Raw genomic sequence first — 55,853 nt, 5'->3', positions numbered from 1 at the left:
TAAGGTTCAAATACACAGCAGGAAATAGCTTTCTCTGTCGGACTTTCCCATCCGGAGTCTGCAGCTGATAGTCCAAACGTAGTGTTCAACAGAGTTTTTGTCAATCTTGGACAAAACTTTAATGTTAACACAGGAATATTTACTGCCACAGTACCTGGAATCTACGCTTTTCATTACTATGCAACTGCTCAGAAAGGAAAGAGCATTTGGATAGAGCTATACCATAACTATATTTACGTCAACTCACTCTATGGTTCCATTATCGGAGATGTTGGGCCTGGAGGTAACTCCGCAGTTCTTGAGCTTGTTGCCGGAGATACGGTGTATCTGGATATTCAACATCATGGCTCTTTCCTCTATGGAGAGGGAGATCGTATTTATGGAACTTTTTCTGGTTATCTTTTGTCAACTATTGCTCTCAGTCATCCAGTTATTGGATAGAGAAACGTGAATAGAATCATTTCTGCAGTTTTGAAAATGGATTTGAGGTCAGAAATGATATTATTGTTTCTTTATTAAGAAGTATATCAATAAAAGCGAACTTAAGACTATGGTTCGTTTTGTATCAATCTTACGTAATTACACACAAAGTCACCCATGCTGTGCAAAGGTTAATTATATTTTTCATGAAGGTAATTGTTCAATGCTTAAAATCGAATTTATTCGAGTATGTGAAGATAGGTGTAAGAGTGTTTCAAGCAATAAACCGTCTTCTGTAATTTTCATCCCATCGAACACGATAGGTACAGAGTACATCAACTATTATTTCCTGAAAATCGAAAGTTGGGAAAAAATTAAAACTTGATTTTGTGTGATGTTCTTACTTTCATTCCTTTATGGAATATTCTTTCAGTCTTATGTCCACTTTTGCTATTTTTCACCAAGTCCTTGGATAGATTATTCTGCATTATTTGTTAAAATACAATATTCTACGTTATTAAGGTCTTCCGTTTCCAACGGAAGACCTTCTACTGATTCTGTTGGTAAAGATTATTCTTTTTTTTTCTTCTACTTCCTAGACGCAAACTTTGAAGCCTCATATCTCACTCCAGGTACTAGAAGTTACTAAGCTCTATCAGAATGCTGTCTAAAATTTCAAAAAGTCACTTTAGGTTTTGAGTTATTTCCCTTTAAACGAAAAATTATAGGCTTTTGTTTCCAAACAAAGGCTCAGAGACGGCTAAAGCTGGAGCAGAAATTCTACTGATTTTAGATAATAGAAGAATTGAAGTTGTGCACATCGGTTTTTGTTTTTCGGTTTCTTTATTCAAAATGGCGCTGTATAGGGGTCAAAAATTAGAACGCTTAAAAGAGCCAAAAATTACTCATATTTGCTTTTTATCTTCTAAACTAAAAATATTTTCTTAAAATATATAGAACATAATTTGTAAATTAGAAGATCTTTTAGATCCATAAAGTTTTCAACAATTTTTTCCAATAATAGATTTGTTATACATCAAAGAAGCAAAGTTGAAAATGATGTCAACATGTGACGTCACTTCCGGCCATAGAAATTTTTTTGCCGTTTTTGACATGTTTTGGGGAAATATTTGTCACTGGAAGCATAAAACTTAATTTTCCGTCCGTCAACGTCACTTCCGGTCAAACAGGAAGTAGCAAAATGGCTTTTTTTGCAATTTTTAACATAGATTTGGAAGATTTAAATCATTAGAGACGTCATTTCTCTTTTTTTTCTTTAAATAAAAGTTACTTCCAGTCAAACAGGACGGAAGACCTACTCGTTGCTTTGCAACGAGATTTGCTCTAGTTTCTAGTGTGTTTGCTAGGTTTACAAGGTCTGTAGGAATTTCAAATATTAACGTACAGTTTGTGAAAGATGATTATTCAACGTGTTATATGCCAGTGAGAAAATATAATGAATGGAATGATAATTTGATTTCTTTATTTTAGTAATCAAATTAAAACATAAAAACTAAAATATCAAATGATAGAGAAGGGTGCATATCTTAAGTTTAACATTTTCAATGTTTCTTTTTGTCATGCTGGTCGGATGTTCTCAATTTTTAGTCATATACCATATAAATCAGATCCATAGTTTTCAACAATTAATAATGAAAGACTTTTTTTTAAAAAGTAGATTGAAAATGATTCAACAATCGTATGAACTTTTTAAACGTATTAATATTATAGTGGATAGGAAGAAATATGAAAAAACGAATAATATACTCGTACAAGTTGTAAGTTCGTCCAAAGAACATAAATCAGAGACAGGGCCTGTCAGGTGCCAAGAAGGAGTGAAAGTCCCCTACCTGTCTTGTGCTACTTGTATTGATTGCCAAAAAAAATGGGATAATCCGTTGACAGTTCATTGTGTAAATATTGGTCTTACAATTAGTGTGAAAAGAGTCTATCAGCATTTTAATTAATGATAGTTTGTATTTGCTGACGATGGCATTGCATTAACCATAGAACTTGCGAAATGATCACTTTTAAACGACAATGTTTATATCATTGTTTAATCAACGTGTTTATCAATTACTAACTTCGTTTTTAGAAATCGCTCTCGTACGAAAGGCATCGTCTTACATATCGAATCAACTAAAATATACAAATCCCATATGCAGTGATAAGCGTATTTTGCTGCATAAGTAAAGGGGGATTGATAATTGAAAAGTTAGACTCGTCAGGTTTATTAAAAAGCTCATGAATTAAGTTACCTTTTTGTCTAGTAAAATATCTAGACATGAAACAGATGTGCCTGACTTTATGATGAATATAGAAATAACGAACAGTATTCAATATCAAAGTCCATAAAACAATACAAAAGAGGAGCAGATCAATCTTTTAAGGATCCCTTTGCTTGTCTAGTTATCTTTTAAAAATAACTTAACATAAAGTCGAGAATGAGAGAGAGTAATATCGTAAATGAATTCCTATATTTCTTAAATGAAAAAAAAATTGAATCTCAATATTTTACTTTACTATTTTATCTTATATAATGCTATGATAAAGACGTAATGAGCAACGTTCTTTATAGCTTCTATAATTTTATTTTCTAATACAGAAGGATATGGAGATAACGAATAGTATTCAAGATCAAAAGTCTATAAAACAATACAAAACAGGAGCAGAGCAAACACGGACCTCCAAAACATCAGAGGTGGGATCAGGTGCCAAGGAGGAGTGAGCATCCCCTGCTGACCGGTCACACCTGCCGTGTGCTCCTTGTCATGATCGGGAAATAACGGAAAAGTCCGTCGTCAATTCAGTGTATAAATAATGGACATGATATCTTTTATTTATGCTGGTCCACTCAGACACATAATAGCTACACTTTCCTTGCATCAGACTTAAAAAAATATTTGAATCTCTGAAGTAAATGGGTGACGAATGTAAACAACAAGTCTTGAAGAAGGTCTAATTAATAGAGTCAAAATCAATTACTCTACTGCTAAAACAATATCCCGGCCGGTCCTCCATGAGCATATCTGGTTTCATTCAAGAATATAAATAAATAACTTAATATTTACAGTTTTAATACTAAAATCAATGCATGTAGATTCTAATTTGAATAGCCTGCTTGCCTTTGAAAAAACGGAAACCCTGGATGATTTACAAATCTCAATATGAAAACAAATATTCAAGAATATGCTGGTTAAAAAGGAGCGTTTAGGAAATATTAAAACTACTAAAATTAAAGTGAGAAGAAGACAATTTATAAAAAAAATTGTTCAAGATATCCATTAAAAATAGGAGAAATAGGAGCAATGGAAAGGATGAATTAATGGAAACCAACTAGTTAAGCAAAATAATTGAACTTTCCTTTTTAAGTCACAAAGTAAACCAAACTAGTGCTAATTGTAACGGGGACCGTTACAGATGTTCCCCAAACGCTCCCCAACTCCCTTTTGGTGCCATATTCCCTGTAAACTTCATTAATTAAGATAAACTCTATGCACTTGTTTACCCAGAAGTGTATTAAGTTAATTCATTCAAAATTTAGCATTGCACGCGTGCGCATGTGAATGCATGTGCGTAATGACCATATCATCTTGTCGACACAATCTATATATTTAATATTCTAAATATCAAATTATTTATTCCAAAAGTATTAAAAAATACGCTCATTCAAGTGTCTTTTTGATTTTACTCCTTTCACGTGCACGCACGTGCATACATGAGCATGGTGACTATATTATCTTGTAGAAGTCCATTATATCTATCTATGTTCTATCCCACCCCATTTGGTTGAAAACCAAGGCAGTTATAGCTGTTTAAAGTTTAAGCCAATCAAATTGCAGCGCATGTACACGCACGTGTATGCATGGGCATGGTGACCATACCTTCTTGTAGAAGTCCATTATATCTATCTATGTTCCAAATCCCATCCTGTTCGGTTGAAAACCAAGGGAGTTTTGGCTATTTAAAGTTTAAGCCAATCAGATTGCAGTGCACGTGCATGCACGTGTTTTCATGACAATTGCTATATATCATGTTGTAGGATATCCTAATGCATGGCTATGTTCAAAATTTGAAAGGATTTTGTCAAAAAACAAGAAAGATATTGAGACTTTAGTTTCAGCCAATCAGAGCGATGCGCACGTGCATGCGCGTGAGATCTTGCTATTTTGACCGTATCATCATGTCTATGCTACTAATATATCCTCACATTATGAGTTTCAAAGCATTTCATCAAAAAATAGAAAAGCTGCGGCTATATCTATTATATTGGGCATTTCACGTGTTGCACGTGCGCGCTCTTGCAAGCACGTGCGCGCAAAATGACCTTGATTCCGCAAATCTACATAACATGTCTACTGACCCTAAAAAGGTTTTACCTACATCGGACAAACAGTTTACAAGATCATTCCCGGACAAATAAGTACCCAGGAAGAAGAAAAATAATAATAATAACTAGTGCTAATTGTAACGGGAACCGTTACAGATGTTCCCCAAACGCTCCCCAACTCCTCTTTGGTGCCATATTCCCTGTAAGCTTCATTAAATAAGACAAACTCTGTGCATTTTTGACTTTAACAACGTTTTCTCAGAAGAATACCGATTATATTCAAATTTTAGCATTGCACCCGTGCGCATGTGAATGCATGTGCGTTATGATCATATCATCTTGTCTACACTATCTACATATCTTAATATACAATATATTAAAGCATTCAGTCCAAAAGTATGAAAAATCACTCTTTCCAACGTATTTTTCATTTCACTCGTTCCATATGCACGTACGTGCGTACACGTGCATGATGACCATACCTTCTTGTAGGAGTCCCTTATATCTATCTATATTCTAAATCCCATCGTGTTTGGTTGAAAAACAAGGGAGTTATAGCCATTTCAAGTTTAGGCCAATCAGATTGCAGCACACGTGCATGCGCGTGATTTCATGATTTTTTTCTACATCATATTGTAGTATATCCTAATGCATGACTATGTTTTAAATTTCAAAGCATTTCGTCAAAAAACAAAGGAGATATAGCCATTTAAAGTTTCAGCCAATCAGATTGCAGCACGCGGGCATGCGCATGCTTTCATGAAAATTTTTATATATCACGCTGTAGATCTTCATAATGTAGGTCTATGTTCAAAATTTCAAAGGATTATGACAGGAAACAAAAAAGATATTGAGACTTTAGTTTCAGCCAATCAGAGCGAAGCGCACGTGCATGCGCGTGAGATCTTACTTTTTTGACCATGTCATTTTGTCTTTCCTTCTAATATATACTTGTAATATGAATTTCAAAGCATTTCATCAATAATTTAAATAGTTATGTCTGTATCAATTATATTGGACATTTATCGTGTTGCACGTGCGAGCTCTTGCAAGCACATGTGCATGCACATGCTTTCATGATAAATCTTATATTACAGGCTGTAGATCTCCCTAATGTATGACTATGTTCGAAATTTCAAATGATTTTATCAAAAAACAAAAAAGATATTGAGACTTTAGTTTCAGCCAATCAAAGCGAAGTGCACGTGCATGCGCATGCGATCTTGCTATTTTGACCATGTCATCTTGTGCATACTACTAATATATCCTTACATTATAAGTTTCAAAATATTTCGTCACAAAATAGAAAAGTTGCGGTTATATCCATTATATATTGGTCATTTTAAGTTTTGCACGTGCGCGCTCTTGCAAGCACGTGCGCGCAAAATGACCTTGATTCCGCAAATCTACATAACATGCCTACTTACCCTAAAAAGGTTTCACCTAAGTCGGATGTGTAGTTTACAAGATCACTCGTGGACAAAATTTTCCCAGGAAGAAGAAAAATAATAATAATAATAACTAGAAACTCTTGTTGCTTCAGCAACAAAGAAGGTCTTCCGTTCTCCTCTATTTATCTGTAAGAAGGTATGTCCCAAAATCATTTCAAATACTCTTTTTATAAAAGATATTTATGGGAGAGTAAGAAACTCAATTTATGCAGTTTTTCTCTCATAACCAGAAGTCGTCGTTTTTGTTTCCAATGGGACTGACATATTTCGAAACTACTAGTAAAAAGCTATTAAGGTAATTCTAAGAAAGATTCCATAAAGAAAAGTTTAAAATTTTGATTTCTTTGATCACTTCCTGTGACGACCGGAAGTGACGGTGGATGATCTTAAACTCAAAGGATTTGTCTACTCATCAAGGTCTACCACCTCTAGTAGTTAAGTGTCTTAATCTCTTACCGTTAACGAGATCTAGTAATGATAACTTCTGATTTTGAGGACAGGAAGTCTCGTGACAGGAAGTGAATTTTACTGAGATATTAGACATTACTGTAGACATTTGCAGTCTGAATAACATATCCAAAAATTATTACAAATACTTTAACTATAACAAGTATTTATGGGAAAGAGAAATATTCAAATTATGTAGTTTTTCTCTTTTAACCGGAAGTTGTCGATTTTGTTTCCGGTGATACTATCATATTTCAAAACTACAAATAAGATGCTATAATGTGATGCAAAAAGTTTCTATAAAGAAAAGTTGAATTTTTCGATTTCTTTGATGACTTCCCGTGACAACCGGAAGTGACGGCGGACAATGTTATCCCAACTGGTTTTGCCTAATCATCAAGATCTACCACTTGAAACAGTTTGGTGTCTTAATCTCTTATCGTTTACGAGATCTAGCTATGATAACTTCACAATTTTAGGACAGAAAGTCACGCAACCGGAAGTGAATTTTCCTGAGATTTTAGACATTACTGTAGACATTTGCAATCTGAATAACATATCCAAAAATCATTACAAATATGTCATGTATAAGAAATATTTAGGAGAAAGAAAAATATAAAAAAATGCAATTTTTCTCTTAAAACCGGAAGTTGACGTTTTTGTTTCCAGTTGGACTGATATATTTTAAAAATACAAAAAAGATAGTATAACGTCATGCCAAAAAAGTTTTATAAAAGAAAATTTGAAAATTTTGATTTTTTGGAATTGAAAAAGTGACGGCGGACAACCTTTTCCAAACTGAATTTGCCTACTCATCAAGATCTACCAATTGTATAAGTTTGTTATATGTTTACCTAGCTATGATAAGTTGTCATTTTGAGGACAGGAAATCACGCGACCGGAAGTGAATATTACAAAGATATCTGACGTTACTGTAGACATTTGCAGTCTGAATTACATATCCAAAAATCATTACAAATACTTTATCTATAAAAAATATTTATGGGAAAGAAAAATACTGAAAATATGCAGTTTTTCTCTTATAACCGGAAGTTGTCGTTTTTGTTTCCGGTGAGACTGATATATTTCGAAAGTACAAATAAGATACTATAATGTGATGCAAAAAAGTTTCATAAAACAAAAAGTTGCAATTTTCGATTTCTTAGATCACTTCCTGTGACGACCGGAAGTTGAAGGATTTAAACGGATTGCACAAATCTACTTATCATGATCTATTATTCATGAAAGTTTTATGTCTTAATCTGTTATCGTTTCTGAGATATAAATCACTTTTTGAAAAACGGAAATCGGACATATTTGACGACCGGAAGTGAATTTTGAAAAACTGTAAACTACATTTGAAAGATATTTTTACTCTCTATCATCCCTGAAAATTTCATAAAAATCTGTCCAGTCATCTCTGAGATATCGTCAAAAAAAGAAATTACAAAAGGGGTAATAATAAAAAGAAACAGTAGAATCACTATAAGGTCTTCCGTCTGAAACGGAAGACCTTAATAAGAATAATAATAATAAGAAACAGAGCAAAAACATATGTTCCCCATTGTCAATTAGAAAATCAAGTTCCCCAACTTTTTAACATGTCAGAATTCAGGTGTAAGAAGGATAAATGAAATATATGGATGTAAGGTCGTAGAGTATTTCAAACTCCATAAAATAATGCAAAAAAGGAGCAAACAGGGACCTTCATAGGTGGCAGGGAATGACGCCGACTGGTCACACCCGTCGTGTGAATCTTGTTTTAAATTAAAGAAAAATCGGTCGTCAATTCAGTGTGTAAAAAATGGCCTAACAATAAGTATGGAAAACCTCAGTCATCATTTGATTGACTGATAAATTGTATTTGCTGAAATGGTCATTGGCTCGACCATAGAATTTAAGAACTACAGTAATAACTTTAAAAAACTGCTGGAATTCTGTTCATTGTTCGTCGATAATTTACTTCGTTTTAAAAATGTGCATGCAGTAGAGCATGCTTATGCGTTTCGAATGAACTGACATATATGAACCACGTATGCAGGTGATTAAGGTATATTGCTACATCAGTAAGGAAACTTGTCAATTGAAAAATTTAAGTCACTATAGACTTGGTTGTTATATGACCATTAACGTCTCTTTCAAGTAAAATATCCAGATATGAAACAGATGTGTCAGATTTTGTGGTATCTTTTATCTAAAACTCACAGGGATATATCGTCTCGGCATAAGAATGAAGATAACTATTGTTTTAAATTGAAAATATGTCGTCGAAATATCTATACGTCCAGTTGAAGGCCACAGCGAGTGTTTTCTTTTTTTCACGTATAAAATTTTGAATAATTCTGTTTCATATGAATACAAAAATAGTTCTGCTTATAACGGGGCGCAATTGGTACCCATGGGAATTCCAATAGATTGTTGGAAGACCTGGTCTTCAAAAGGCACATGGATATTGTCAATTAGAAAATCAAGCATCTTTTTAATGTCAAATTCAGAGAACTTGTGTACAGTCAGAATGTTTTTTTTTTTAATTTTTGCAAATGACGAATGACAAGTTTTAAAAGTAAATCTATGTATTATTTTTGTATAAGCAACTTTACGAGTTCTGTTTTGCGTAAATGAAGAAGCAGCTGCCAGCGATATCAAAAGGCCTGGACCTGTTCATTATATGCTAGCAGAAAAAGAAACTGTGCGTTACGTAAAGCATTATTAAAAGTACAAAATAAAAAAAAAATGTTTTGAATACACAAATGCGGAATTTTAATTTGCTGATTCGCTGGCCTATGGGAATATTAGAAGTAGGATCAGGTACCTAGGAGAAGTAAACATTCCCCGTCGATAAGATCTCTTTACTATTTGAATGAACAAAGAATATGAAAGTCAGTTTAGTATATCAAATGATAGACTAACAAAAGTATGAAAAAATTAAGTCAGCATTTGACTTAATTATAGGTTGTATTTGCTAGAAAGGTCATTTTTTTCGACCACACAATTTGCAAAATGTTGACTATAAACGAGACCGTGTATATCTAAGAGTATAAAAGTACCCAAATGGATACACATGAAGAAAAAAGTAAAAAAAAAAGTAATTTTTTGACTAAATAAACATTTGATATATATGCTGTCTTCTTTTGTCTAGCCTGAATTTAAGTGTATTACTTAAGATAAGGAAACTTTATATCAATCATACACAATTTGGGGGACTACTAGTATATAAAACACCTGTTTAAGGGACATAAATAACCTTAGATCTTATCAAATATCAAAAGTCAGTCCTCTGAAGACAAGGTGAACAGTGAGTATTCGTACATAAAAGTATTTTATTCAATCATTTAATTGTAAACAATTTTAATCCATAAAAAAATTATTGATTGTGAAATCCTATTTTTAAAGGCATAATTTATCGCTTTTTTTGTTTGCGGTACTGTACTATTTTGTTATTCTTAATAACATTTTGTGTTCGATGCAAGTACAATGACCTCAAAATATAAACTACTAGTATTTTTAAATCGAGTATGATCACTAACGTTTTCATACAAGCGGTGATCACGGAACTCTCTACAGATTTTTCCCGTTTTTCCCGAACGTTTCATGACAACGTGCACACGGCAGATGAGAACTGTCGACAGGGGATACTTGCTCCGCCATGATACCTAATTGCCCCTCTGATATTTAAAAAATTCATGCCTGCTATGCTTCTCAATTGTATTTTTTCAGAAGAATTAAGCTTGACAATGTTTTCTTTTCGTTTTTTTTTTTTTATTCATTTATTAAAATTTGTTTTCATAACATGTGATCAATGTTGACTAAATCAAGAACAAAGACATGTTCAATCTTTTTTTTTAATTTTTTTTTCTTTTTGAAATCCGAATGCTGCTGTTTTACATAGTAATTGAGTCAAGACAAAAGATTCAAATGTACCTGTAAATAAAATGTCTCTTACACACTCAAATTTCTTGATACCAGTTTTAAAACTCTTAATGAACATGTTCAAAGCTTTAAAATCTTTAATACAAATCTTTGAGGTTTTACTAGAATTTTTCAGCGTTCATACAATTTTTATTTTCAACATTAATTTAGTTCTACTCTTCTTTGCAGGTAGAAGATGTCTGCAACGTGGATTGACATATTACTTGTTGTAGCAATAGGTTTAAAAATTGAATCACTTGGTGGATCTGAAATCTAAAAAAAACAAACTTTTTAAAAAGAGTCATACTTAATTGAATTGTTAACTTGCTTTTTCGTTCATTACATCTTCGCTAACTTTCAGTTGCTCAAACGCAAAGTTCTGTCGGAAGCACCCAGGCTCCAACTGCATTTACAAAAGGACAAACAACAGACGTACATGTGTCGAACGGTGAAAAAATTCCATATAATAAAAGGATTACTGAGATCGGAGCTAGCTTTGATTCAGAGGGATCCTTTGTCTGTCAGACTCCCGGTCTATATGCTTTTACATTTTATGGACTCACTGCAGAGGATTCAAGTCTATGGCTCGAAATGATGAAAAATGATGAATTAATAGCTTCAAGTAAGTTACAAATCTGCATAGAACAAGAGATCCATGGGCCACATCGCTCACTTGGTCAACTTGGCTGGAAAAAAGAAAACATTTTAATATTGAAAAGACTAAATATAGAAGTGATCAAATACAAACCCATTCCCGTCAAGAAATAGGGGGTTGGATTGTTCACACCTTAATCAACACCGAATTCAGTATGTTTTTAAAAATCAGAGTCAAATGCTGACTGACTTTTCTCATACTGATTGTTAGGCATTATTCATACACTGAAATAGTTGACAAAAGATTTCTGTTATTATTCCCTGATCATGGCAAGGAGCACACAGGGGGTGTGAGGTGTAGGCAGGGGATGCTCACTCCTCCATGGCACCTGACCCCACCTCTGATGTTTTGGAGGTCCGTGTTTGCCCTGCTCTTATTTTGTAATGCTTGTAATGGGATTTTGAGCTCAAATATGGGTCGTTATCTCCGCATATTTCACTTCATATGTCTAATCTTTAGCCTTAGAATTTTGTTATATGTTTATCCCCTACTGTGGCTCCGTTCTACTCTATTGCGAACAATATTTGAACATATTTGAATATGCCTTGCATGAGCGGCTTTTGCCTTTCGTTTGATGAAGATTTTTAAGATTTATACTAAGTCTTTTTTCTTTATTTTTTGTTTTTACTTTTTCATCATGCAACTATGAACCATTTTTAACCCTGGGGTCAGGATTTGAACAATCTAGGTACTATCTAAAGCTGCTTCTTTATTACTATGTCTAATCATTTCTTTACTTTTCTTGACAAAATTTCAGTAGTTCTTGCGAAAGTGGTTTAAATACCCCCACAAAAGTTTCACTTTGTCGTACCATATATAGTTATCTCCATTGTATGAAGGGCATGTCCTCTCATTGAAATATTTGAATGTCCTTTACCCAAGGAGAGTCTATACCAGGTTTGGTTAAAAATGGTCCAGTTATTCTTGAAAATAAGGCGAAAATATTAAAAGTTAAGTATTAACTATTAAAACGATAGACAACGGACAAATTTTGATCAGAAAAGTTCACTTGAACCTTCGGCTTGAACTTTCGATGAAGGTTAGCTCGTAATTTTTTTAAACAAAGAATTGAATTTGATTAACTTATAAAAATTACTTTTTTCCAGTCTTTGGTCATACCAAAAATGATTATGCAGACGCTGGAAATGCAGCAATAGTACATTTAAATACCGGCGACAAGGTGTACGTGAAAGCCCACAATAATTATAACCATGCACTGTTTGGACGGACAGATCAGATTTACACCACTATAACTGGGGAACTTTTATTTGCTGACAATATTGGTTAGTTCCAAGATGTTGATCAATTAAAGAATATTTTGAATATAAGACATACGATGCCCATTGTGAAGTAAACTTTGAAAGTTTGTTCGGGTGTCATAAATTCATAAACATGGTTAATATTTCCATGTTCACATATCAATGTGTGTTGATGAGAATTGTTTTTCAATCAACTATAAATTTTAAATGCAATAATTTTATTATCATTTTTTTTTGTGCATACTTAATATTGATATTTCAAATTGCACACATTACTCTGCATTGATATCAACTACATGTACCAATTTGTCAACTATATGTTTTAAGTGCAGTTTTACAATTAAAAAATCGAGATTCTTTTGTCCGCCCTACATGATTAATATGTTTTATCCACAATTCTCTAGAACTAGATGTAGAAAACTTCTATGGTCCTGTAGGATTCTCAGCAATCCTGACCAAGCACGCTTCTGTAAGTGGTGGATCAGCTGTACTTTACGACAAAACCATCACAAATATTGGGAGTGGCTACAACACAACCACTGGAACGTTTACTGCCCCAGTTGAGGGAACATACTTGTTTCACTTCCATGCACTGGCCCATGAAAATACTGTGAGCAGTTAAGAGTTTTTTTTAGATCGTACAGTACTGAAAAATGACCACCTCAAAATTATTTTTAATGTCTGAAAAAGATCTTTTTTTCATTTGAGGATTGTTCATTTATTTCTAAGACATTGACAAAAAGACGATGAAAAAGATTTTAAATTCCGAAAACAAAATTTTTTTCAAACAGGATTTTTGGCTTGAGCTGTTCCACAATGAACATTATGTTATCTCGTCTTATGGATATACTGAGGGATCTTACGCTGACGCAGGCAACACTGCTGTTCTCCATCTTAAAAAAGGATACATTAGACATAGTAAAAACCAATTGTCCAGGCCTGGATATATTAGAAGCAGAACTGCCAGGCTGTATGGAGCCTCTAATGAATTGTACACCACATTCTGTGGAGCGCTTCTGTCACCAACTGTTAAAAAAATCAGTGGTAATTTCCCATTGCGGTATTCCATTATTTAGAAATGTCATTGTCTATTCAATCTATTTGTTTCTTTTTTATCTTTTATGAAGAAAATGTATGGTTTGTCGCACTACCATTCTTCCTTATTAATTTTGATCTGACTCAATTTTGTTTTTAATCCTTGAAATAGGTCATGGAACACAAGAGGAAATAGCTTTCTCCGCCGGTCTTACCCATCACGAGACTTCCTCTGAATCCTCCAAAGTAGTTTTTGACAGGGTTTTTCTTAATCATGGATTAAGCTTCAACGCAAACACTGGGGTTTTCACGGCCCCAGTAGCCGGCATCTATGTCTTCCATTACCACGCCCTAGCCCAACAAGACAAAGCAGAATGGGTGGAGCTCTACCATAACTACATCTACATCAATTCTCTCTATGCCCATACTTCAGGAGAGTTTGGCTCAGGAAGTAACTCCGCCGCTCTCGAGTTGGATGTCGGTGATACCGTGTATCTCGATATTCAACACCGTGGCTCTTATCTTTATGGTAGCACCGATCAAATTTACTGTACCTTTTCTGGATACCTTTTGTCACCAATTTCTAGACATAATCCAGTTGTGGGATAAATGCTTTACTTTTGTTCCAAATAAACACGGATAAAGATTGTGTCAATCAATTGTTATTTTTTCAATGTTGATACTAGGCCTTAATACAGACAAGAGTGTTACAATGAATGTTTGATTCGCCTGTTTTATATTATCATTAAATAATTAAATCTCATAGTGGCTAGCCATTTATTTTACCCTCACTTAAAACGTGGTAGGGTATATAATAATCGGGATGTACGTCTGTCCATTTGTCTGTGCGTCTGTCCGTTATGCTTTAGGGTACCCATCTCCTATCCGCAATTTCTCTTTTACCACTGAATTAAATTTAATGAGACTTTTACACAATCTTTGTTACATAGTGTCATTGTGCATCTCAGATAAAGTTTTGATCGGACACCTTTTTTTAGTTTTCCAAAGCAAAACATGGACAGGACCACTTTTTCATTAATATTAAAAGTTACTCATCTCTTATCCGCAACTCCTACTATACCACTGAATAAAATGTAATGATACTTTCACGGATTCTTTATTACATAAGCCATTGTGCACCTCCTATATTACCTTTTGATCTGACTTATTTTGGCTATCCCAGAGCAAAACATGGACTTTACCATTGTAAAATATGGGAGGCAGGGATATCAGTTAGTGAGTAAATTGCTCAAAGTACCTCTACTTTGTAACTAGCATGATAAGCCATGTGTTAGCCTAGAAAGTGTTTATCATTTTATAATATGCTTAATCCGGCAATAACAGTCCCCAAATAGTAGTGTCTTTTCTGCAATTGTTACACTACAAACATCCATTTTGTTTAGCTTCTGATCTACTTTTATATTTCTCTGGAAAAAAAGGATGGGTGGCCAGAAGTTACAGTGACACCAATGTAACACACCCATAAAAAAACTGAATATTTGTTCCGCATAAAAATTTGCACTCATTTTTGGATTTCTTACTTCTGTTACAACTGTTTCAAAATATTGCTTTATCCCCTACCAAATTTACTCTAATATAACATGTGTGCAGGAAACGACTTTGACGAGTTTATCATGTCGTCCAAAATGGCAGTGGAACATAGGCAAGTTTTCATGGTTTCCATTTCAGGCCCAGGATGGCTATTACAACAGTTATAAGGAATGTTTTGTTGTGGAAATAGTACAATAGATTATATGGTAGGAACCCTATATTTTGAGATGGCGGTTTCAAAAACACAGAGAAATAAATCTCGAAACAGCGGACTTTTTGGGTGAAATAAATACAATTGGTGGCATTGTAGCTCTCTGGTCTGTCAATGTGTATTTTTTTCGGAGTTACAATTCTACAGCTACCATTTTATTATCCCGATTTATTATACCCCCTATTGAAAAGCGGGAGTGTATAAAGTAAACGGGATGTCCGTCCGTCTGTTCGTCCGTCCGTTTTTTACGCTTTGGGATATCCGTCTCTTATCCACAACTCCTCTCATACCACTGAATGAAATTTGATGAAACTTTCACAGAATCGTTATTACATATTTCCATTGTGCATCTTCTATTTTACTTTTTGATCCAACACATATTTTGGGTTTCCCATAGCAAAGCATGGACACTGCCATCATATTCATATGGGAGGTGTGGTTTCATTTTGTGAGCTCATTGCTCACAGTACCTTTATTTTTCAGTATATTTAGATTTCAATGTTTATAGAAGCTGTTTGAAAGTGATTTGTAATGGTTTTATTTGTCTTATTATTCAAGGGAAATTGTGCACATGCTTAATGACATACATGTAAAATTGTCACTTAGGCCACACCAATAAAATTTCTTGTTCGTCGGACCCGAGCGCTCGTATTTAAACAGAACTATACAAATAATATCAAATTTAAATTTTCCGCACCATTAGAATTTTGTGCCATTTTCTGTTCAATTTCCGCTCTATCTATCGTATTTTTAATCTTCAAATCAGAAAAAAATAATTGTCCGTTCAAATTTTTTCACGCTCCGCCTAAAAAATTGTCTTCAAAAAAGTAATAATATTATTATTTAACCGCTAGCCCGCTCGTACTTATTTTCCTCAAATGTCCGACGAACAAGAAATTAAACTGGTGCGGCTTTACTTGTTTTTCTTTTTGTGACTGTCATTCTGAAAATTAAAAAGCAACCTGGCAGTTCAAAATAAAAAGGAAATTATCAAAATAAGAAGTAAAATTTATATAAGACATTATTCATCTCTAATCAGTGTTTATTGTTATCTATGTACTCATCTAATGTTACAGAAGCAATTTATCCTTTTCACCTGTATTTAGAGTTGCTTTGATTCGATATGCAAGAATATGTTCTACGAACAGTTTCTAAAACGAGGCAAAAAGCGAGGCAAAAACTGAGTAACAAATATCAAGTCTTGATACGTCAACTTTTTGCAAATTATAAGGCTGACTGACGTTTTATTACATATTTTAGGCCATTATTTCCATACTTAATTATCTTCTTATCTTATATTCAGTTTGACACTTTGAACAATCATGACAAGAAGCACACTACAGATGTGGTCGGTCGATAGCGGATGCTTATTCCTCATAGTAACTAATACGAATGAACTATTTATGATATCAATAAAAAGTTTCTTTCTTTGTTATCTGAGGAATAACGGTAACATCCATTGCAGTAAAATATCATGTAACTTGCTATCGCAGGTTAATCAATTTTCTGCAATCTTGAAACCATATTCTTCGCATCAAGTATTGATTACTAGACAAAGTTAGGATATCCTCTTCTTCAAATTAATGTTGGATTAAAGTTAAAAAAAAAATTCTTTTTTAACTTTTGAATTTAAGCAAACTTATGAAAATGAAGTAATTTAATTTAAGATAATTCAGTTTAGCCAACTCTTTCTCTCGTTCAAATTTCTTTAGCAAAACAATTTTAAACAATTAAACTGGGAAATGTAAAATGGATTTGAAAATTTGATTCGTATTCCCTGGTTATGTAATCAAGCATGGTTGTGTCTCACCTTAACACTACGAATATATGGACAAAAAATATGATGAATATGTTCTTGTTCGCCTTTCGAGAGCATTTTATGCAAATTCATCCATTTACAAAGAATTTTTGCATGTAACAAACAAGCAAGGTCAAGATCGACTTCCGGCTGTCTGATACTGTTTATGTGCATTTAAATCAAATTCCGAGGAATAATTAATTAGCTCTACTAGTTAGCAGATCATCATTTTGTCACATATTTTTTCTTCTATAAAATTTATTTTAAAAAAACAAAGAAGACAATTTCGTCTATGCTTCACCATTTCTAGGTTATATAGTACGTTTGAAAGGCTTTATTGCTTTGTAATAGTTTCATATTTAAAATATAAATTAATCTTTTATTATTTTGTTCTACATGTGTTAACCTTTAATCAATGTAAAATAAAACAATTGGCGTTTTTGGATAAAACTGACATTTATAAATAATTTATAAAATGATTTCGGTATTCTTTTAAGTCATTGTATTATGAAACATTAAAAAATACATTAAAAGAGTTCTTATGCAACAACATTAGATAATTTTAAATGTATGTGTAACCATAGTCCCTGAAAAGTATTTCATGAGTTTTGGTCCAGGCGGAGCATTGTCACAGTGTAAGGTAAAGATTTTGCATTTAAAATATGGGATATTTTCGAGATTTTGTTAATCTGTGTACTAAGTTAAGATCAATTTGTGACAAAAAGCTGACATATCTTCTTTGGCGTTTATTCTTTTAACTAAACGGTATTGCATGGTCGATTTTTAATAATGTGAACTCTCTCTCTCTCTCTCTCTCTCTCTCTCTCTCTCTCTCTCTCTCTCTCTCTCTCTCTCTCTCTGCTGATTGAAAAAGTTAAGGCTTGTATTAAAATCCTTTTATAAAAATTCAAATGTTTTTTAATAATATCAAAAAAGCTTTTTTGTTTAAAATTAGATTAAAAGAGAATATTGGTGACAGATTCTAGATTTTAAGGCTATAATTATATTACCATGAAAATTCTCAAATAAAAAGCTAAAAAAAAAAATAGCAGTGTTTAGAGAAAAATAAGAAAATGAATAATTATTCTTGACATAATGAAGAAATGTTGATGAAAAGCTGGACTCTTTATGAGAAAAAGAAATTTGTAAGAAATGCATGTATTTTTAAAAATGTTTTTATTGACATTTTAACATTCTCTGTTTTTTCTAATTTATTCGTCTACCTATGACATTAATTATCTAGGCATATTATAGTTTTAAAGTAATTTTTCCGTACAATAGATGGACAGAATTTCAAGTTACTTTCACACTTATTTTTTAGAGATATTTTCATGCACTTTGCATTCCATACAGGTTTGATTTATAATCTTGAAGTCAAAGTTTTTACCTATGTCCCTGATGTAAGAAATTAGCAGTGTATTATTTATTCTCAAAAGGCTAAAGCTAGATGCCACATTTTATCTTGCATTTTAGGGTCAATACTTGACTAAAAATCAACTCTGTATACTATCCTCGGATTCAAAAAACAATAAATCAACTGAAGGCTCTTAAAATACTTCACCAACCAGTCAGTATTAACTGTGAAGTAAAAACTGTACATAATCGAGAGAACCTACATAATACGCAGCAGGTCAACTTTTTTTTTTCAAAATGACTTTAATTAAGTTCTGTCCTGATTTATTCAGTAATAGAAGCATCTATATAATTTGTAATTGTCCTACGTAACGTTTTAATTGGTCATTGTTATAATAAATTTAAGTTTAAAACATCAATTACATAAAAACTAGCCCATTCTGATTTTGCACTGATAAAGGATAATTTTAATAACTTTTTACATTATTTCAGAACACAGTCAGTTATATAATTTGTCAAATCCATTCAATGACAGCATTTCATTTTTTGGAAACTTTTCTAGGAATTTGCAAAACATTAAAAGAAAATTACTTCGTTTTAGAATAATCCATTGTATCAACGTTGTATGCTTGTGTGATCATTCCCTTCTCCAATTTTAGATAGAATATTCTCCGAAGATGGATTTCGAAATGTGGTTTTGGATGTCAGTGTTCATCTTTATTTATTTCTTGAATGCAGTGACAGCTTACACGGGAACAAGTAAATATCCTTTAGAATTTAGAATAATCTGTGTGTTATTGTGAGTGGAACTCATAATCAGGCAACGCACTTTGAAAAGATCTTTTTTTTTCAAAGTGCGTTTTAACTTGGACCCAAATTCAAAGCGTGTAATTTTGTAACGTGCGTTGTAACAAAGACACCTTTTCTTGTATCGTCTTAGTTAGTTTGAATGAAGTCACGTGCCACAACGTACAGAACATATATTCAGTCTCAGGAGAAGTAGCCTTCAATGTAGAATGGAGTGGAGAGAAAATTACAAGGGACTGCAGAATCATCTTCCAACCATCACCAGCAAACCAGAAAACTTGTATTGAGGTGGTTACTTACCAAGTCAGGGACTGCGATGTTCAGCTGACGTATTCTACGTACAGTGAGGGAGAGAACCCGGATACGGTACGTTATTACCTTCACCAGCAAATGTTTGACGTGGCTAAAATAATATTTGTAAAAAGACTCCATTATATTTACCAACATTGTTTTATTTTCAAGGTAGTTGAAAACCTTTTATTCTGAAATTTATTTATCTGAAATCTGCAAAAAGTTTTTATAGTAATGACGATAATTATACTCAGTGACATTCAAAGTGCCTTTAAAAGAACTTTTCTTCAATTTTTTAAGGTTTCCTATTCATGTAAAACTCCACCAACGCAGTTCTGTGGTGACAGGAAAAATGTGGCGGTACAACTTACCCTCAAAAATCCCTCTAATTTAATCAATAACAGTTTCCGTTTAAAGACAACAACCACAACATCTAGCACACTTTCTAAATGTAAGTAGTCATCAAATTCTAAGAAAAACTTCGAAAGACAGAGCTAAAAAATGTTTTAGTATATCATAGATGATGAACAAGTATACCACTTGCAAAGCCAGCTTTTGACAAATAAGCTGATGAAACAAGAATTTGAGCAGTTTCGCTTAAAGTCATCATTTCCCAAGTTCTATGATCGATACAATGACCTTATCAGCAAATACAGCTGTATATGCAATCTTTCATTACTTAAAATGTTGAACAACGTTTTTCATGTTAATTACCAAGCCACTTTTGCACACTTAATTGAAATACGGATTTTTTCGTTGGTTCCTCGACAAAAGGAGCATTGGTGTGCCCGGTCGGCTGGGGTGCTTACTCTTCCATTATGAAAGCACTTTATCCTACCATGGTTAAGAGGTCCATGTTTGCTCTGTTTCTGTACTATAATGATTAAATGGACTTTAGAATTGGAACATTATTTGGAGACCAGGTATTCCAACAATCTATTAGGCTCCAATTGCGCTCCGTTATTAGCAGACCTATTTTTCTATTCATATGAAGTAGAATTTGTGCAAAATCTTATGCGTGAAAAGAGTAAAACACTTGCTGTGGCCTTCAACTCGACATTTAGATATATCGACGACGTATTGTCAATTAACAATGGTAATTTCAATTCCTACGTCGATACGATATATCCTGGTGAGCTTGAGATAATAGATACCACAGAATCCGACACATCTGTTACATACTTGGATATTTTTCTTGAAAAAGACGTTAATGGTAATCTAACAACCAAGCTATATGATAAACGTGATGACTTTAACTTTACTATCGTCAACTTCCCTTACTTAAGCATCAATATACCTTCATCACCTGCATACGGAGTCTTTATATCTCAGTTGATTAGATACGCAAGAACATGCTCTACGTATGAACAATTCCTAAAAAGAGGTAAATTATTGACAAGCAAGTTGATGAAACAAGAATATCAACAGTCTCGTTTAAAGTCATCATTTCGTAAGGTCTATGGTCGATACAATGACCTTGTCAGCAAATACAATTTATCATTGATTCAAATGCTGACTGACGTTTTTCATACTAATTGTTAGTCCATTATTTATACACTGAATTGACGACGGATTTTTCCATTATTTCCCGATCATGACAAGGAGCACACGGCGGGTGTGACCGGTCAGCAGGGGATGCTCACTCCTCCATGGCACCTGATCCCACCTCTGATGTTTCTGGGGTCCGTGTTTGCTCTGCTCTTATTTTGTATTGTTTTATGGACTTTGAGATTGAATACTGTTCATTATCTCCATATCTTTCGTTATCTACATATTTAACTTCATTCCATGTATTTAACCTTAGATTTAATGGTTGTTTGTTGTTGTACATGTTGTAGTCTTAAAAACATTTCTGTTCTTCAGCTTCAACAATGACAGCGGTTGGAGTTGGAATTGGCGTTGCAGTCGTCATGTTGATTATGTTGTTTCTTATATATCGCAGACGACACGCCATTGCACTTGCCGTAAGAAGCAGAACTGCAGGAACACGACATTTGATGACGTCAGATACAGACGGTAAAAAGGATTGGTTTATTTTACATTTACTTGCTCCTCCCTCTGGAAAAAAGTATCTCATCTATATAAATCATTATGTTCATTGCTTTCTATACTGTAAAAGTTAATATCAGTAATACAGATTTACATATTTATATATAATTATATTTTCTTCATTAAGTCACTAATAATCATTCCTAGTAACACCTTACTTTTTTCTCAGTGGTTCATAATGTCATTCTTTTAGAGTTTTGTCGTTAATTATAGATTCCCCCGTGTGACATTTTATTCAGGAATCTACGCTCCTACCACGACAGCGGAGTAAGACGTCATCATGTAGGGCAGAGAAAGGTCAAATCTTGGAATGCCGCAGCAATTTTTCCAATGTCCAATTCTATACTTTGTTAATTTCCTTCGAGAAGTTTCTTTAGCAATCTTTCTATTGTACATATAACATTTTTGTTTGTATCATGAAGTATGTTTTGTCTTGTAAAGGTCGCAATACATATACTACATGATATATTTTGCGTTAGAAATAGGAAATGGTAAATGTGTTAAAATGCGTGACTGCGGTAAAGGGGGTTAAACTGACGTACCAACATTTTCTTTATAACATTTATAAATTTATGAAATATATTCATTATGTATAACTCAAACACTATATATATACACTGTATTTATTCAATCTTCGTGTATATAAATGTAAATATACATATGTTTGTTATACCTTTAAAAATTTCTTCTTATACAAATCTATACGGGAAAAAATCTAAAATTTGTAATGTTTTGCTGAGCGGGCATAAAAAAGTGGATGTTGGACCGCTGAACGAAATGTTGGACCAGTCGAAGAGATGATGGAACAGTTACGTCACAGAATGGGCGGAGCTTAATCTCATTTTCATTTGTTTGTGTTCAAAAGTGACGGAACTGATGTTACATCACGAAAGACAGTATAAAATACATGTATGTTAAAAAGAATTAAATTAAAGGTACATGTATAACAAAACATTTATTGACTGTGTTCTCGGGCAAAATGCGTTTTGTCGACCCTCTAACCAAACTGTCTGCTTTCGGCCTATCGGCCTCAGGCAGACAGTTTGGTTCTTGGGTCCGACAAAACGCATGTTGCCCTCGAACTCAGTCAATAAATGTATAATGTTCCCTTTTTGATTTGAAGAGAAAATTCTTAATTCAAAATCATATGTCAGTTTTGAATATGTTTAATATCCCAAACAAACAAAATGAAATTAAATTACCATTTCTATATTGGATTCTGAACTACTTAAAAACCATTACAAATATACATAGTGGGTTCCAGTAAATGTTCAATCAAGCCTCTTACTTTACTCCTCCCTAAGATATTAACAGTAGTGAAGGAGAAGTCTCAAGAGTACTGCACGACATTATAATATAAGAAGTGGTGTGAATCAGATAAGGATACTTAAAAATTCCAAGAAACTTTTGCAAAATTTGAAATCGCAAGATTTTACAAAATCAACAGCCTAAAAACTTACGACTTTTCAACTATAAACACAACCATTGTACACGATATATTTAAGTCCAGGCTTTATGATATCACGGACAGCTACCTTTTCAACAAAAATGGAACTCGTAAAATTACTTCCCTTGTCATTGGTCATTTGCAAAATTATTTTGTTTAAGAATATTCTGATTGTACATACAAGTACTCTGAAGATGACATCAAAAAGACGCTTGGGTTTCTGATTGACAATAACTGCGCCCCGTTCTTAGCAGACCTACTAGTATTTTTGTATTCATATGAAGTAGAATTTGTCCAAAATCTTATACGTGTAAAGAAGGTAAAAACTTGCTGTGGTCTTCAACACATTTAGATGAATCGCCGACGTATTGTAAATAAACAATGTTTTTTTTTTTTTCATCCTTATTGTCAATACGATATATCCCGGTGAGACAAAAGAGATAAAAGATACCACAAAGTCTGACACATCTATCTCATATCTGGAGATTTACTTTAAAAAGACGATAATGGCAATCTAATATGTTGAACCAAACTCTATGATAAACGTGATGAGTTTATCTTTTCAATCGTTAGCTTCCCTTACTTATGCAGCAATTAATAATTACCTTCATTTTCTGCACAGGGAGTTTATCTTTCTTAGTTGATTCGGTACGCAAGAGCATGCTCTACGTATGAACAATTTCTAAAACGAGGTAAATTATTGACAAACAAGTTGATAAAACAAAAATATCAGCAGTCTCGTTTACAGTCATCATTTCGTAAGTTCTTTGGTCGATACAATGACCTTGCCAGCAAATACAATTTATCATAATGTCAAAATGCTGACTGACGTTTTTAATGCTAGTTTTAGCCCATTATTTACACACTGAATTGACGACGGATTTTTCCGCTATTTACCGGCCATGACAAGGAGCACACGGTGAGTGTCACCGGTCGGCAGGGGATGCTCACTCCTCCATGGGCACCTTATCCCACTTGCGATGTTTTAAAGGTCCGTATTTGCTCTGCTTCTATTTTGTATTGTTTTATGGACATGAATACAGTTTGTTATTTCCCTATGTTCCATGTATCTCTGTATAAAATATAATATGCAGTTTTTTTACATTAAAAACAATTACTTTAAAAATCGGATTGCAATATTTTTTTTCATTTTAGATCAGATTAGCAGGCATAAATATAGGGCATCGATTTAAAAAAAAATGTTATAGTAAGTTAATTCAAAACATACATTCAAAGAGTTCTTAAAGTTTATTGTTGCATTACATGAATAGATAATTGAATTTTAATGAGTATTTTATATTTTCCAAATATATTCTTTTCTCAATCTTCAGATCAGTACCATTCGCCGTATTTTTTCAATCATTTGATCATTAAAGTAAAACAAGACTCAGTGTTTTCAAACCATTCAACATATGTTAAACATTTTGTTCATCTTCTTGTTTTTGATAAAGTATACTTTGTACACAAAAATTTCTTGCGTATTAAAGACTACCTCTTAATTTCAATACATTTTCTTCAAGTGACTTAAAATATTTGAACTAGAAATGGACGGTTGAGATTATTGATGTCATTTGTTTACAATTTAATTTTGTATTAATATTAATTATAATAGATTCATTGTGCATAATGTTCAGTGTATTACAATGGATCTGGGCGGATATCAGTACTGCCTCGGCGTATTTCACTGCTTACTCGTTTGTTATCATAGATAATGTCTTCCTCCAGGGGCACGACTTTCGGGGTGTCTCTCATTTTCGGCAGTGTTTGCATGACCATCATTTCTGGAGGGGGAGGGGGGTACATAGCTGGTCCCATAGCCATTTTTGCCATAGCCTTCTTTCTTCTTTTGGCTGTGATTTAAATAACATATTAGTCTTTTTTAAATTCTTTTCTACTGGGTACACACACTCGTACCAATACAGAAAGGCATATCATTGTACATGTTGTAAAAACATACCTGCTTTTCTTAAATGCTTTAATTTTCTTTTCTTTTCCGAGTTCAGCACAATCATTATGACTATTCCCGACATTATCCACAGCAGGGCACAAATTGCCGCCACAATCATTGGCCATAGTAAAACTGAGTACGCCATGTCTAATCACAAAGAAAACAGCATAATGATTTATGTATCTCTATATAATTCTTCAATATGTAAGATTTCCTACTGGAGTCTTTTGCTACATCGTATGTATATACGATTGAAATGTGGATAGAATTCGAAGTTGATGCTTTAAGGAGGAGTGGTATTTCAAACTAACCCACTTCTTTCTTTCAACATGGTCAATGGATTGGTGCACAAAAATACTTATTGTTAAATAAATATGATATAATATGATGTAATTTGGCTTATATAGATTAAACATATCTACATGTACTTTTTGAAGGGAAAATCGATATTTTTGTAATGTTAATCTACAAGCTGTGAAAATATTACCACAGAAGATACGGAAATAAATGTATGCAAATGCACACACAAATATTATTAAGAGCCTGGTGAAGTACTATAGTAACTTTAAAACCCACAGCTGTTTACATAAAAAGAGCTTCCTGTCCAACTAGTTTGAAATATGTATAAGTAATTTCGTTTCTGAAAATTAGTTATGCATTGTCTTGTGCAACCTCCATTACCTACAAAAACAAAAAATCCAGAAAACTTACCTTAACCCGTGTTAACCTCGAGAAACGCCCTACTGAAACATTTTGATGCAAACATTACTTTGTATCATGTTTATTATCAAAATATCGCGTTTCACTCGAAAAATTCAGCGACCGTACAATTCTTTTGTTAGTAACTGGGTCATCACGGAGAGAAATGGGGGGTGAGGATGGCAGTCTACACAGTTCACCTACTACATGTAACAGATAAATTACATTTCACAATGCTTGAAATTTACAATTATAGAGCTTTAATCTTTTTGGAAAGGAAATTTGTATACAATCTCTATACTACATAAACAAATATATGTGAGCTTATGAGTATATGAGTATTTTTATTAAACTGACAAGCAAAACAAAACATGTACTTAATCATATTAATCGGTTCTATAGTGGAAGGGGCCAAGAGACTTTCCTAAGACAATACCCAACAATTTTAACGATTTAGGGTAGGTGTTTCGAGCTGGAGGGGCAGGGTTATTTTCTCGTCATTTAATAATAATGTCAAAAGAGTATGACATGCGTCTGTTTTCATATTTTCCTGTTAGCAAATAAATAAAATAAAATAAAATTTCTATCATTTTATAAGAACTTAAAAAGTTGTATTATAAACAGTGGACTCAGTAGAATATTCTTATTACTAGACAGTTTTTTTTTCTTTAAGGAAAATTAAAGGGTAAAGAATTTAAGAATGATAACTCACTCTCAGATGGACACAGTATTAACCAGCATAGGAAATTAGTGATATTCTGACAGTTGGCCTCGCTTCATTGTATATTTTCTTATATGAATTTAATACATTTTTTTCAAAATCTTTTTATTCTATGTTTCTTTCTATTTTTATTTATACTGCCTCCAATTTTCTTCATTACATGATGAGTTTAATGCATTTAATTTTTGGAAAAAAAGAGCATCAGTTTCCTTCATTTGAATCTAACATATTTTTGATTAATAAAAATCAATGCTAAATTTTTTTTTTGATAAACTTTAGAAGAGAGGGAGATTAATAAGGCCTTCTGGTAATTATAAGCTTTATCATAAAGATTCATTTAAACATTAATCATATGCAAGAAGAAAAGAAAACATAAGTTATGTGTATATTTTTTACTTTCTTGACACCAGGGTGTATAGGCTAGTACACAACTATATATGACTGCACACCAGGAGAAAGAACGGGGTTATAGCCAATATCTTGTCTGCCAGTCACACTAAATTTATCTTATATTCTTATATCAAAATTCTGCACATTTCTTTAACACATCTCCTTGAAGATACAACTGTTTTAAATTCTCGTCGATACTGTCAAACTTTTTGTAGAATTCAATCGTCTTCGCGTTCCACGATGGATCGTTCATAACACACCATTCCATACGCCGAGCCCCGCTCTCAAGGGTAACCTGTAAGATATTACAATCAAATGGATAAATGTTAAAATTGACTGAAAACTGTTCTACCTGCTTTATATACAATGCCTTTTAATTTCTTGATATGATTAACTCTCGAGAAATAACTAATGAAGTAAGTGAACTTTTGCTCCAGTAAGTACGAAATTACCCGTATTTGTCCTGACAGCGAAATTCTCTATCTTAAAAGAGTGGGATTAGCCACCCTTTCCTCACCGCGTTCTATGAGCACGCTGTCAATACACGTACTAGTACATGTACACCAATCTAATTTACCTTTGCTATATATTTAAACACCGTCGTTCCGTATCCTTTGGATCTGTGTGCTGGTTTTATATAAATGTCTTCTAAGTATAAGATTTTCCCACAATCTCCATTAAATCCAAAAAAATAGGTGGCGAATCCAATCACTTCTTTACCTGCGGATCAATTTAAAAAATATAATCATTTCTCTAGTTGCACATGCCTCAGGTATATAATATCAATACACTCATTTCGAATTTCATCTATGACTTTCAGTAGAATAACTGTATTTTTTAATAGGAAATTTGTGACAAAGTTGAATCTTAAGGAAACTAGACCATACTCGGATAAACTGCTATTTAATTTTCAGCATTTTAATATTCGTTGTTTTAATTTATTTATTCATAAATTATTAATGTTTTGAATTGTAAACTATTCTCTGAAATGTATGGATAACTGATTAAATAAAAATACTGTATTGATTTTGAACGGTTAAACATCAATATCAGCAACACAAAAATAGGAATTTTCTTTGCTATAGAAATCATATTTATGATTCATGAAAGTTATTGATGTTGTACTTGTTTGTAAATCAGAAGGATTAGGAAAAAATTCCGTATACATCATTTTTTGATTTTGAACAAACTTACTGTCTTTCAATTCCACGACATGTGCCTCGAAAAGCTTATTTTCTCCATCACGTTTAAACTCTGAAATAATTGAAATATAATAATATCAAAGTTTGATTCTTGAACAGTGGATATCAAAGCACTGTGAAATAGAATAAGAGATAGACATGTGCTAAATAACTTAAATTGAAAGATGAATTATGTATTTTTTCTTAATTTTGAGAGTTTAGACACCTATTGATATCACATTAAATTACAATTAGTAATTTCATACCTGATTAGATCTTTCATTTAGGGAAAAAATATTTATCTTTCTGCATCAAAATTTTAAGGAAATTATTACAATGTTACACATGTAGACAATGTATAGACATCTAGTTTATGTTATATAATGAGTCCGCACGGGGTTTAACGTATTTTAGATTTAAGTTTGTAATGACTTGGACCACAGTAGTTCGCGTACCTATCAATTTTACCGGAATTTTCAGTAAATAAAAAAGATACGTAATACCTATAACGTACCTTCACACGTTAGTATTAATGCCGCCTGACGGCCCTCTTCTTCTCGCATATCCTGTCCAATAAATTTATTGATATAAACAAAACAAAGAAATACACACATAAATTTAAACTATACATGCAAATTAGATAGCTACAGCGAACAAAAAAAACGCAAGTTCTGAGGTAGCCCGTCAACGAAGCAGAAACATCCTGTCTTCAGTGCGCGTTTCATAATTTCGTTTTTCGGATGCTCTCTTAAAGTTAATTTAAAATTTTTGTTATTAATTAACTACAGACAGAAAGATCAATTCTTCATGACCAGTGTATTTTTTAACAATATGACATAAAATACACACGAGTGACCCGGAACCGAAGACGACCCGGAAATGAAGACTCTGGCACTGTATTGTTTTGTGGATTTTTCTAAATCGATCACTGCTCGTTATACCTTTTATATAAATTAATCGATTTCTTAATCCAGTCTGTAATAAATTTGAGGGGGTCGACTGTCGTTTTCATTGCGCAATATTTCGCGCATCAGAGTAAAATGAAGCGTATTTATTGTTTTAAAGCAACTTTGTTCACTTGGTTAATAAAATTAAACAAAATTAAGAAAATGCAGGTTTAAAAATGTAATTACAAATTTATATATCTGAATTTTTAAGCGATTTTGCAACTGATAGGTACATGTAGATAGATTGACGTCGTTATAGTGTGTTTTTACGTTATGATAAGCTGAAGGGGTAATAAAAGTTAATGTTATTAAACAAAAAGTAATAAACATACGCTCTTGAAATTTAAAACATAGAAATTTGAGAACCTCTCCATTATTCTTATCAGTTTTTCATATAACACCTTAGTGCCCTTCATATTTTGTAGTACTCTAAAAAAAATAGGAAAATTCTTTAATTTTCGGCCTTTTTGAGATGCCCTCTCTGGTAACAAGACGGTAGAATTTTGTGTTTCTTTCACATAATGTACAATATAGTATTACTCATTATATATTATGGTTTGAACAAAAAGTCTATTGTAGTATTAGTATAATTTGCCTTAAATGCTAAAATTTGTCACTTTCCTATAGAATCCTATAGTAAATGTACCTCACGCATTCTCAATTTATAGTCTCAATTCGCTTTAAATAATGTACCGCGCTTTAAGTAATATAATATTTCAAATAAATTCTATTTTCTGCCAGTCATGTGAACCATTGTTGGTTGTTGATTAAAATACAACAATTGTTTCTTGTAACTTGAATGATTATCTTAGGGGAAAATCACATTTTATAGCAGAAATCGATATACCCTTATCTAACTGTGTCTGAAAAGGGACATTTTAGAAGTAGATGAGTTTCGCTGAATGTCAGTTGAGTGAGTTTTAAAAAATACATGTACACTTGATGTAGTCAAAACTAAATAATTTGAAAGGTGTGTTAAATACACGGCACCCCGACCCTCTGGCTGTGACCCAATATTTTTTAAAAGGTGTGAATTCTGAACTGACTATCAGAATGTTTCAAATCAAAGAGAAATTCTTTTTGCGTAAACAGACTTTCAAGGTCACCTATCGTCATGCGATTTTGATTGACAGGTGATGCACAAGGATGTCCTGCACAGCATGTATGTGCAGAGAATGAATGCATTGCACCGTGGTTGTAAAAAGTTTGAACCACAGTTGTGGAAATTAAATAGCATCTATGACTTTGGCGATGTAAATGAAACGAAGAATGAGATAAATTCAAGGTTTTCCTTAAAGGTTTTTTAAGATCATGTAACGGGGTTGCGTATCTCCCGCTTTCTCTCTCTCTTTCACGACATAGTATTTACACATTTTACAAGAAAAGAATAACTTAACAAAATGAAAAAAAAACTTATTTAAATAATTAATTAGACTGAAAGGATTTTTAAAAACATAATACTAGTTTATGAAAAGAAATGTTTTCTTCGCGATCGGAAGTCATTTCATTGATTCCGAGTTTCTGCTTCTGATTTTCGTATCTAAATTCACAGTAATTAAAGATTTTCAGATTAAATAAAGATTTACTTAAGAAAAAAAGAAAAAAAACAAACAAGCAAGTATTCTATGCCCTGTAAGTTTTTTTAAATTATTTTTCTTCAACATTTTTTATTAATAAATTTATTTTTTGTTACTGAAATTTCTCTTCTAAGGCAGACATTTAAACGAAAGATCAAACAATTTTAAAAATGAGAAACAATCTACATTTCTTATTACTAAGATTAAAAATAAAAGCACGAATAGTCATATTTTTATCTATAGATCAATCAATTGAAAATAATTTATATACGTGTATAGTGTTAAATATAGAACAAGTATATATTCAATTATGTTAAAGCTTTATTCTAGAATGAAAATTTATTATATACATGTGTGTATTTTTTTCTATTTAAGACACAGCCTCGGCATACGTAAAATTAAAATACGTACAGAAATATTTACCTCCTATATATCAATGTATTTACAAATGCCAAAAAGATCAGTGGGACGATGTTTTTCCTTTCCTTTTATTTTCTTATTTCCTCCATCTCTGCTTCAGTGTAAATTAATTTTTAAAATTGAACCCGAAATATAGCATATAAGACTATGATAAACACAATAGCATACATGTGCATGTAATAAAACATTTGAACATACCTAATAAATAGAAACTCATTAATACTTCAATTAACATGAAAAATAAATAATACATTCTTTAATAACGGAAAAAATTGTACACGTGCATAACGATCTTCAAAATTCGTTTAAAATGGACTATTTTTTCAGCCAATCAATGACCAAAGCTAACAGGCTCCGCCCACTTCATTTGCATACCGTTTTCCAAAGCGTACCGTTCACAAAACGAACCGTTCCGTGCAAGAAACGAAACGTACCGTCCACAAAGCGTACCGTTCCGTGTAAGAAACGAACCGTACCGTGCACAAAGCGTACCGTTCCGTGCACAAAGCGAACCGTTCCGTTCTCAAAGCGTACCGTACCGTGAACAAAGCGAACCGTTCCGTTCTCAAAGCGTACCGAACCGTACCGTGCAAGTGGTGTAGTAGCACGGTTTAGGGTCTGTATTATATGTAGCTATTAAGCACTACATTTATGTAAATATAGCACTATTCACCCACTTGCTCTCCTTTGATTATGTCATTTGGTTTCTTTTTGTTCATGGTGATCGGTCGTTCTTTTGTACATATGTCACTTATGACTGAATCACATAGATTTCCATTTTTGTTTTGTACTTTATTTTTTTGTCTTTTTACCCCCATTTTCTTTTGTTTTTGTTTGTTTTTCTCCATTTTCATGTGTTCACAGTCTTGTATGTATGCTCCGCCCTATTTGCGATATTGCTCTCACATATTATACATTGCGGCTTATCTATTTTTAAAGAAAAATGTATCAATATTTTAATCAAAGATAGGTAATTCTATCGAGCAATATCGCCGCTATTGGCAACTATTACTGCAATAGCAGATGTACGATCCAAAATAGTGTTTTTTCCTTTTTTAGATGTCAAAAATCTACATTTATATTTGATAAACTCTAGAAAGAAATGGTTTAAACTACAAAAAATGTGTGGTATTTTTCAAAACTTTCTGCATCTGCAATTTTGGTTTCAAATTATTTTTTCTTGCATCTTTTGTCAGGGGACATTGAAATAAATCCGGGACCTACAAATGATCAGATACACACATTGGACATCTTTCATTTAAACATCAGAAGTTTACGACATAAGATTGAAAATGTAACAGCATTAATCACGGATTTTGATATTTTATGTTTCACGGAAACACACTTGGACTCAAGTATTTGTAATAGTGACATTATGATTGAAGGTCATGATACAATTTTTCGCAAAGATAGAAATTCTAATGGTGGAGGTATCATTATCTATGTATTCTTCATGTTTTCGTGCTATTCGTCGCATTGACCTTGAACCCATATCAATCGAATGCGTCTGGATAGAAATAAGTGAACCTACCTGTAATCTTTTTCTTTGTTGTATACTGTATATCGTCCACCCAGTAGCGAAAAATCCTTTTGGGACAAATTTTTATGGTCAGTTGAAAAAGTATCAGATATATCCAACAAATTTATAATTGTAGGTGACTTAAACGTTGATTTCCTTGACAATACTCGCACACTTCCTATTAAAGACATCATGCTGAATTATCACTTGACAAACACAATCAGCGAACCGACACGAACTACATACACTTCGAATACTCTTATTGACCCAGTTTTGATCAGCTCAGACCTTGTAGCACTCCACTCAGGCGTGATAAACACAGACAGTACACTAACTGATCATAAAGCAACTTATGTTTTTTTAAAATCTAGTATCATCAAAAGTCAACCTTATGTTAGGAAAATATGGGATTACAAAAATGCTAATATAGAAAAACTTAATAACCTTATAGAAAATGCTGACTGGGAAAATCTTATTTGTAATGCAGAATCAACTGACGAAGCTACCGAAAATTTTTCAACCAAATATCTAGATCTCGTTAGGGAATGTGTACCGGAAAAATCAGTATTAATAAGACCCAAAGACAAACCTTGGTTTGATTCACTTTTAAGGAAAACCCATCGGGAAAAAAATAGATTGAGACGAAAAGCACAAAAAAGTGATAAACAGAGTGATTGGGATAATTTTAAGCATATAAGAAATAAATTTAATAACATGAAAAAACATGCTATTGAAAATTATCAAAATACTCTTGAATTACAACTAATTGATTCAAGTAAAAACAACTCTAAGCTTTACTGGAAACTTCTAAGAGACACTTTTAAAAGTAAGTCAACCACAGACATCCCCCCTTTACAGTACACATCTGCATCAGGTGATGTTAAGTTTGCTTTTTCTGAGGAAGATAAGATACATGTACTCAACACTTATTTTGCTTCAATTACATGTGTTGATGATGAAATGTCTGAATTACCTAAAGAAAACATTGAGTGCAATAGTGTTTTTGACAATATCTTTATTTGTGAACAAGAAATTATTGACATTTTATCTATATTACCTGTCAATAAAGCCATTGGAGAAGACTGTATTAGCCATAAAATGTTAAAATCAACAAAATTATCTGTTGTTAAACCTCTGTGCTTATTGTTTAACCGTTCATTGAAAGACTGTGTTTTTCCAAAAAAATGGAAATTAGCTAATGTAATCCCTTTGTTTAAAAAAGATGATCCTGCAGTTTTATCTAACTATAGACCTGTTTCATTGTTAAGCTGTGTCAGTAAAGTGATGGAGCGTATTGTATTTAAACACTTGTACAACTATTTTCACTCTAACAATATTTTTTATAAATGCCAGGCTGGTTTCTTACCTGGTCACTCTACTGTATATCAGTTATTAGAAACATATGATAACATTGTTAGGAATATTGATGAAGGCAAATCCTGCTGTATGATTTTTTGTGACTTATCTAAGGCCTTTGACCGTGTATGGCACAAAGGTCTCTTATTTAAATTAAAAATGTATGGTGTAAAGAAAGATATGTATAGTTGGTTAAAAAGCTATTTAGAGAATAGAACGCAAAGAGTGATATACAAAAACCTGGTATCCCCTTCTGAATCCCTTTATGCGGGTGTTCCACAAGGCTCTGTATTAGGTCCATTGTTATTTTTAATTTATGTGAACGATGTAGCTGACAAGATGTCAAGCTTTTGTAGACTTTTTGCTGATGATAACAGTTTGCAGTATGCATCTAAATGTGTCAAATCTATAGAAGGTCATCTGAATAATGATCTTTTATCTCTGGAAGAGTGGTCTAAAAAGTGGTTGCTAAAATTTAATCCCTCTAAAACTAAGGTTGTATTTTTTAACACAAGAAAAAACAAAGAATTTCCAAAACTCCTTTTCCAGGATAGCCAATTAGAATATGTTCAAACTCATAAGCATCTAGGGGTAACGTTTTCATACAACTTAAGTTGGTCATCTCACATTGAAATCTTGCTGTCTAATGCATACAAAAAATTAGGTCTTTTGAAAAAACTTAAGTTTAAAATAAATCGAAAAAGCCTTTCACTTATGTATACTTCATTTATCCGTCCCCAACTTGAGTACGCTTCAGTTGTGTGGGGTGGTTGTCTATCCATCGATTCTGAAAAATTAGAAAAATTGCAACTACACGCAGCTCGGATTGTTACTGGACTAACTATGATTGCCTCTAGAGACTCTTTGTATTTTGAAACAGGCTGGGAACCACTCAGCGACAGACGTAAGATCCAAAGATTAAATATCATGTACAAAATTCACAATGATTTAGTACCAGATTACCTATCTGAGATTATACCTGATATGCGATGTAATGCTTCTGCATATACAACAAGAAACTCACAAAATTATAGTATACCTGTATGTAAATTGCAAACCTACAAATCATCATTTGTACCAACTGTAATAAATGAGTTGAATTTCTTACCGCTAAATACCAGACTTTCGAGCTCTTTGTCTGTTTTCAAAAGTAAAATTAAACAAAAAATAACAGAAGCTCCGCCATATTTTAATTTTGGTAAAAGACGCAACAATATACTGCATACACGGCTTCGGCACAATTGCGTGCTAAACGCTGATCTTTATAGATGTAATATAATATCTAGTCCACTATGTTCCTGCGGTAAGGTAGAAAATACGCATCATTATTTTTTCTCGTGCCCTAACTACAACGAGGCCAGGAAAGAGTTTTTCGATAAGTTTTTGAGATTTAATAAAGTCCATATTGTTGACATTCAGACTTTACTTTGGGGGGATACATCACTCAGTATTGCTGAAAATGAATATCTATTTTCTATAGTACATTCTTATATTCAGCATTCTGGTAGATTTAACTGATTGTACACATTTTTTAAAACTATTTGTATATACAATAATGTAGCAGTCTCTATATGTCTACAATGAGAGTTTATTTAATTTACTTGTTATTTATTTTGTACAAACTGTTGAACACTTCTAATTCATCCTGTTATAATATCTCATGTAGGGAGAGGGCGATTTAAGTTTTTAGAACTTGTGCCCAATCCCATTGTATATATTTTGTGCAATAAAATATGTTCAAACCAGAAACATTGTATAGTTTTGTGATCTGTTTACAGTTGTACATGGATACCCTTGGATATAACTACAAGTTCTTAACTGATGATGAGTTTTCTCAAATAAAAAACACCTTGGATAATGTTATGAAATCAAAGGCCAAAGATAGTCGGTGGCGCAAAAAAACAGGCTTTACCAATTACAGAGGACGAGGAAGATATATTAATTGTGGTCTAAAGGTATTCTAGGGGACACCGACCCTGAACAGCTTCTGTATACATTACTCTATCTAATTGGCCTTCATTTCGCTTTACGTGGGGGACAAGAGCATCGAAGTTTAAGAAGAGGAGACCGTTCACAATTATCTGTTTCTGAGGACGCTCAGGGGAAATTTCTTAGTTATACGGAGGACACATCAAAGAGTAATCAAGGTGGATTAAAACATAGAAAAATTTCCAAAAAATCTGTCCAAGCATATGAAAATAAGCAAATGCCTAACAGATGTATAGTGAAATATTGTGAGAAATATATTAGTAGGTGTCCCGATGTAAAAGTGTGTGACGCGTTTCATCTTCGCCCACTTGCAAAACCAACTGAGGAACAATGGTATTCTGTTCAGCCCATTGGTAGGCATAAACTTGCCAATGTTGTTTCTGATCTGTGCAAACAGGGAGGACTACATGGATTTAGAACAAACCACTCGTTACGCGCTTAAGCAGCAACTCAACTGTATCACGCTGGCGTGGATGAGCAGCTTATTTCGGAGGTAACTGGCCATAGATCGAATGCTATCCGGAACTACAAGCGAACAACCGCAGCACAAAAAAGGAATTTGAGTGAAATTCTCCAAGGACGTAAAGACAGTGATATTGATATCAATAACAATAGCCACTGTGAATGTGTCAAGTCCGGATCCGATTTTCAAGTCTGTAAATATTTCATTTAATAAAAAGTGAAGTAATTTTGCTTGAAATAAAAATTATCAAAAGTTATTGTGTTATACTAAATATAACAATGGTTGACCTACTTTCCGAACGCTCCATTCCTTATAAATAATGGAGCGTTCAAACAAAAGAATGACGTCACAGGTGGATTTTAATTTATATTTCTAACGTACCTTCACACGTCAGTATTAATGCCGCCTGACGGCCCTCTTCTTCTCGCATATCCTGTCCAATAAAATTGATATAAACAAAGAAAAGAAATACACACATAAATTTAAACTATACATGCAAATTAGATAGCTACAGCGAACAAAAAAAAACGCAAGTTCTGAGGTAGCCCGTCAACGAAGCAGAAACATCCTGTCTTCAGTGCGCGTTTCATAATTTCGTTTTCGGATGCTCTCTTAAAGTTGATTTTAAATTTTTGTTATTAATTAACTACAGACAGAAAGATCAATTCTTCATGACCAGTGTATTTTTTAACAATATGACATAAAATACACACGAGTGACCCGGAACCGAAGACGACCCGGAAATGAAGACTCTGGCACTGTATTGTTTTGTGGATTTTTCTAAATCGATCACTGCTCGTTATACCTTTTATATAAATTAATCGATTTCTTAATCCAGTCTGTAATAAATTTGAGGGGGTCGACTGTCGTTTTCATTGCGCAATATTTCGCGCATCAGAGTAAAATGAAGCGTATTTACTGTTTTAAAGCAACTTTGTTCACTTGGTTAATAAGGTTAAACAAAATTAAGAAAATGCAGGTTTAAAAATGTAATTACAATTTTATATATCTGAATTTTAAGCGATTTTGCAACTGATAGGTACATCTAGATAGATTGACGTCGTTATAGTGTGTTTTTACGTTATGATAAGCTGAAGGGGTAATAAAAGTTAATGTTATTAAACAAAAAGTAATAAACATACGCTCTTGAAATTTAAAACATAGAAATTTGAGAACCTCTCCATTATTCTTATCAGTTTTTCATATAACACCTTAGTGCCCTTCATATTTTGTAGTACTCTAAAAAAAAAAAACAGGAAAATTCTTTAATTTTCGGCCTTTTTGAGATGCCCTCTCTGGTAACAAGACGGTAGAATTTTGTGTTTCTTTCACATAATGTACAATATAGTATTACTCATTATATATTATGGTAAGTCTATTGTAGTATTAGTATAATTTGCCTTAAATGCTAAAATTTGTCACTTTCCTATAGAATCCTATAGTAAATGTACCTATATTTTGAGACGATCCCTTAAAAATACCTGGACGGCAGATTTCGCCCAAACTTGGCATGTACACTATAGTTAATGTAAGTTATATATGGTATAGTTTTGTTATTGTAGTTTTCACACAATAAAACCCCAGTCGGCCCCCTTAACTGAAAATATCTCTCTCTCTCTCTCTCTCTCTCTCTCTCTCTCTCTCTCTCTCTCTCTCTCTCTCTCTCTCTCTCTCTCTCTCTCTCTCTCTCTCTCTCTCTCTCTCTCTCTCTCTCTCTCTCTCTCTCTCTCTCTCTCTCTCTCTCTCTCTCTCTCTCTCTCTCTCTCTCTCTCTCTCTCTCTCTCTCGATCGACCTGTTATTGGGGTACGTTTAACAGCGTAGCAGTAAAAATAAATTCTTTTTGTTCCAAAAGTAAGTTATATTACAGAAACATGTATGTATATTAATATTTATCTGACATCTGACACTTAGCGGCTAAGCTAGCTGTCCGTTCAGTACAGCTGATCTATACACCTAGTTGCTAGGTTAGTCGCTGCAATGTCGACCGCACTCTGATATTAAAGGAACGTACCTTAAGTAAACTATAAATTGCCTCGAAATCATTGGACGAAGCTTTTCGTATATTTAGGTCCTTCATGACTTCCAAAAGCAAAGTTCATTTCCGGAAAAATCAAAGTACTGAAAGTATGAGTATACGTGATCTCTTCAGTACTGTTAATCATTTTTCAAATTAATCATGAAAATTATGTAAAGGTATAATACTTTCAAGTACATGAATTAGTAATATATGCACATATATATGATGTATATATACATACCTATAAAACAATTTCCTAAATGTACATAATTATATAAGATTAAATGTACTAAGTCTTTCTTTTTGCCCCAACGATGGCCCTTAATATTGGTTAATAAAAACTATAAAAAGGAACATTTCGGTTAGCATGATTAGGAATGGAGATTAATTTCTTAAGGTGTAGCGAGCACAGGCACTTGTTTCGGACATAACCATTGTATAATAATAACATAATATGTATATTATGGGTTAAAATTTATTTCCGAAACAAGTGCCTGTGGTAGGAAGCTATACGGTCTTAACGTGACTGTACATTCACCTGTTCACAAGCACCTGACGTCACATATTTTTCCCATATAGAAAAACATATCAATACCCATTAATACACAAAGTAACCATCGGCCGCCAGCTAGCTTGATTTCTTTTTCTCAATTCATAGTTTTGTCTGAAACTCCAATATAGGCGGGATCAGGTGCCATCGAGGAGTGAGCATCCCCTGCTGACCGGTCATACCCGCCGTGTGCTCCTTGTCATGATCGGGAAATAACGGAAAAATCCGTCGTCAATTCAGTGTATAAATAATGGACTAACAATAAGTATGAAAAACGTCAGTCAGCATTTGACTCAATGGTAAATTGTATTTGCTGACAAGGTCATTGTATCCACCAAAGAAAATGATGACTTTAAACGAGACTGCTGATATTTTTGTTTCATCAACTTGTTTGTCAATAATTTACCTCGTTTTAGAAATTGTTCATACATAGAGCATGCTCTTGCGTGTCGAATCAACTCCGCATGCAGGTGATGAAGGTATATTGCTGCATAAGTAAGGGAAGTTGACGATAGAAAAGTTTAAAAAGTCATCACGTTTATCATAGAGCTTGATTGTTAAATTAAAATACCATTAATGCTTTTTTCAAGTAAAATATCCAAGTATGAAACAGTTGATCCTTACGTCACGGGTTCGAATCCCACTGCGGAAATTAGAGACCAGTCCTTTGAATGAGAACTTATAGGTATACTGAGGTCCTGTGTTGCAGGAGGAGGTATGTGCTGGCTCGGAAAAAAAATCCCTCACTCGCGCAATGGCCCTAGTTGTCCAGTACTGGTCTCAGTTTAAAGCCCGGCCGGCCTCCACTGCATGGCAAGTGGTGGTTTTTTAATTTATGTAAGTGAAAAATTTTCGAAATTATTCCAAGCAGTCTGATTTGCTCAAACAAACAAAAACATAAAAGCGGTTGTAACTTTCACTTTGTAATATATACAAAAAATTGCGCCCCGATATTATTGATGATAATTGCTTATAATAGCAGACCTGGTTTTGTATTCATATTAAACATAATTTATTCAAAATAATATACAAGAGAGAAAAAATGCACTTGTTTTTCACTTCGATATTCAGATACCAGTATATCGATGATATTATCGATTTACAAAAGTTACTTCCGTTGAATCCATTCATAAGTCGACTCGATATATCACAGTGAGCTTGAAATAAAAGTTACCACAGCCTGGCTTTTCTGTTTCATAGTTGGATATTTGATTATATATATTATTTTTCTCTATTATTCTAAGCCGTCTGATTTGCTCAAACTTGATCACATGATCAAGTACATCTCAGGTCAAAAGGTAAAGGTCGTAAATTCATACATTGTGTGTGTGTGTGTGTGTGAAACTTTGATTTCCAGTGAAACTTTTTAAGCTTTTGCAATGAAATTTTATACTACTACTCTATATGGCCAACCCCACCTGCCCTTCTTAAAGTGCCCCACCCCCTCCCCCTCCCCACATATGCACTTGCTTTTCTTTTTCCTTAAGTATGGGGACACAGGTTCTCTGAAATAGCTTGTTGAAGATTAACTTTTGATGACAATAAAACTTACTATTTTCCTTCTTCATATTTAACAAAAAAGATATATATATGGAATATGTAGAGGTTTTAAGAAGAAAAATGCAGATGGGGAAATAGGAACCATGTCCAATGGACACAATTCTTTTTTAAATAGCTCCACAAATGTTGCCGAGTACTAAATTTTATATTTCAAGTCTTCTAAGGATTTTTTTTACAGCCATCTACTCATTTGCCTTCTCTATATTTATGTGCGAAATAAAAAGCAAGTATACATGACTGTATTTCTACAAATTTATTTAATTTCATAATTTTATATCATGATATATCAGATTTTGACAAAAAACTTGGATAAAAATACATCACAATGAATTTCATCACTTCTGAAATCAGAAGTTTTTAAACTGACAAAAAACCCTCCCAGATTGAAACATGTAACATGCTGTCAATTGCATGCAACTTAGTTGCATAAAGCACAAAGTCAGTTATCAGTAGAACCAATTATTCAGTTATGGTTTCCAGATTCTAAGAAGGCCATCTTCTGAGTACGTAGCAATCAGATTCTGATGGGGATGATGGGTGATTCCTATCACATCTTTCTCGTGAACCTGTCAAAACAAAGAATTCATTATAATATTGTTACAATATAATGTACGTATATCTGAAAGAAAAAAAAATTCAATATAATACAGAAAATAAATATACATTTCAAAAAATTCAGAATAAGTGCAATTGATATATTGAAGACTAATTTTTTATGGTCATAAAATGAAGATGTAGCACACAAAGAATTTTTGCCTTCAAAAGAAAATTTTTAATTTTCCTTTAATAAGCTTGTCCTAAAACACTTTCTGTCTTGAGCATCCTGGATCTAAATTCTGCATTTCTTTGAGTAGAAATTAAGGGGGCCGACTATAGTTTTATTGTGTGAAAACTACAATAGCGAAACTCTTTATTTTTATACCATATGTAACTTACATTAACTTCAGTGTTCATGCAAAGTTTGGGGAAAATCTACCGCCCAGGTATTTTTGAGGGACCGTCTCAAAATACAGGTATATTTACTATAGGATTATATAGGAAACTGCCAATTTTTAGCACTTTAAAGCAAATTATACAAATACGACAATAGACATTTTGTTCAAACTATAATATTTGATGAGTAATACTATATTATACAATATATGTAAGAAACACAAAATTCTACCGTCTTGTTAACAGAGGGGGCATCTCAAAATGCCAAAAAATTAGCAAATTTTACTATTTTTATAGAGTACTACAAAATATGACGTAAACAATGGATTCACAAGAAAACATAACAAAAATAATGGAGATATTCTAAAATTTCTATGTTTAAAATTTCAAGAGCGTATGTTTATTACTTTTTCTGTAATAATATTTTTATTACCCCTTTCTTTAACAGCTACAGATTAACATAACGTCAAAAAGACACTCAGCTACGTCAACCTACCTATCAATTGCAAATTCGGATAAATAATCAGTTATATCAAATTGTAATTACATTTTTATACCTTTAATTTCTTAATTTTGTTTAATGTTAATAATTAAGCGGAAAAAGTTGCATTAAAACAGTAAATACGCTTCATTTTACTATGATGCGCGAAATATTGCGCAATGGAAACTATAGTCGGCCCCCTTAAGTATAAAAAGAAGAGTACTTAGAACATTTTGAGATCCTCCATTTCTGACGACTGGAGTTATAATCATAATATAACTTAAGTATCATTGTTAAGTTTAAGTTAAGTTGTGCAATTACTCTTGGCAAAATTTCATTGTCTCTATTAGGGCTGGGACGATATATATCGAGATATCAATATATCGTGATATATGTGAGGACGATACACATATCGATACATTTGAAAAAAAAAATATCGAAATATCGCCCAAAAAATCTGACTTCTGTTTTTCTTTGTTTATTTAACATTTGGCGTTTAATATATGAAATAAATAAGTTAAATATAAATATAGAAATAAAATTAATAATAATTAACACCACTTGAGTAAAATATTTTTGTTTTACAACATATAAACAACTATTCTGAACAAATTATTCTCATTTGCAAAGAAATAATTTGTTTATTTCAATGCAAAAAAAGAATTTATAAGCAATCAAACATATCGTGAAACATATCGTATCGTGGCTCAAATATCCTGATACGTATCGATATAGAAAAAGTTGTATCGTCCCAGCCCTGGTCTCTATATAGTGTTTTCTTCTCCCAGCTTGAACACACTTAGAGTACTATCATAAATCACTTAACCGGGGTGGGTTACCGACAGAAATGTTAATGTTACAGGGATTTTCAACACGTCAGTTTAAAGTCAGCAATTGATAAATTCTATGGCATTTCATAGACCTTGTAAGCAAATATAACCTATCTTTCTTTCGTATTGCATTTCATATCAATTATGAACTTCTCCTTTTTTTCTGACTGACTATGGATGTTCCCTCTTCCTGATCAATATACATGAGGATTATGCCCCCAATTATTACCTATAAATGGCATGTTTTAAGGAAACAAACAATATACTACAGATAATATGTAGCACACGTGATAATATAATATACATACTATATGCTCATGCCCCCTCAATTAAAATGACTGACCTTTTTTAGGGGGGGGGGGGACTTGTCAAGAAATTTTTGGTAAGTAATAGTGTCCCTAATTGAAAGAATATGGCTGTGCATCCCCCCCCCAGCCTGACTCCTCCTGGGGACCTGATCCATTTTCTTGAATTTCCAAAGGTCCCAATTTTATGCCCTGTTCACAGATTTGTTTTTGCCTACAGATGTTTTTTTTTTAGACTGATCACTGTTTATCTTCACCTTTTTGATTCAGCGTGAGAACTACTGTAAGTGAAGGTACAATGTTATACTGACTGTCAGATTAGTATTAGTGTAGTTATAATAACTTATAATGTACCTACCGTGAGGGTTCTTTCCAGTTTACCGGTGGTGACACTGAAGCAGTAGAGCACCAGATCCTCCCCCACACAGTAGATCCATTCCCCCCGGGGGGACAGGACAGCACACACAAAGTCTCCCCCCTCTCTCTTACCACTGGAGAAACTCCTCACAATCTACATCAACACCAGTTAACTATATTTATATGTGTACTTTTTTATCAGATTACATAATGAAATCTAACAATTTAATTAGAATTACACAGTCATGTACATGTTCATCACTTTCTGTGTAAGCAAAAAGATATGTCTTACTCAGGAGTACAGCATGAATAAATTTTCAAATTGTGTGAAATTATTTTGAGTGAGTTTTTTTGCTGTCATATAGTGAATTAATTAGGTCGAAATTAAAAGTCAGTCTGAGACGAGGTTTATTCAACACATTTTTAGATTCATGTACATGTACATACAAAAAAAGTTACCATCTTGGTACTAGGATATTAAGAAATTAATAAACAGCATGGGTTATATCTGACCTGTCCCTGCATGTTCATGATGACGATGGTGTTGGACCTGTTACACACTATAAACTGTTCTGTCTGTCGGGGGAGAGGGTGAACACTGTGTACTGTGATGTCCATTCCAGACGTACCACCCAGGGACTTAAAAGTGTTTTGACACTCGGTCGTTTTTACATTCCAAACCTTCACTGTTCCATCAGAACTGGCACTGTAATAAAAGTTATATAATTATAATATAGTGTAAAGCCTTTTCTTTTGGATGGCATATTTAGCAACAAAGCTAGCTTTCAAAATGATTTCTGCATATATCATATAAGTGGAATTTTTAATGAGACGCATACATGTATTCACTATTTGTCAATAAAAAAAGTATTTAATGAATTAAGCCATTTTATAGTGCACAGAAAGATAACTGTAACCCACAATGCAGAATAATTTGTTAGCAATATTTAATTTTAGCAGTTTCAGCACCATCGCTAAAAATTCCAAAATTGAATCTGTGCTAAAATTTCTGCTTATACAGTATCAACCATACACAGAAAATTTTTGTATTGCGGAAAACATTGTATAAAAGAATTTCAATACATATAAAAGAAAAAATATCTTCATCTTTTTAAAAATGTATCCCCTTCATTCTAAACTCCCTTATAAGAAAAGCAAGTTTGGTTTCAAGCAGACCTAATTGTTGATCACTTCAGCTATTTAATCTTAAGAACAACCTTCTCTTTGCCTTTCAGTTGAATAATATTTGTAGACCCGGTCTTTATTACCATTCTGATAAAAATAATCTAACCTTAATATGTGATGTCCATCTGTTGTGAAAACTGCATCATTTACAAAGGAAGTATGGCCTCTAAATTCTTTCAGAGTTTTTCCTGATTTCAATCCATGAATTCTGCAATGAGATTTGAATTCAAGATCAGAGTGCTTCAAAACACAATCAAAACCAAATGAAGCTAAACACTTGGATAATGTTACCTTATTGTTTGGTCAAATGAAGCGCTGAGAAGCTGGCTATTATCTTTGGAGAAATTAACACATGTGATCCCTTTGTTGTGTGCTTTTTCAAACTTTCGTAAACACTGTCCTGTTAAAATTTTCCATACCTGTAATTAGAAAAAAATAGCTTATCTAAATGTCTCAAGTTTATTACATATAGAATTAAGAGGGACCCTGAAATAAGTCTCTAACTATTTTCCCTAGAGAAATTCAATACTATAAAATGAACTTGAACATAGCTACATTTGAAAATCTTACTTTAATTTTTCCATCCTGTGCCCCTGTAGCCAACATTTCAGAATCTTTACTGAAACACATACACAAAACTGCATCATCCATCATCATAAAATTATCCTGAAAAATAAATAAACAACCCAAAACAATTATTCTGCAAGGCCAGATGCGTCATACTTCAAATCACTCCAGTAAACATGGCAAAGGATGGAAGACAAATAATGTTAAAGTTTTACTTGTGCTTGATAACGCAGATCTTTTCTGATTTTTCCTGTGGTGAAATTCCAGACTTCAACAAATCCATCCACTGAGCCGGTCACTAAGAACTGACCATCAGGCGAGAACCGGGCACACTCTATGTGGGCTTTCTGACCAAACTAAAATAGAAAAATATTAAAGATGACAATTTTTAATTTGAAAGTACTTATAAAAAACCTCCAAAAAATAAGAGATTGTTTGACTGAGTTGTGAGATATTTCAAAATTTGTAAATCTACCTTGATTGTTTTACTGAGTTGTGTGGGATATTTTTCCTCTTCCTGTTCTTTGACTGCAGCTTTACCTCGGAACACATCAATAGTCGTACCTATGAAGCAAAAACAAACATGCAGAAAACCCTTCAAATAAAAGTCTTGTAAGATGTTTGCTTGTGACCTTTAATATGACCTCTAACCTGGAGGGAGTAGTCCTTGATGCTGCTGCCATTTCAGGGACTGTCCTAGCAGAGCTAAGAGACGAGAGGGAGGGACAACATTGACTTCTCCTGCCAATGCCTGAGCAATGGCATTCCTCCTCTTCTCTTTTGTCTGGCCCTCAGGGTAGGCCTAAAGGAAATTTGTTGTTACTAGTATTATTTACTGTCATTAATTACATTAAATCAACTAACTGTTAACAAAATAGGCTCTTTCTGGCTTTGGATAGATGTAAATCTCTTAATAAAGTTTCAATTGCTGTTAATGTAACAATCCCCCAATAAATTTACCTCTCTAGGGTCAAAATATGACCTAGCTAACATATTCTCTAAGTGAAGGAATCTGTCATTCTGGTTGTGTTTCAGCATAATCATTGGATCTGTCTGTCTGAGGAGTGATCGAGCAGCTCCAAGCTCCCGTAACTCTATCAGCTCTAAAACTATCTGTAACACAGACACATGCAGGATAAATAATGTAGAAACTAGAAAACTGACCAGTCAGCAAGGGCCCCGCCATGGGGTAGAATTAAAAGGGTGCAGCTTACAGAATGATTAATAAATGTACGAAGAATAAGCAACAGCAACTGTATTCTTAAAATTTCAAGATAATTCCTGAATATTCAAAAACCTGAAAATAATATCCTTGTATTTACATTAGGCAGTAAAGAACAACTTAACATTGAATGTATATTTAAACAATTATGAAGCTTGTGTTATATAAAATGCCAGCCTTCAATGAATGCAAATATCATGAAGGCTTGACCTTAACTTCAAACAAACAGCAGTTGCAGACAAAGGTTTTCATTAATCTTAAAGTGACAGATAAAGAAAAGCCTACTAAATTTTCTGCAGCAGGCTAGATAATTAATCCCAAGGGATTAATTGTACCTCTCTCATCATTTTCTTCTAAATTTACAATAAGAACTTTTTCAGTATTAATGATAGAATGGGGTTTTTATACAACTACATTAAAAATTAATAATATTCTTGAATTAATATATTTAAAAATAAAGTGAAAAAAGTGAAAAAAAAAAGTAAATCAAAAAATCTTCTTCAATCTTTTTCTTTTTTTTAGAATTCAATGAAATCATAACTATCAAACAAAAATAAATAATAAAAATTTATATTTAAATCCACATTTCAGAGTGTTCATAGCATTCCAAATTGATTTAACTTCAAAACAAACTTCATTTGCAGACAGAGGTGGTAATTAATCTCAATGTGACAGATAAAGATAATGCTCTGGATTTTCTTCAGGAGGAAAGCTAATTAATCCCAAGGGACTTCTAGCAGCATTCAGTTTACAATGGGAACATCTTCAGCAGTTATCTCTCTTTGCCAATGCATTCTTTTATAAAGTTAAGGAATCTACCCCACCACCCCAGCATCAAACCATGGGACATAGAGAACCAAACTTAGCATCAAAATATGTATTTCTGCCTACTGAACTACCGTACCAAATTTGTACTTGATTGGGCAACCATAAAAAAAGTTGCCCGTTCATTCTTATGCATAGTTAAGGAATCTACCCCACCACCCCAGCTCCAAACCATGGGACATAGAGAACCAAACTTAGCATCAAAATATGTATTTCTGCCTACTGAACTACCATACCAAATTTGAACTTGATTGGGCAACCATAAAAAAAGTTATTAGAAAAAAACAGAAAATTTGTGGACGGAAGAGTGACAGACGGACAGACAGACAGACAGACAGACAGACGGACGGACAGAGTGATTACTATAGGGCACCCGCAAATCCTTGCGGGGCCCTAATTAATTGAAGCAGTCTTTATAGCTTGATTAAACTGCTTTTTGTCCAGAAAACCTCCACATGTCAGTTTGATTGATTAATTCTTTTATGAATTGCATACATCTTAAGGAAGGCTATAACATTTCTCAAATTCAAATAAACTTGATATAAGTTGATAAAGAATGGGTTTCAAGACCAATGGATATAATTGATTTAAAAAAAAAAACATTGATATTAACTGATAATAAGAAAACTTACAAATCTAAAAAAAAATTAATTAATCTCACCTGTTCATACAAGTCGATGAGTTTGTTATCTGGGAGTTTGAGTGTCTGTATGGCCTGTAGCACAGTGTCCCAGTGACCATTATTGATATCACTAATGAAGCCGTCTACAGAGTCCACGGTGTTCAGGGAAATCCCCGTCTCCTCCTGTAGGATGGACAAGGTCCTCAACAGGTTATTTTCCTTTAGGTACTGCTCTATCAATCTCACAACACTGAAAAGGAAATTGCAAAACAATAAAAATTCATTTTTGCCATGACATAAATTTTAATATACCAGAGCTCCAGATAAGGTGCGTATTTGCAGAAATACGCATTAAATGTTACAAAATATGCATTGAAAATTAAAATAAAGCGTACAATTACGCATTAGCAATCATAGATACGCATTACACCACGAAAGGAATACAGGTACGTACGACTTACTTAATAAATGACATGAAATGAGGTTAACTCGGTGTTTGATTTTTTCTCAAAACGAAGTACAGATTTAAAAGCCTTTTAGTGACCTGGAATATTCTAGTAATGACGACGACGATCTCCATTTCGGGAGGAAGAATCGGAGATTTAGATTAAAATCAATTTCCATGTAGAGAGACTATGTACTAGGCATAACTTTTTTTTATTATAGGTTCATAGCCAATTTTTCATCTCTTTCAACTTACCATATTAACGAAGATTCTTTCAGTTTACTCTTGATACGATATCTTAAATGAACAGAAAGTTATCTGTGTCTCTGACAGTGTACCTTGACCTACTGTATAATCTTCCTTGTCAAAAAAGAATGCTTCCCAATCTTAGTTAAAAGTCTTGTTGTTATTTACAAATTTTATTTAAATAAATACAGGAACTGACCTTTGAAGTTTTTTCCCTCTTCAAAAACTCATACTTCGATTACAAGCTCAAAATAAAGGCCAAAACATTTCAATATAAACAAAATACTCTTCAATCATTTTGCTGAAAATCAAAATCTGCATTGATTTGAAAATCAGGGAGTAAATACACTTTGGGGCAAATAATTATCTGGAGCTCTGATATACAAAGATGGTTGATGTTCTTGAATCTTCCCTGAAAATATCCCTTTAAATCACTCTTCAAGATACTTCTTAGGAAACTTCAAAGTCACTGTGCTTTTACCATGTTTACAATCATCATTACAGAGATGCTTAGCTGCAGAACTGTAGCATTATGATTTTATTTGTCTTTGACCTCAATGCTACAGATCCCTTAATGCAAAAAAAAAAATGTGCAATTTACGGCACAAGATTTTTTGCATACAGCTGAGGAGAATTTCTCCAGTTTCCAGCACTACTTAATCAACTACATTGTACCATTCACTCCCTAATTTTAGACACATTTTTTTAACCAATCTGTGTGTTTTATTCACCTCCCAACCCTTTCTAATAATCTATACCAGTGATAAACCTGCTTTATTTGAAATGTCTGTTGCGAGTTTATCCCATGTAGACATGGTAGAGACAACTTTACAGTGTTAGGACTGGGAGGTGGATATACATGATATATAGTTACACAGATTGGTAAAAGTGAGTGCACCGAGCATCGCAAAGCGAGGCTTATCACTGGGAGCTCTTAAAGCAACATGCGAAGAGAAAATTCAGACTACTGCACATTCATTTGTCAGATTTTTTTCCTCAGTAACTCTGGACTCCTAATGCGTTGATTGTTAAAGCTACAATCTTGTAAGAATAGCAGCAAAAGTTCAAGTAAAAGTTAACACACATTGATTCAATGGATAAATATAGAAGATAAATAGTAAATGAATTGAAACAGTCTTCATTTACTTTCAGCACTGTTCAGGCTTGTTTTTAATGATGTAACTTACAAACAACGTCGATGTCAGAGTCTAGACGCATCAATTGGCATGTGCGGCTTGATGAGCTAGAACTAAATTATTACAAAAGAAATATTTGCGCTCGCCATATATAACTATCGCACCATCAAGATATTAGAATGTGTCTAAAATTTGGGAGTGAAAGGAATCTGATTGACCAATGCTGGAAACTGGAGAAATTCTACCCAACAGTGCGCAAAAAATTCTTGCTCCGTAATTCGCATATTTTTTGGCATTACGGTCGGGTTCGATTCCGGTTCTGTAGCGTTATTTTTCAAAGACAAATGTGACGCGCCAAGCAAAAACCTCCCTTAACGAAGAATTTTGACATTTTCAGTTTTTTATTGATTCTTGTAGAGTTTTTCTTTCTCTTTCATTTGATGTATAACATGACATATATTTCTGTGCATAAATGTATAAAATATCGCATGACAAAGACGGAATATTTACTTTGACGTACAGTGTACGCGTGCGTAACTGCATGAATTTTCAAAACGTAAAATCGTAAAATAACGTGAAGCTACATACGTAATAATTTGATGATATTTATATTTTCAAACTTTTGAATTGATTTCCTTAAATTTATCAATAATTAAGATTTTTCTTTGTAATAATAAAAATAAACATTGTAAACTATTTATTTGAAAAACGAAATGGGGGGGGGGGGGGGGCATCGAAATGATTGACAAGGGAAAAATGGCAGAAATCTACATCACTGCTACAGTCTACATCACAGTCTACATCACTGCAACAGTAAAAGGAAATAAGCAACATTTAGATGAAAAAAAAATCCTATTGTGGTAGTACGAACGATGCATGCACATCTTACTGCTAGCCCAAGCAGATTTACCTTAAGCTCATGTGGTAGAGCACTGGACTGGTAAGCCAGAGGCCTCGGGTCAACCCCATTGACGCAGAGGCACTTCATTGTCTCTGTTTATCTGTTACACTATCAAAGTAGTTATCTTAAAAATGTTCGAGACAGCGCCCCCCCCCCCCCCCCCCCCCCGGGCATTAAAAGTCTATATATTACACAGCATAAAAAAAGTTTTGTCATAGATATAGTTAACGTTTTCAATACTTGAATTTTTAAACAGTGCGACAGGGTTTTTTAATCTAAAGGATACCACATTTCTTTTATCACGTTTACTATATTTACATGTTTTAGTTTCGAATGTTTTAATACGGGAAATAAGTATGCCTCACCTCTGACGATTTTTTGGCTTATTGATAAGACATTCCGCATCCTGGATTAAATTGTATTTGTCTCTTGTCGTAGAGTTCGACTCTTTTTTTATTTGGATATCGTTATTAAATCGGTCTTTTTAAATTCAAATGAGGAACTTGTAAGTTGTCAAACTTGTGTCCAATCTTAATTATCTCAATAAATGCGTGTTCAAATCAAAACAATTAAGATTAGATGCATCAAATTTTAAAATGTTTAATGAAAGTTTAAACCATTATTTCTGGTTAATCTTTAAATATTTGATTAATTTTCCCTGGCCCTCCGTTTCCTATTTTACATTTATGTTTAAATTATTGAAAAAAAAACGTTTAGAATTATTTCGTAACTAAATGCGTTTGCATACTTTTCAGTGAATCAGAATGTAACACCCAACCCCATCCAATAAAATATATGTATATTTTTTAAAATATGGTTTGAAAAAAAAAATTACGCACTTTATTAACATGTATGAAGTTGATCATGAATTAATTTTGATCGATCATTGTATACTGACCGAATAACAAACCACAATACCAGAATATACATGAATCTCACAAGTAACACACTCAACAACTTCATTTACATTCATTTCTAGACAAAGACTACAAGTTCTAACCTAAACTTTACCGTTACCTTCCTGAGAAAGTTCATGCACACATTATGATTTATTTTAATCATATCAAATATTAGTTACTTTTTATTATAGTTTAAAACATTCATGTTAAAAATTGAAACAAAAAGTAAGAGAACGGGTAACACATTCTTAATATTCTACCCTTATAGTAAACGGGGGGGGGGGGGGGGGGGGGGTTTCTAATTAATTGATGTAATTTATACTAACAGGATTTTTTTTGGGATAACAAGAAAGCTATATATATGGATTAGTTGAACAAGCACGCAATATTCAAGTCGACCAACATGTATTTTTTATGTTCGATAAGTCCTTTTTCTTAAATATTTCCATTTCTAATTTTTCTCTCTGTGATAACTCTTTGAAAGTTAGCAGAGTTAATTTCTTGATAATTCTACCGGAATGTAAATTAGGCAGGTCAATAGGTCAGGAGCTAAGGAGGCCTAATATACATGCAAATCTTGTGTGCATCTGTCTCTCAGTCTGATGCTAAGAGGCCAAACATGCATGGAAATTTCGTGCGACTACTGTTGTGTTTGACATCAGTGGGCGATGACTATTGAAATTGGGATGGGAATCCTCGTGTAATATAAATCTATGTCTGCATTTTTAAAGTCTACATCTGTAATTTTATTTCACAATGAAATGGAAATATAAGGAATCATTGTCTAGTTAGTATAGTATGCCCGTTATGCAAATTATCCCATGTTTCCCACTATTGTTGATGCCCTGGCATATTATACTAACTAGACAGTGATTCCTTAAACATAGAGCGTTTCGATCATTGATTTTTTTTTCATATTTTGAGCAGATTTTTACCGTACTAGTTTTGCTAATTTTGCACAAAACTCCCCATAGCTGTGCATGTATGTACATGTAGGAATGTACAATGCGACTTTCGCAGAAAAAGAAAAATATTGAAGTTGTTTTAATTTGTTATTGAATTACGTGTAATCCGTAGCAAACTTTAATAATTTGAAATGCATAAAGATATTCATTTTATGTTACAATTCAACAGAAGGAAAAAAGATTACTATTTTCCAAGGTAGATGTGAAATCAAAAAATGTTGGTAGTCAAATCTTTGTCGGGGAAATAATTATTACAGGTAAAATAAATCCTTAATATTGAAGGTTAAAATAAAATCACCAAAATGAAAATTTATAACTCTAAAATGTTTAATGTAAACTTTCATTCTATCCTCAGTTCAAAAGGCTGAATAAGTACTGGAGACTGCGTTTCAGTTTGTTGTTTTCTAAACGTTTATAAAAAATCACCTTTTCACCTTATTTTTTCTTCTTTGCTTGAAAAATTTTGCACAAAATAATAATATATTGAAATGTTTTAAAAGTGTTCAAACAATTTGTATCAATTTATATTACTTATAACATTTTATCGATGGATCATGTTCGCCAGTTTCACATTCGATGTATTGTGTATACACTGTAACCTCAGCAAACGGATAATGAATACATAACAGTGAAGCAAAATAACGGCATGTTTCATTTTTTCCCCGGAAAATGTCGATAAACATATGTCCAATCTGTTTTATTCTCAATCATAAAATATCTTAGAAAGTGGGACTGTAACTTACAATGTATGCGAGCATCCGTACTGTATATATTCACGACAAAATTTGCACAAAGTCCCCAAAGAGATAGAGCAGACACAGGAGAAGAGAGGGGGCGAATTTTTCCTACATTTTTGCGCACAACATTAAAAGGTGTAAAAAATAGCAAAATTAATTGAGAAGCTCAAAAGCCCCTTCTTCATAATATTTATTTGAAATCAACGGCTAAAAGCTAATTCTGGAAGAAGTGGCCAAGTCAAATACTCTGTGTCGTATCTATAGAGAATTACATTTTATAACTAAACTTCACTACATGTATACATATAAATTGTGTTCCTTATTGCACAATCACTTGCATAAAAAAATATCGATCCACCTGACGTTACATTTCAATATTGAAATATTATAATCATCAATTTGAACTGTTGAAGTGATTTTTAATTAAAATCTACTTTGTTTGCTTACGATTTTTTTTTTTATATATATAAACCGCAGAGTTAACTGCCCAACTCAGTTTATTTCGTATAAATTGGGTAGCTAAGAGAGGTAACTCAGGTCAATTTTCACTGCATCGCAATTTTTTAAAAAAAGATACCTTTTCTAGTTTAATGCTCCTGTTTAATTTTTCTTGCACGTGCATCACGATAAAACAGCTGGAAATTAGCAGCTTGAATTAAAAAAAAAATCTTTAAAAACTTGTTTATAAGACCTTTTAAGGTGAACCGACTAATCTTTTTAAAAATTATTCATTCCGGAATTTTCTCATCCAATCAACAACTTTTTTTTTTTTAATTTCAAATGCCTTCAAAATATTCCATGTAACTACCGAAGCAATTTATTTTTATACTGAACAGAAAGAGGGCAAACAAACTTCATTTTAAAAACGGTCTTACGGGAATTTTTTAACCACCACTGGACATCTTTAGAAAATATGTATACACTTATTAATAATAATTTTGAAAAGGATATAGGTCACACAGACACTTGACGGAGACTAACTTCGTACAGAATAAACTACATTCAAACCACACCCAAACATCTTTCTTATGCCATATAATTAAAACAACATCCCTTGTTCTGCTGGGGAGAGTTTCTCCGAAGGGAGGTTTTATGTCTCATTTACCTTGTTGACTTTAGACGCGTCTTTAGACGTTACGTCTATAATAGACATAAGGGAGGTTTTTGCTTGGCGCGTCACAAATATATAAAACCATAATGCTAAAGTTCTGCAGCTAGGAGATGCTATGTTTTTAAAGCCCTCTCCAGAAAATATCACATTAAAAATATCGGTGAGGGCTAAATTATTGTAGCTCTAAGAAACAAGTGCCTGTGGTTGACTAACAATAACATGGCATGTCAATTGTCCTTCCTATTGTGCACTTCTTACATCTAATGTGAAATCAGAACCATTAAAAATTCAGTTTTTTTCAAATTCAAGAAAACGTATATCACTTTTTCAGAGGTATAATTGCTAATATTTATGCGAAAATAGAAAGAAAAAGTAAGCTTGACTCTTGCATATTTTTTTCTCGATTTCCACCGCCATGCCTGACGCTTCTACATCAATGTTAAAAAGACGCTTGGTGATAAAGAAACGTCGAACCAAAATCGGATTTGATTCCGTACTGTGAACGATAATGTTCAAAAAAGGCCTTCAGTTAACATGGTTAAAAACAATCTTTAACTTTCTCCATGCTTGTTAGTGTTAGAATGGACCGTATTAATAAATTCGTGGATTCTCACAGATCTAAAACATGATTAAAATCACATTTATAAATAAACCTAATCAGAAAACGTATGATTTTGTTTTAGTTTTCCAATTTATAAAAAACTGAAGTATATTGCTAGTCAAGAAATTTATGGATTTTTTTTTTTTTTTTTTTTTTTTTTAAATTATTAATTTATAGTAATATATTGATATTAAAATGATGCTGATCGAAAGTCTTAAGTGACATTATCTATGTTAATTGGCGTTAGAGATATATATTTTTTATGTCTTCCAACAAAAGCGTAGCAGTTCCCAAGTAAAGCGCTCTAGAGTTTAACTCATTTGGAGGAAAACTTGTTAGCCTTGAGAGTTTATTCTGGTTGTGCTTCTGTAGGCTACCTCTGTCTCAAACTTATTTTAGAATATCTGAGATATGATTTATTTTCAAGATTCTTCAAGACAAGAATGCTGAAAACTCTTGCTATGGTTCGAAGCAGGTCACTTAAGTTTCAGTATTACCAGTTTTAAACCGTAGGCTGAGATATGCTATACTGACAAATAACTCGAATTACAGACAGCTTAAGGTCATACACTTCGGTCGTTTTTCATGATCTACCTTATTGCCGTAAATATATAGGGCACTGTTTTCATACCTTTCATTATCTGAACAATCTGATCAATATTATAGAGATCGAGAGCTCACCTTGAATATGACTGTTTGACAGGGGATTCTTACTCCTTGGAGGTTCCTGGTTTCCTGGAGGTTTGTGGTTTGCAATGTTTACATTTCGTATGATTCATTGAATTAATGAGATTGATCTTTTTCGACCCAGTACAGAAAGTCAACTAAATATATAACAGTGTATAAAGCGATCGAAGGCCTCAAAGAATGTACATTCATTTATTTCACTACAAAAAAGATTTTATACAAGCATGGGTGTATAAGCTGTAAGTCATGTTTTCTGCCCCTGCACTAATATTTACCGGACGAGGGGTAAATTTGAAGTATTTTTTAAGAAATAAAAGTGGGGAGATTGATTAAGAATACAGTGTAATGTAGGCCCTTTCTCCGGATTTCATTCGATATTTTGCAGTAAAACATTGTACGTTAGAATACTTATAAATGCAAGGGTATTGATGTATTTATAGGGCAAAA

The 55,853-nt window shown here is 33.1% G+C and overlaps 5 protein-coding genes across 7 annotated transcripts; 2 read left to right on the top strand and 3 right to left on the bottom strand.

Annotated features, from left to right (window-relative positions):
* Positions 1 to 10,929: 10,929 nt before the first annotated feature.
* LOC134238128 (uncharacterized) lies at positions 10,930 to 14,209 on the top strand. The gene is made up of 5 exons (XM_062720252.1): positions 10,930 to 11,179; positions 12,319 to 12,495; positions 12,876 to 13,081; positions 13,263 to 13,515; positions 13,679 to 14,209. The coding sequence occupies exons 1-5, from the start codon at positions 11,149 to 11,151 to the stop codon at positions 14,113 to 14,115; spliced, it is 1,104 nt and encodes a 367-aa protein (XP_062576236.1). The 5' UTR covers positions 10,930 to 11,148; the 3' UTR covers positions 14,116 to 14,209.
* A 3,430-nt stretch (positions 14,210 to 17,639) lies between these two features.
* Positions 17,640 to 22,113, top strand: LOC134238126 (uncharacterized). Of its 3 annotated transcripts, none has more exons than XM_062720251.1 (6): positions 17,640 to 17,706; positions 19,083 to 19,178; positions 19,360 to 19,592; positions 19,818 to 19,968; positions 21,381 to 21,533; positions 21,806 to 22,113. In XM_062720251.1, exons 2-6 carry the CDS (start codon positions 19,097 to 19,099, stop codon positions 21,835 to 21,837), a joined length of 651 nt encoding a protein of 216 aa, XP_062576235.1. In that variant the 5' UTR covers positions 17,640 to 17,706; positions 19,083 to 19,096; the 3' UTR covers positions 21,838 to 22,113. The 3 variants fall into 3 exon arrangements, with proteins under 3 accessions (XP_062576235.1, XP_062576233.1, XP_062576234.1); XM_062720249.1 differs by having other exon boundaries at positions 17,656 to 17,706; positions 19,079 to 19,178; XM_062720250.1 differs by having other exon boundaries at positions 17,656 to 17,706; positions 19,079 to 19,178; positions 21,780 to 22,113.
* Positions 22,114 to 24,272: 2,159 nt separating this feature from the next.
* Positions 24,273 to 25,156, bottom strand: LOC134238125 (uncharacterized). The gene is made up of 2 exons (XM_062720248.1): positions 24,971 to 25,156; positions 24,273 to 24,863 (listed from the first exon to the last, which is right to left on the bottom strand). Exons 1-2 carry the CDS (start codon positions 25,104 to 25,106, stop codon positions 24,652 to 24,654), a joined length of 348 nt encoding a protein of 115 aa, XP_062576232.1. The 5' UTR covers positions 25,107 to 25,156; the 3' UTR covers positions 24,273 to 24,651.
* A 1,602-nt stretch (positions 25,157 to 26,758) lies between these two features.
* Positions 26,759 to 38,316, bottom strand: LOC134238124 (thialysine N-epsilon-acetyltransferase-like). The gene is made up of 5 exons (XM_062720247.1): positions 38,236 to 38,316; positions 36,605 to 36,656; positions 27,966 to 28,025; positions 27,349 to 27,491; positions 26,759 to 27,066 (listed from the first exon to the last, which is right to left on the bottom strand). Exons 1-5 carry the CDS (start codon positions 38,299 to 38,301, stop codon positions 26,902 to 26,904), a joined length of 486 nt encoding a protein of 161 aa, XP_062576231.1. The 5' UTR covers positions 38,302 to 38,316; the 3' UTR covers positions 26,759 to 26,901.
* Positions 38,317 to 40,609: 2,293 nt separating this feature from the next.
* LOC134238123 (WD40 repeat-containing protein SMU1-like) lies at positions 40,610 to 47,928 on the bottom strand (the record flags this gene model as incomplete). The annotated part of the gene is made up of 11 exons (XM_062720246.1): positions 40,610 to 40,917; positions 43,259 to 43,411; positions 43,771 to 43,963; positions 44,549 to 44,650; positions 44,734 to 44,861; positions 45,013 to 45,108; positions 45,225 to 45,365; positions 45,485 to 45,573; positions 45,661 to 45,811; positions 45,970 to 46,122; positions 47,718 to 47,928. Coding segments are annotated over 11 exons (1,516 nt in total), but the record flags the coding sequence as incomplete, so codon positions are not given.
* Between the last annotated feature and the right edge of the window lie 7,925 nt (positions 47,929 to 55,853).

This window comes from Saccostrea cucullata, unplaced genomic scaffold, assembly GCF_032062105.1.
Source record: "Saccostrea cucullata isolate Sc308-1 unplaced genomic scaffold, CSIRO_AGI_Scuc_v1 ctg9308, whole genome shotgun sequence".
Lineage (NCBI taxonomy): Eukaryota > Metazoa > Mollusca > Bivalvia > Ostreida > Ostreidae > Saccostrea > Saccostrea cuccullata.
The sequence above is the reverse complement of the archived record's forward strand: the minus strand, read 5'-3'. Positions and strand labels throughout refer to the sequence as shown.

Coding starts and splice junctions, on each gene's coding strand:
- LOC134238124 (XM_062720247.1), bottom strand. CDS start 38,301: ATGAAGGACCTAAATATACGAAAAGCTTCGTCCAATGATTTCGAGGCA. Junction 27,492..27,965: donor TGTCGTGGAATTGAAAGACA/GTAAGTTTGTTC, acceptor ATTGATCCGCAG/GTAAAGAAGTGATTGGATTC. Junction 27,067..27,348: donor TGTTTAAATATATAGCAAAG/GTAAATTAGATT, acceptor AATATCTTACAG/GTTACCCTTGAGAGCGGGGC.
- LOC134238125 (XM_062720248.1), bottom strand. CDS start 25,106: ATGGCGTACTCAGTTTTACTATGGCCAATGATTGTGGCGGCAATTTGT. Junction 24,864..24,970: donor AAAGCATTTAAGAAAAGCAG/GTATGTTTTTAC, acceptor TTTAAATCACAG/CCAAAAGAAGAAAGAAGGCT.
- LOC134238128 (XM_062720252.1), top strand. CDS start 11,149: ATGATGAAAAATGATGAATTAATAGCTTCAA. Junction 11,180..12,318: donor TGATGAATTAATAGCTTCAA/GTAAGTTACAAA, acceptor ACTTTTTTCCAG/TCTTTGGTCATACCAAAAAT. Junction 13,082..13,262: donor CACTGGCCCATGAAAATACT/GTGAGCAGTTAA, acceptor TTTTTCAAACAG/GATTTTTGGCTTGAGCTGTT.
- LOC134238126 (XM_062720249.1), top strand. CDS start 17,668: ATGAGTTTTGGTCCAGGCGGAGCATTGTCACAGTGTAAG. Junction 17,707..19,078: donor GAGCATTGTCACAGTGTAAG/GTAAAGATTTTG, acceptor CTCCAATTTTAG/ATAGAATATTCTCCGAAGAT. Junction 19,179..19,359: donor GACAGCTTACACGGGAACAA/GTAAATATCCTT, acceptor GTATCGTCTTAG/TTAGTTTGAATGAAGTCACG.